General features: G+C 43.5%; 1 protein-coding gene across 1 annotated transcript; it reads right to left on the reverse strand.

Moving 5' to 3' along the window:
- Positions 1–955: 955 nt before the first annotated feature.
- LOC311236157 (uncharacterized protein) lies at positions 956–32,414 on the reverse strand. The gene is made up of 7 exons (XM_084323782.1): positions 32,142–32,414; positions 31,651–31,814; positions 31,410–31,510; positions 27,377–27,525; positions 21,579–21,807; positions 20,529–20,749; positions 956–4,432 (listed from the first exon to the last, which is right to left on the reverse strand). The coding sequence occupies exons 2-7, from the start codon at positions 31,767–31,769 to the stop codon at positions 4,265–4,267; spliced, it is 987 nt and encodes a 328-aa protein (XP_084179908.1). The 5' UTR covers positions 31,770–31,814; positions 32,142–32,414; the 3' UTR covers positions 956–4,264.
- Positions 32,415–72,089: the final 39,675 nt, after the last annotated feature.

The raw sequence follows: 72,089 nt of genomic DNA on the forward strand, positions 1-72,089 counted from the left end.
ATATATATATATATATATATATATATATATATATATATATATATATATACTATGAAGAGTGGGATGGTTGGTTAAGACTCACAGGGAATCGACCATGTGAAATTAAGGTCACTGGAATGGTGTTCATCTTTATTTCCACAATAAAATAAATTTTATTCTTCCATCAAATCATTTTATTTTGAACACCAAAAAGTACAAATAGATAAATACTATATAAAAACGTAATACATAGACGAATAACATAAACATGCTTAAACCGATCAAGCTTACGATCATTCCATTCAAATTGCCTCGATACTGAAAGTGCTTGAAGTATTTTAACACAATTACAGATTAATTATGTCAAAGGGTATTATATGGCCAGAGTTAAATCTGCATGTGCCCATCGTTTATTAAAATCATTGCCTGAAAGTTCATAAGATGAATGAACCCCAGAACATAGACATCTTTTCAAGTGTCAAGTGATGTTCAGCTTACAGGCTCTAGAATACCAGCCTGATCTTGCATAAAATATGAAAATAAAGTACCAATCGACCACAGGAAAAAGATACATATTGTACATTACGTTATAGCCATAAGTAATATAATATATATATTTTTGTATTGATCTTTTTCCCCCTCCATTTTCCTCCGATTTTCTCCCATCCCAATGTTAGTCGTATGCCAATTCCCAATCCCCTTCCTGGTCGCTGCGCACTTACCCCCCACAGTCAGATCATCTGGGAGAGTGGAGGCTATCACGTGCTTCCTCCGACACACGTCCAGCCAATCAACCGCTTCTTTTCACCTGGCAGTGCGGATCCTCCCTGAGAGGGCGTAGCGTGTGGAAGGATCACACTATCCCACTCAGGTCCTATCCGCGCTTAGCAGGCGCCCTGACCGAACTGTAGGAGTCGCTGTTTACAACGACCCGGACCCACCCCGCCAGCTTCTCCCACCCTCTAATACAGCCAATTGTATTAGTGTGAACAGCCAGCAAAGCTGGTGACAACCCCACAGCTCCGGGGTTGGTGACGAACGCAATCTCCGCTACGCCACCTAACCGCCCTGCCATAAGTAATATATTAACGTATTCACGAAAATGTACAATGTGTAGGTATTACAAATAAGTACATATATTACATATTCAAATTAAAATGTTTAACGTCTTCAGAAAACCTTTGAGCTCCCCTGTTTGGGAACGAACCCAGGGTGCTCACATGGGAGGCAAGTGCCTTTACCTCAAGACTACAGAGACGCACTTTTCCAATAGCCTCACCCAAACCCTAACCTTAACCACAGTGTTACCTTAAACTATAACCATCGAAGCCCTAACCCTCTATCTTAACCATAACCGCTAAATGTTAAAACTAACCATCATCGGGCGGCTGATTGGCACAGTGGGCAAGGTGCTCGCCTCTAACGCAGGAGATGCTGGGTTCGAGCCTTGCTACCGGCTGGCCGGTCGTTCATACTAACACAATTGGCAAGTGTTAGAGGGTGGGAAAGCTGGTGGGTGGGGATTGGACGTTGTGGACAGCGACTCCTACAGGTCGGTTTGGTGACGCCGGTGCGGCGGAAGCAGGAAGTAGCAGGGGCAGCGTGAGCCTCCCACGCGTTACTCCTCGCCACTGAGAGTTCGAGCTGCTGCAGTGATAAGATGCGACAGGCTGCCTCCTCGTGTACCGGAGGGGACACGTGATGCAAGGCTTCTGTCCTCACTACAACCGACCAGAGGGAGGCATAGTCTAGCAACGTTCAAGACAGGGGAGGGAAGAATTGGATATACGAAATTGGGATGGGAGAAAAATAGAAAATGGGGAGAAAAAGTGGATAAAAAGAAAAAACTAACCATCATCATAATGTAGCATTGCTGTGTTTGCATCAGGGTGGGCGGTTAGTCTAGTAGCGAGAGCACTCACCAGTGATCCCAATCATTGTTGGCTCGACTCCCAGTCACAGTGTTTGTTTTGGACTTTTGCCGATACGAAACATAAATATATCACTTATACATGACGTAAATATATGACTTATGGCTATAACATAACATACATTATGTACCCTTTTTCCTGTGGTCGATTAGTACTTTATTTACGTTTTGTGATAAGGTCGTGTTGAGAATACATGTGTTGAGCGTACAGACTCTCTCATGTCCAGAGAACACTTTAAAGTTGGCAGGAGAAATTAATTCATCAATCAAATGATACACTAAGTCATACATATGAGCTAAATACACACCCATTCACCCAACCAGGCTTAGCGTTCAGTAGAAAGCTATCCGGCTGCAAGCTAGCCTAGCTTAGCACAAATGAATGGAAGCAGAAATGGACCACTAGCCTAGTGGTTCCGTTCCATTCCACAGAGAGGAAGTATCTATCTTCTCATCCGACTCTGGAGAAGACGGTAAGCGCATTTTTCACAATGTTGGCGTGTTCCTTTAAACAAAATAATAAAATTACATTTAAAGAGCTACAGTCTCCTCAGAGCTACCAGCCATCCTGGAAATAGAGCATTACACCTACAAACATAAAAATGGGGGGTACTGCTGTTTCTACAACTGTCAAAGATTTGCACCTCAGGCAAATTTGTAAACAGACATTTGAAAACGTGAGGAGCTTGAGTATGGTGTAATGATGTTTCAGGTAGAGAGATGCCATGCAGTGAGATACCATCAAAACAGAGAGAGGTTTTACAATCGGATTAGCTAAAAAGGCACTGATATCTTGATGGAAATAACTTCATTTCAGCCACTACCAGGCACAGTAAATAGAATTGCTAGCTGTTAGCGCAGCTACATGCTCCGGATAACTGATGGTAAGAAAACTCACACAGACACAGAAATGAATGGCGCTGGTGACTAGAGCCTGTGCGCTCTTGAATATGCCATCATCCACCCCACCCCCCTCTCCAGCGAAGCGTATTAATAAAGCACCTTACAGTTACACCGTCTAAACAGCCGCTAAATCACCGTCCATTAAACCAATAGAGGCAGCAACTTGCCTAGCTCTCGTCGTGCTAGAGGCCACCCGTTTTGTTTTTACCGCCACAATTAACTCGTCGCACACTTCAAACCTGAACCTCGTTTGACACAATCAACCCACGTAGATGGCTAATGGCTGCTATAAAGTGTAGGCCAGCCCTGGTAATTAAAAACAAGAGAAAGTTAATCAGGCTAATTGTTTGAGCCATCTTCATTAACATAATATTGTCATCGAGTAAGATAAGCCGGTGCAGAGCGAGGTGAATGGGGGATTCTTTTTTACACAGCAAATGCTTGTGTGTGAAGACCCTCGAAGACTTGGACTAAATTAACAATGGGTGTTGCCAGGTCCATTTATAAATCAGTGAAATAGAGTATAGTGATGAAGACAAACAAAATACAAACAGAAAAGGCACTTTTCTCGATGGCCGAAGAGCAAAATCTCCAATCTGAAAAATGCACTTTTTTGAGAAAACGAAAACAAAACGTGATGTTTTCTAGCAGAATGCAATTTTTTAAGGATACCCAATACAATACACTGTTTTTGGACTATATTACTATATTATGTGTTAACAATACCAACCAGGTATTAGTGCCTCGCAGAGTGCAGATAGGAGGTTTTCTCACACTTTTTTTTCTTTTTTCTTCTTCTTCTTTTTCCGTTTTTCTCCCCTCCCAATGTTAGTCGTTATGCCAATTCTCAATCCCCTTCCTGGTCGTTGCGCACTCTACCCCCTACCGTCGGTCTGGGAGGGCGGAGACTATCGCATGCTTCCTCCGACACATGTGTACCCAGCCCACCACTTCTTTTCACCTGGCAGCGCGGACTCTCACTGGGAGAGTGTAACGTGTGGAAGGTCACACTACCTCCCTCCAGATCCTTTCCTCGCTGTGCAGGCGCCCCGACCGAACTGTAGGTGTCGCCGTTTACAACGACCCGAACCCACCCACCGGCTTCCCTCCCGCTGACTCTGCCAATCGAGCCAGTATGACGGCCGGCCAAGCCGGAGGCAACGCTGACAGCCGGATTCGATACCAGTGTCTCTTGCGTTGGTGACGAGCGCTTAGTCCGCTGCGCCACCCAGCCGCTTCCCACACTTTTTTATGCAGATAGGTTTTGCTCTTCGGCCATCGTTATAAATAAAAATATGATCCTATAGTATTTTACATAATGTACTCATCTGATAAGAGCTGGATAAGTAGGCTGGTTTGCTAGATTATTTTGACACTACATACTACGCCTGTGAGCTCTGTAATCAAGAATAGTTCCGTAACCCTACGGCGCTGATGCTGTGCAGACCCATCTCATATGCTGAGGGTGATGCTGTGAATGGTGCTGGCTTGAATCTTGGCGTCTACGTCCTCCCCACCGATCCGGAAGATCACATGGGCGTTGGACGGGACGGTGGTGGTGGCACTCAGGGGCTTGCCCAGCCAGCCGGGATCTCCGCGCTTATACATCTTCACGGTCACCTAGCGGAGGGGAGACAGTGGGACATCAGGATTATATACATTACACCAGTGTAGCTCGATGGCTAGACTCCCACTGAGGCCGCCCATGCTGAAAACAGGACACACACAGTCAGGGTTGCGTTGGTGATTTCAAAGCTGGTTGCAGTGTTTTAATGACGCCACGCGCATAAATGTTCCCTCGCGTACGCACAGACTAAAGACAATGCCTAATTGCCTCTACGAATGGAATGTAACACATTTCATTCACAAGTTTTGTGTGAATATATCTGAGAACGTATTTGAACACACCTGACGACCTGCGCTATTGTTATGCAAAGTAGCCAGGTAGGTACTTAGCGAGTTGGCGCATCAGTCGAGTGCAGTGCATTCCTGTGTGCATGCGCGTGCACATCCGTGCATGTGCGTGCTTCTGCTCACAGAGCCGGTTGCACGGCGTGCAACCCCGTCCCATGAGCAACGCACCCCTGCAGAGTGGCTAACTGTGAGTGAGTGCATTAGTGGCATTACCAGTCTATGAGGTACTTTGCATCTGATTACAAAGACAAATGCAATGCCTTTGTGCTGCCACTAGGGCCAGAGTGGCTAACCGTGAGTGAGTGAGTGAGTGAGTGAGTGAGTGAGTGAGTGAGTGAGTGAGTGAGTGAGTGAGTGAGTGAGTGAGTGAGTGAGTGAGTGAGTGAGTGAGTGAGTGAGTGAGTGACATAGCCGGTCATAGAAGTGCTTTACATCTAAAAATGTATGCAGTCATTCCATTGTAAAGCACTTTGTATCCCTGTATTAGAAAATCGCTATAGACAACAATAAAAACTGAGCTCATGGTTGTGGCATTCAAGGCCCTGCTCCGGAAGGTTGGGGATCTCACCCTCAACATAGACGGCTGCGCCATCTGCCCATCCCCAAAGGTCCGCAACCTGGGCGTTATCCTGGACTCCACCCTTTCCTACCAAGCCCATGTCAGTTCCGTCACCAAATCTGCCTTCTTCCATCTCAGAAATATCTCCAGACTCCGACCATCACTTTCCGACTCCACAGCTGAGACCCTCATCCATGCCTTTGTAACCTCCCGCCTGGACTACTGCAACGGGGTCCTGTCCGGGGTCCCAAGCAAAACCCTGGACAGGCTCCAGTATGTTCAAAATTCAGCTGCCAGGGTTCTAACCCGCACCAAACCCTGGCAGCACATCACCCCCACCCTCATCCACCTCCACTGGCTCCCCATCAAATCCTGCTCACCTACAAATCCCTTCACGCTCTGGCACCTCAGTACCTCACTGACCTCCTCCACCCCTACACTCAGGCACGTGCACACATAGAGGCCAAGGGGTGCTTGAGCGTGCCTTTTTGAGCCTCATCAAAAAAGTTCCCTTTTTATTTTATTTTTTATTTTTTACCGTTACGCATATAGACTGCCCTTCCAACTGAAAAATGTCAGGATAGAATCAAAATATTAGGTAAAGATAGAGAGATGCCCCATATTCCATTGCAGTTTGCACGGCCTCCTCACTGTGCCTCTCCGCGGACCCATATATTTTATGCATAGCGTGGGTGATGATGATGATGATAGAAACCGCTGTGGCGCATACAGTTGAATGCTGGTATTACACTCATTGAGGGACACGAAGAAGTCAAGTCCGATGGGATTTGGGAATCTCAAATACAAATCGGGATTGGAATAAAAAATGCATTTATATTAAACAATACAGAATATACAGCACTTCTTGGGGTCTGTAGGGTAAGCACTTATTTCCTCCCCCCTGAACATTTATGGAGATGTATGGGCCTTTTAAGTCAGTGATAAGTGTCTTTCAAGGATAAGTGAGCTCCTGCATTGATTATTATTGTTCAATATTCAATATTTGATCACCAAAACCCCCCAAAAAGCATAAAAAGGGGGCCCCCCGCCCCGGTTAATATATACACACAAGTGTAGTGCCCTTTTCAGCCTTTGAGCACCTGCCCCTCTAAAGTCCTGTGCACGTCCCTGCCTACACTCAGTCACGGTCCCTGCGATCCACAGACACTGGTCAGCTCTCCATCCCCCGAACCAGACTGCGGACCTTCTGGGACAGAGCTTTCAGTGTGGCAGCTCCCACCCTATGGAACTCCCTCCCGCAGAACTCCGCACCGCCCCAACTCTGGACTCATTCAAAAAACTGCTCAAAACCCACCTCTTCAACTTGGCCTTTAACCATTAACCAATTTCTCACTTTATATGTATATGTTGCGTCTGTCCACTATGTTTGTTACTTTGTTATTCCCCCCCCCCCCCCCCCTATGTAAAGCGACCTTGGGTCTTTTGAAAGGTGCTATATAAAATGAAGTTATTATTATTATTATAGAAATGTAATTAATTTGTTCTTTCATTCATTCTTATGTACATAATTTAAATATGAATAAAGTCAGTAATCTCCTGGCTTTGAATGGTTCTCAGCCCGTCTTCTCTGGTAAAAGGTTCTGTGTTTGGCCACTTGTTTTCTTTTTGCTGGGGTCATGACCCTGACTGAGACCTTGTGACCTTCGTCTAGACCCTGGCAGACACTCATGGCCTTCACCTCTGACCTCCACGTTTACAAGCTGTCGCTTCCTCTCTGGCCCTCTAGCTCGGAGGATCGGAGCACGCTTACAGATTATGGCCCGTTGGGAACAATCACAGGGGTGTATCGATGGCTGAGCTATATTTCTTATCAAGCTTGAGGTTTTTACAAATACAAACTTTGGACATAAACTTTTACAAATTACATACAAGGGAAGGGATCTCTCTTTTCTTGTGTGATGTTCATGTTATTTTAAGCAACAAGTAATGGATGCAGTGAAACAGGTTATTTTTTTTTATAAAAAAATATACTATTTTCCACATACACAATAGAACGTTATACAAATCTCATGGAACACTGATGCAAGCGGTACCCTGCAACTAGATCACATGAAATCAACCTAGATCTAGCCATAACATCTTTCCCCCCCCTACATTTCTCTCAAATCTTTAACACAAATATGTTTTTCTTTTTATTATTATTTACAGGTTGGAAGGGCACGGCTTCCAGCCCATCGGAACTGCCTATTCACGTAGAGGCCGACAACGAGGAGCCTTAACTAGATTTAGACGCGGACGTAATTGAGCCAGAATGCTTTACTGCTCTACTTATTTGGCCACACGTACAGGAGGACAACAAGAGAACATTACGCTGCCTTCTCACAGTACCATTTTCTTTCACTTTAGGGTTACAATTTTTTCAATTATTAACCCCCCCATCACAGTTCTTTCATCTCTGGCTCTCTTATGACGCCTGGACCTTTTAGTTAATGGCAGCGGCGGTGGCGGTCGGAGCCAGACGTATCGTACTCTTGTCCATTTTGCGGGTCATCGCGGACGCCCAATAGGCCTTTTATTACTCCGACATCAAAAGCCAGATAAGCATCAGAGGTGCGTGTGCGCGGGGGGGCGGGGGGGATACCCTGCGGTAGATGTAGTCCCCTCTTCCCTTTTGTCTGCTCCTGAACGTGATCATTTTAATAGTGAAGAGGCTTGTGGGCTTTCGTGGGGGTTGATGGGAAGTGCTACAGGCGAGCAGATAACACGACTCGAGCACATCCTCAACACCTGCCTGCTCTCTCGCCGCTAACCTAATTATCTGCAACAAAAGGCTACTGCAATTTCAGACCCCCCCAGTCATTTACTTTAGATATTACTGAGCTTTAAAACGTGGAGGGAAGAGAGAGAGAGAGAGAGAGGAGGAGGAGGAGGAGGGGGAAAAAACAATTGTGGCTTCCGTAATAGCCTTGTGTCGCTGAACGCTACGTGGCTTACGTTACGGCATCGGACACTTCAGAATGAATCAATTTGGGGTTTTGCTTTTGGAAAAAAAGTTAGAAATCAGAGGCTTGACACAACAGCTGTCAATACTTAACTAATTAAATGCCATTGAAAACAATAAAGGCTACATTCGTTTATGGCCGGAGGTGGGAAGTTGGAAATGGGAAAGTCAGAAAAACACGGATGCTCGCGCTAAACTTTTTTGGCAATTCTTTCGTACAATTTATTTTGCATGAACTACAGTACAATGATAGTTTACAACATATAGCTAATTTAGTTACAAATCACTCTTTAAAACAGCTAATAACAACATTAACGTTTACATGATGTGGGTGGCCGTGTTGAAACGAGGCTTGAACTGGATGTTGAGAAATCATAGCCGAGTTTGCGACTAGGAACTAGAGTTGACATGCCGTTTTATTCGATCTTTACTAGTAGGAAGTCGGAATTTCCGACAATGCAGCATAAGTCCTGCGTCAACTTCATCTTTGTCATCAGGGTGCTAAACAGAACAGTGTACCCTTTTGGGAGCATTGGTGGAAAGTAAGTATTTGTACTCGAGTACAATTCTGAGGTACTTGTACTTTACTTGAGTATTTACATTTTAGGGAACGTTGTACTTTTACTACATTTCAAAGGAAATATTGTACTTTTTACTCCACTACATTTATCTGAACCCATCAGTTACTAGTTACTTTGAAGAAAAAGAGTTTGCATAGAAAACGTGCCAAATATTTATGAAGATTATATATTTTCACATTTGAAGCATGCAGCATAAGTGGACCACACACCACTTTAACACAACCTTTAGAGGTCAATGGTTCAAGGGTTGAACGCCCCCAAGCACTGGAATACACAAACATCATGCAGAATGCATACTTTTACTTGATATAGATATTTGGGTACATTCAATATCAAATACTTCTCAACTTTTACTTAAGTAGAATCTTGAAGGAGGACTCTTACTTTGACCAGAGTACTATTTTACTATAAGTAAAGGAACTGTGTACTTCTTCCACCACTGATTGGGAGTGTACTGTAGCCCAGTCAACCCCTGCATGAGCAACAGTAATGTAAGATAATACAATATTTGTGGTTTGATTGGCAAGAGCAGTGTTCACTCCTAAATGCCTTTGCCATACCCAATTCCCGAATGAAACACAATTGAACCGTTGCACTGAAAAAACGTATATAAACTCTGTTTATGGAGAATATATGACAGCCCATATATTCACAGTTGTAAAGTCAATCCGAATCGCTTGGGAGTGTGAATCGGATATATACTCAACCTCTACTGTCTTTAACTATGAATTAACGCAACACTAACAACTTTAAATAATAACGTTTTCAAACTTTGTTCTTCTCATATAACTTCTTAAAACAGAGTTATATGGTTCTTCGTCTGAGTAAATCACGTATCTGTGAGTTAGGGTTGCGCCCAATTTGTCAATTAGTCTGTCATGTGTGTCTTAGTTGACCAAGACTCTTTTTTGGGGTTTATTTGTGGATGTATTTTTCAAACATGAATTGATATGCCCCATCTCTGGCGTATTCAAATATATGCTTCGCCTCCGAATACCTTGATGTAAAGAGACACCCTTCTACATGGACTACTGACCATATTCACAGTCACACAGCAGCCATTTTGCTCTTATGTCATGCTCAGGTTGGGACCTGCTGGTCTCTGACAAGAACAAGTTACAGGTTGAAAAAGCCCTCAGCTCAGAACTAGGCAAAATCTGCATATGGCTCGCCGACAACAAACTATCATTACACATGGGCAAAACAGAGTCCATTCTCTTCGGTTCAAATAACAAACTCAGCAAGACCGACGGCTTCTCGGTTACAGTGGGTGACAATATTGTCACAAGGAAAGATGAAATTACCTACCTGGGTTCCATCCTAGAGGCTAATCTTTCCTGTGACAAAATGGCATCCAATGTAATAAAAAAAAGTCAACCAACGAACTCGATTCTTGTACCGGATCTCCTCTCTGGTAAACAAGAATACCCTGAAGACTCTGGCAGGAGCACTCATTCAAGGGTACTACGACTATGCGTGCACCTCATGGTACCAAAGCACCTCAAAGGCGCTAAAAACAAAATTACAAACATCTCAAAACAAACTGGTCAGACTACTGCTTGACCTTACTCCTAGAACCCACCTCACCCCTGCCCACTTTGACAACCTAGGATGGCTTAGAGTAGACAACAGAGTACAGCAACTTGCAATGGGCCTGGTCTACAAGATACACTACGCGACCAAGGTACCCATGTACATGTCAAAATACATCCCAAAGGTCAGTAAATACCCCATCACAACACCAGAGGGAGCTCCACAAATCATGTTAAACCCAGATTCGGCTCAAACAAGGGACTAAACACGTTTCGCAATTATGCCACATCAATGTGGAACGCCCTACCTAAAGCTGTAAAGGAATGTGAATCACTACCCACTTTCAAAAACACTCTCAAAGAACACCTACGGGAGACTGCAATTCGAAACTGGCCCCTACAAATGTCCTAACCAGTACAGTAAATGACCAAGTATGGCTTTGTCAGTATTCCAATGTACAGTGTACAGTGTCCCCCCCCCCCTACCCAACCCCCCCCCCCACCTCCAATGTACAGCCCCCACCCACCCACCCAATCCCACCCCACCCACCCAACCTCCCCCAATGTACAGTTTCTACGTCAAATGACACTCTTTTTCTGGACACTTTTTGTATCAAAAACAGTACTGTATTTTCAAATCTGATATGTCATAAATGTATAGATGTAGCAGTACTGTCCATCTGTATGTCATGTATGTCATATATGTTATGATGAATTGAAAATGGGGGACCCTGATGTAAACAAGAGGAAAGTCTTTCTCTGGTCTGCATCCCCATAACAATTGTATGTATTGAGCTGTACTGTACTATACCCATTCTGCAATCTGTTAATAAACTTTTCAATCAATCAATCAATCGCTTTCCACCCTGTTCCCGCCCAACCTGCCTGCCGGCCAGCTAGGCTATTCCTCAGAATCCGAGCTTTGGAGACAAGGGAGTTGTTGCTGCATGTTACTGTTTGAGTCAAATGTCTGAAGGTGAGGATGACTGTATCTACAGTGCAGTAGAGCAGCTGTCATGAACACAGCCTGTCTGTCTGTGACCGTCTGGGGCATGTTTGTGTGCATGTGCATGTGTGTGTGTACGTGCGTGGAGGAGTGGGGGGTGGGAGGGAAATAATTAGAACTGGGAAATAATTTAATTGAATGAAACTGGAATATCGTGGTACACGATTCTGTCTAAATGAAAAGGTAACCGCTAAATATGAACTCAAAAATAAAAAAAAATAAACATATATATTTGAAATATTTGAGGTAATATCATTTGAAAATTGCCCTTTCGAGTTTTGGTTTGGTGCTATACATTTTATATTACTGTGTGCAATTCAATGTGAAAAACAAATCCATTGATCCAAATAATAAACAAATCCATTGATAAACAGTCAATGGATTGTTTGTGATTTTGAATGAGCAGATATTGTGACATATGTTGAAATCGGGGGAAAAGAATAATTTTCCAATCCAATAGATTTTCTTCCATATCACTCAGCCCCAACTCTCTCTCTACTATAGCAACTGTCTCCTTGTGGAGTATGTGTTGTCCACAGATTTTAGCGACCTACTACAGACCTGAAACGCATATCGCTGCTGTCAAATCCAAATATTCCACATAAGCTTCCGAGTGGGTTCCGGGACTCGTATGGTCTTGAAACCCAATGAGCACATAATGGATTATATCAACGATAAATTCAGATTCCAAAAAAGTATTAAAGGGTAACTATCTTATAAATGGCCTTTTTCAGTGTTTAGCATTGTTTCCTAGCTATGTGGACTTATATTAATATGATCTATGTCTCTAATTCTCATATTGGCGCATTCTTCCAATTCTCCCACAATATTCACCCTCACTGAACTGAGTCATCTGAAAATGTGATGATTTGTGATGTCAGAGAGACACCGCTGCATGATAATGTCCCAGATGCCGCGCAGGCCACACAGTGGTTGGAGCTCAGCCTCAAAACAGTTTAAGATCTTCAGGTAGAAAAATGCTGTTTTTGAGGACTTGATTAGAAATACAAAACAATGAATTAAAAAAATATATATAATTACAGAGGTGTTCCATAAACTCACAGGAATTGTGTAAAAGTGCCCAAATATTGAAAGAAATAGTAAAATAGTTCCCCTTTAAAGAAACACTTAATAATTTGTAATTCAGCGGCTTTGGCAAGACAACAGTGATGTGTGTGAGTGTGAGTGTGTGTGTACTGTATGTGTGCGTAAGATTCTGCAGAGAGTACAGGTCCCCCGGGGCGCAGGGTGGGTGTCAGACAAAAGGCTGAGGGAGCTCACCTAACCGTGTCTACCCCTGGTCACCCTCTCACTTTCTGTGTCAGGGGAGTTGTCCCAGTGACATCACTCCTCACATTTCAACCAGAGCCGCTCTCTCCCCCTTATTTACCGTCTGCTGAATAGTCATAAATCCATGCCGCTCGCTCAGCGTTGACCTTTTACCCTGCTCTCCAAGCCAAGAAGACAGCTCGCTCTCCCTCCCCTAAAAGAGAAGCACTTTTTTTTTAACAAATGGCTGATAGCAATCTTCCAAGTCGAATTGGTGCCTGGTTTCCTTGTCATCTACCTGTAGGGTCTGCTATGGCAGATGAGACACCCCCCCACCCGTTTGATACGGATGCGTTCATTTCCGAAAGAATCCTACGGATTCGCAAGAAAAGGGATCCACTCTCGCCTTTGAGAAAAGAGCCGACGACAACACAAGAACCAATTACCGGTAGTGTCTAAATCCCTTTGCATCTAGACCTCGTAGTGTTTTCAAACGTTTACCTCCAAACTCATTTCTCAGTCTTTTATTACGTACAGGGCCAGGCTAATTAAAAAGGTTTGACAGGTCTGACATGCGTGACTAATACCTGTGCCTGTGTAATTGGGCAGGACGTGTCGCCACCTGCATGTTTTTGCTATTCAATAAGTTCAGATTCTTTGCCTTGATAAAGTCAAAGGATCCCAGTGGGGTATCAGTCAAGGGAGGGGAGGAGGGGGGGTGGGGGGGCTGTTACCTGGAGCCATGGGTGCCGTGTTTCAGGTGAACTGGGAGGCTAGCGTAACGGCACACCGCGCTCCGACGGCTGGTCCTTTGTTCCTCTCGGTGTCTCACCAGACACAGATGGGAGGAACGCTGAATAACACACCTCCGGCTCGCCAACGACTTTGTCGACAAGCCAAACACGATGGAATTGGGACCAAAATGCTTCAGTATTAATTTTTTTTTTTTTTTAAACTTACGGAGTGTCATGTTATAGGGAGATATAACAAGGCAATTAGGTTAGACACTGTGGTTTGGCACGGTAGGCGAACAGAACACGAGTCTAAACTGTTGGGGAGCGTAACGGTATGCTCGGAAGTATGGAATAAACCCGAAGAGTTGTTTACTTAAAGAATCACTGCTATGAATCATGAATGGAGACAGCCGTGAGGAAATAACGAAGACCGCAATGAGTTCTACCTTGTTGACCATTCAGTGAGAAGAACGCTGATCTTTTTTGCCTGGTGACGTTAACAAAATCAGCCCCTGTAACTATATTTACTCAAAGCTATGACCTAAAAAAAAGCTGGTTAGTATCTGAATAGCTCTGCCCCCCCCTGCCTCTAACCTGCCTCGGCTAACAGGAAGCCATTAAACCCCGGCAATAACCATTTACATCCATTCACCCAGGCCTGACTTTATTTCCATCCGCATAAGTGCATTTTCTGTGAGAGGTTAAAATATGAATTTTCTCCTCAATGGTTCTGGTCGTCTGGCCGACTTGAGAGGGCACAATCTATGGTTGATTTAATTTGCCCTTCACAAACATCTCTAATAACATTACCCCCAGAGCATGTACTGACTGCCCCCATCTGACTCCATTAACTCCCAAATCGGGTTTAAAGACCATATTGATGCCGGCCGTTATTAAGGGTGATTATCAAAACAACAGACAATGGGGCAAAGTGTCTGCTAACTAGTTTATCTGTAATTTCACCTAACTGTAACAGATGGCAGGGCCGTCAATTAACGGGATATACACTGGACCTATACAGAGCGCACTGTACACAATGAGCACCCGCTGTTACTTGGGATACGCCATCAACTTTTGTATTAAAAACAGAAGGACACACAGATCATGTGGATATCCTTCGGAGGCTGCTCACGCAGGTGCCCGGGGGAAATGTATAACATGGATAAAACACACACACACACAAATAAAATATAAACCATGACACGTGTAGTTATATTACTTTAGGAGGTAAGACCTGATGACTTACAAATTGCCAGTTAATGTTTTTCTGGTCAGTGTGTGTTTATCATGGATTGGCAAAGAAAGTAGTCACCGAAGGAGATTACAACCATGCCGCTCATTCCACTTCACCGCCTTTATTCTCCTCAATTAAAGAGAATGCCTTGTGAAACAGTAATTAAGTGTCTCCGCTGCACTCTGCCTCTTCATTATTCATGAATCACTATAGATTATATCTCACGGCTTGGGAAAAAGGCTTCACTGCGATATCCAGAAGGTTTGGTTTAGGTATTATCTTTTATAAAGTAGGCTTTCATTTACCTTGAATAACTATAACATATTGACCACTCTTAACCAAAAGGTTTAGGCTTGGTGAGGTGACACAGAGATCCCATACTTCATGCTGCTCCATACTGCCCACAAGCAGCTGATGTTAGAATGACACTGAGGCAAAAAGCAGATACTGGCACGTCTAATGAGGATCAACATGCTCTGACCCTGTCAAAATGGATAAATACAGATCAATTGTTTCATATTTAAGATGTACATGCAAGATAGTATATATTCTACAAAGTATACAGCCTCATGTTTAGAAAGGAGGGACGTATGGGCTTAACAAAGAGTGGAGCAGGTGGTGGCCACTTTTTCATTAAAGGACCATACCAGTCTGATTTGGCCTTTCTCCATTAGCAGAGATTGTCCCTGTCTTTAACAACTTTCATGTTCATAGGTGTATAAAGTGTATGTTTTGGTAGATCTCAGCCTACCTTTCACACTGTCTGTCATTGATGTTGAAAAGGGTTGAAAATATGCTCCATATAACGTCGCCAGGCGCAGGTCATTCACCCTTGTGAAAATCACTGTATTGTTTATTTTGGCTAACATTTGATTGAAAATTTTATTAACAGATTGCAGAATGGGTACAATACAGTACGGCTCAATACACACAATTGATAAGGGGATGCGTTACTGTATTACAAGCTATTAAAATGTGCGCTGCCCCTGGGAGTTAATAACATGCACCCAACTGAATGTGGATGAGTTACATTATGCCACTTTCAACATCAGTAGCAGTCTGAATGGCATGTAGTAAGGTAAGCTGATATTGGATAAAACACACACCGTGTGTGCCTACGAACACAACATTTGTTTCAGGGGAGAAGGGGGCAAAATTGGTCTTTTAAGGGAGTCTATTGGCCGTTTAGATGTTGATGTTGATGTATGATGTATGGTCTGTGTGATACTAAATATGATTTAGTATCACAGATGCAATAGCATCAACAGGAGTTTGAAAACAAGCTATTTTGATTACTCAGGCTCCTAGTGCTCTTGGGACGACCACAGCTCTTTTCACATTCAAAGAAAATGTTTCATAATGAATATTAATGTAGTGGAGCATTCTTAAACATGTATTCAAATTTATTGAAACTCAATCTCGATTACAAATGCCAATGCGCTCATTCCTGCCCCCTTGTGCTAAATATGAATGTATAAAAAAAGAAGAAAAAACTGCAAACTCTGCATGTTGATGTTTTAACTAAATTAACAAAAGGGTGCTTGAAAAACCCCTTCTACGGCAATGCGTACGCCGTCGCTGGTGGGTGAAATTTCGAGAAAACACATAGAGTCATCTTCAAATCGACAGAGGGCGGTATCTCTTCATGCGACTCTTCAGTGTGGTTTAGAGCCTGAGCGGAGAAAAAAAATTAGATTTACCAAGTTTAATCACACCCCATTACGAGGCAGCTTCCATCATCGCCTTGCGCTGTATGAGTGCTTATGCGCTGGTGTCTTAACTAGTTCATTACAGACACTTGTAATTCCGCAGCACTCTTCTCGCAGGTAATTGCAGGGTTAGCTTTCTCTGCGGCTTCCTACACACACTCTCTGTGAAAATTATTTCCAATCCCAGTTTATTTTCAAGAGCCTATATTGCAATTACAGAAATCTGAAAATGATGGCAATTTCCCACAATTTCCACCTGCTGAGAAAAAAAAAAAAAAAAGCTGTGCGTTTTGTAAAAAGAAATCAATAGTTCTTTTGTTCCTGGGAATTCTTCAGAAAACTTTTTTTTAATAGGAGTACAGAAATACTATCCTCTTATAAGAGAACTGGAGTGAAGTCTATGTGTCGGAAAATCTGTTCCTTTGCACTGCAACACAAGCTGTTATTTATGATCACAAATACAGTATATACCATTGTGTCACTGTGGTGAGACACAGTCTTCCCTCATTTTCAAGGGCTCTGTGAAACTGAATGTTGTTTTGTTTGTTTTTTAGAATGGATTACTACAAGTGATGTATAACTCCATAATATCATATTGTTTTTTTAGTAATAATTATTTGAAGTAATGGGTATTACTGCATGTAATTCTCAAAATGGATAAACCCTTTTTAAATGGCGTAAAAAAAAAGAATTTTTAAAAGAGAGGAAAACCTGAAAAGCCAAGCCGGCTGCCAATATTATGTATTTAGGCAGCAGGCTTCAGACGCCGGGTGAATGGCCAGCTCCTTGCCTTTTGTGTGCTTCCATTCATTAGCAGCACAAAGCGCTTCATGTCGCTCCTCCGTGGCCTTTCAGCGGCAAACACCAAGCGCCACCACCCCGTCCATTACGGGCCGGGGCCACGTGCGGCGCCTGGGAGACGGCCAAACTCAAGAGGAACGACGCTGGAGAGTTAAATTAACAAGCTAAATCTGCCCCCCCCCCCCCATCGGACAGATGAGACGTATCTCTAGCAACGCAAGCCCGATTATTTGTGTGCCCCCCCCCTGTTCGCCGTTATCCATTCCTCTTCAAAAGACAACCTGTAGGTGAATTAGCGGCTTTGCGCCTTGTGGCTTTGCTTCTTATTAAATCAGGTGTCAGAGAGGTGTAGTCAGGTTACAGTTGGAGGAGCTCAACTTGCTGCCTCAGTCTCTCTGATATGCAATTAGGAGCCGCTGGGATTGACTGTGATCCGGGGGCCCGTTTCATCACTGTGTGTGTGTGTCTGCCCCTCCCAGGGGGCTGAGGTCTTAGGGACTGATCAGTGGCACAGAGGCAACATGGCTCTATGAAATGGTCAAGTACCAGGAATGGAAGCGTGCGGGAAGATAAACTTTAAGTAACTATGACTATAGTTTCTATTCAGACAGATAGTTCTCTCTCTCCCTCTCTTTCACACACACACACACACACACACACACACACACACACACACACACACACACACACACACACACACACACACACACACACACACACACACACACACACACACACACACACACACACACACACACACACACACACACACACACACACACACACACACACACACACACACACACACACACACACACACACACACACACACACACACACACACACACACTAATTACCCCTTCAATCCATACTAATTGAATGAAGCCAGAGCCGCGGTCTAAGAATATAGCCCATAATTAATAAATTACAGCCACTCTACTCAATCATTCTCCACTTTAGGGACATGTAGACCTCCCATTCTCTCCACAGAATAATTGACTGTGCCCACAGAAAACACACACACACACACACACACACACACACACACACACACACACACACACACACACACACACACACACACACACACACACACACACACACACACACACACACACACACACACACACACACACACACACACACACACACACACACACACACACACACACAGTACTGACTGTGTGGTGGCTTTGTGCATACATCTGGTGCTATTCCTTTACAAACAGATGCCCGAGTGAAACTGTAGGTCCTATAGCGCAGCTCCTCTTGCCTCTGTGTTTACAAGTGACAAATCAAAGGCATGCATTATTTCTGTGCTCTGAAAATGCGCCTGGGGAGGCATCGGGTTTCTCTGCCACCTCAAGCTTCCCCTGGCAGCTGCTTCAAGCCAGCTAAAAGCTACTTTATATCGAGTTGAAATAGTCACCATAGTCAAAAGATACAGTATATATCCAATACAGTAATCAAATGTTTACTTCCATTTTTCATGACGATTATCAAGCTTGATTTACTTAAATTACTTAATACTAATAATAATAATAATAATTAATAATAATATATAAAAGATGGTATAACCTTTTAACTAAGAGATGCATATTAACAGTGGCTCTGCAAAAGGTTTCCATGTTTCCATCAATAGAAACATGTGTTTGAGCCTGAACACACAGGGGGGAAAAAACATTGTTTAGCAAGCCAAACACATTTCTCTCCTAATCTCAAGCCACTGTGCACTATGGCGCAAGGAGAGTATGGTTTGCCATGAGTTGTATTATATGAATGGAGAGGAGGTGACCATAGAGCACAAAGGCCCTGTTTCACACAAACATCAAACATGATTGTGTATCTTGTGGTATGTGCTCTATCAGTAACATTTCTCAGGGAAATGTCAGAGGGTTGGGGGGGGGGTTGCATTATTATGACATCACCTTGTGACATTCACTCTATAAGTCACATTTATCGGGAGGGGAGGGGGTTTATGACAAGGGTCATTCGGGCCACCATTTACAAATATTTCTTGGGGAAATAACGTATTGTGTTGTAGCACAGCATGTCCCCCTGGGCCAGACTAGGGCCCGCTGGGGACCACCTAATGACTGGGGTCATGTATCCAATATACAGCAGCTGGAGGTACAGTTGGGGGTGGGGACACCGGCCCCGTGTGTGGAGTCTGGATGGAGACCGGTGGGTGGGTGAGTGTTTTAGGGAATGGGGGCTCGGAGGGTGGGTGTAAATCTGTAACGGATGCTGCTGTACAGCCCTACTGGATCTTAAAGCCGCAAACAGTTTTGCACACATTAATTTAGTTTGACAGTTATTGAGAGTACATTTTTGTTTGAATATGGCCACCTGTGATGTCATTGGAGGACATGGAATCCTTGTGTTCCATTCACTAATGCTACTTGAATAAAACATCCCCAACAGTTTCATGATAAATCTCCTGCTTTGGTTTTCAAGGTATACATTAATAAAAACAGGCTCTCCACCACAGTGGCAGATAAGATCTGGTCTGATGCCAGATGGAGAGAAAGCATGGGCACTTTACCTTATTAGCCAAACCAATTAATTGCCTTGTACTAAAAACAAACAACAGTAATTCTGATCACGAACATCAACTAATTAAAAGAAAATCTAACTGGCTTTCTCCCTCTCTCACTCTGCTCCTCGTCCTCGAAAGAGCTTACATGTAATTACCTCTTTATCCAGTCAAATTAATTAAGTCAATGAGCATCTTGCAAGCGGGCAGAATTACCTTCCCCGGTAAAGACATTGGCAGCCTTGAACAGCGGGGGGAGTGATTAGCGCTCAGTGTGCCGCCAAATAACGGGAGGTAACGATCCGAGACGCGGCCAGAAGGTGAGTGAGCAGTGAGAGACTACTGTCACATACATCTGACATAATCATGACAGAATATGTGCTAGGGGGGGGGGGGGGGGGGGGGGGCTCTAAAGGGGACAAATAAGACTCGAGATGTTTTATGATCCTGTGAATATCTTCAGATGTTTCTTTTTTCTTTTTCTTATCACCAAGGCTCCTTACTAGGTCCTAGAGAGCCTGAATGGAATGATCTTGTACCAATTGGTTCTTGGAACCTGGCATTATTCGATCTGGCCATTTGGAATCAAAAACAAAACACAAGTGCTGCAGCGTCTTTACACTAAATCACAGCAGAAACGAGGAGGTGAGAAGAAAGTAACAGAGACACTGATCCCCAAAATGTTGCTCAAAGTTATACTGCCATCTGCTGGTGTCAGAGGGTTATAGTTTGGCTTCCTTTTTATCAATAATGGAATTGTAATTATGAGCCAAATGACAACAGTATACAACCCTCATTCCTGCATGCTACCTTGATAAAAATGGCCGCCTCAGTACGCTCAGTGAGTGCCAACGCGCGATACGCCGCTGCCGCACTAACCTGAGGGGCGTGTCCCAGCAGGGCCCAGAGCGAATCAGCCGACAGGGTCTTGACCGCAGAGAACTCGAGCGTGTCCGTCTCCTGGCGGTTGAGGGCGATGTACTGGCAGCCCCGGTAGTCTCCTTTCAGCTGCTCCCCACCGTGCAGCCTCACCACGTCCCACGTCCCCACCCTCCGAAGCACCTCGCGCACTGCTCCCATCTGCCTGTACGACAGATGACCTGCAGGCAGAACCACAAGATATACACAGGAATGAGCCGTGAATAGAAGATTATAGAGTACCAGTACCACGTTTATTTTTACTTACTACAGTACACATGTTTTTTTATCATTATTTTCACTCTACATGAGTCTCTTATTGAGCTTTCTTTTTTATTTAATTTTAATTTTAAAGAGCTGCCTTCTCCTAGTCGAATAGTCAGTTAATGACTATGTTTGTAGGAGCTATTTGATTGTTTTTGTGTTAAGTTTGTAGTTTGTTAAGTTCATCACTGGGTGGCAGCACGGAGCGCATGGGTTTGAATAAAGGTACAGGTGTAGGCTATTGCAATCAAGGTATCAAGGTATGGGTGATGGAGAGGTCTCACGTTTTTTACCGCACGCACGTACCCTCACTCATTTTCACTATTATTAACAGCACTTCAATTAAATGGGAACTTCAGCCAACGGCAGGTGACACCGACTCGACATTGTTTTTTTCTAATTGCGCGTCAAAGACAAGGATTTCCCGCACCCGTCTACCAGGACATCAGGATAGTCGCTACAATGTTATTTGTTCCTTTTTTTTATTTTTTTGCTTTTTTCCAATACTGAATATGTTACTTCCTGACCAATTATAATCACATCCCTGATAAGCACTATGGATTACCATAGATGTTCTGCATATTTTCACACATTTGTCAGTTAATCAACTTAATCAATTAGCCAACAATTTCCTATGAGTTTCTTTGGTTCCAAACAGCCCTGTTTTTTTTTCTGTCATCCATAACACGTACAGATACTTGGGATAAATAATAATAATCCCTGGAGTCACTTTGGACGTTGACTCACCGGACAGCCATGACGGAGTCAGTGCATCCGATATCCAGGCCACGTAACCTTCCCTGAATGCGTGCAGGAAAGCGTGGATCTGGCTGTGAGGGACCAGTTCCCTCCTCTCCCTCAGCGCTGCATCCAGCTCACAGTCCGGGGAGAGGAGCACCACCCTGGGGACCAAGAGCTTCTGTCGCAGAGGCACTCCGCTCCTCTTCAGATGGTGACACAAGTTAGCCGTCTTGGTCTGGTGGGAATAGAGAGTGCAGCGGTGTGCGTGTGTGTGTGTGTGTGTGTGTGTGTGTGTGTGTGTAGGTGTTGAGATTGAGATGTATTCTTCTTCAACATCAAGTACTACAAGATGACGACGACTCCTTACAAATCACATTTTCCTGTCATGTAATGACTAGAGAAACGTGTGAAAAAGAAGCGATTCCCTTTTTGAATTGTCAACTCTGAAGCTTTTTATTTATTTATTCATTTTAACACTTTGAGTGCCGGCCTCCGTGTCCTATTTACCCTGTTGAATGCCGCCACCCACTTCAATGATAGAGCTCTCATATTTGCGAATGCATAAACTATATCTTAAATTATGGCTATGTGTCTAATATGGCCGTCGCTTATCAATGACTTGTTTGCAGTCAACATTGTCGAAACGGATTTTCTTTTTTTTTTAATTTATTTTTAATCTGTTCATTTCCGTTTTATACTATTTTGAAAAACGCTTGTTTCTTGAAACTTCGAGAAGATTCTGTGATAATCGCCCTTTAGTGGAATACACTGGAATACACAAAACACGTTGTCATTTTTCAGCCTATTTATGAATCATTTTCAAATAAACGCTAGATTATTGATAGTATATGTGTACTTATGCACGCTATAGAAGCGGGCTGAAAAATGTATTCTCTTATTTCCTGATCAGCTACACACTCACAGCCACACACACACATATGGGACACGTTGATATATAGGTGAAAACAGCTCCGATTATCCCAATACTGGTTAAATAGATTCCTTACCTCAGATTAGATGTTCTCCAAAAAGATTATTCAAATTGCTGATCGCCATTATAAATATCGATCGCGTTTATTGATCCAACGCTGGGTACTGGAAATATATATTCCACGCTGTTCTGATGGTCCACAATGAGTCCGATCGGCTCGGGTTACTTGCCTGAGAAGTAAAATGTGGATTCCGGACTCTTTTTTTTGCCATCCATTTCATTCATTCTAATCCAATGGGGTGCAGTACCATCCGGAGAGTCAATAGGGGGCGGTATTTTCCCAATTCAAGCTCAGAGAGAATGCCAGTGGTAACATGAGGCTAGATTGATGAAATATGAATGGAAATCGCTAATAAAAAAAATTACGATTAAAAAATGGCATATCTCGTTCCTGGTACTCAACGGTTGGCATGAACTAATGAATTATGCCGTGGCTGGCACTCAAAGTGTTAAGAGAGTGAACAGTCCATTTTCCGGACCCAGAGGGCCAGCCTACAATAGCGAATGTCCCTAACTGACTGACCAACCGACCCCAGTGTTGAAACATGCATTTGTGTTGTGGTCGGGTTTGGCTCAACTGGAAACAGTAGGAAGGTAGAGAGCGAAATATAGTAGAGGAGGAGACACACAGGAGAGAAGGTTCCGGTTGGATCTGATCCCAGGCCAGCAGGGGGGAGGATATGTGGTTCCAGATCGAGGCAGGGGGGGGGGGGGGGTCTTAAACCACAACACCATAGATTGTCTTTTAATATACTTGTGCTGTTCAAGTTGGTCATGAGCAGTAAAACTCCTGTTTCTATACATAATCAGATTGTTTTTAGTAATACTGTGCACGAGCATTACACTAGAGGTTCCAGTAGTGGGCAGCTTGAATTGCCAGGTCCTAGAACCAGCGCTTTGGGGAGATCTTTTATTTTTAGAGCATTAACTCTTTGGAATGGCCTGCCTCGGAACCTCTGCTGCATTTACAGTAGATTCACCTTTTAAAAGAATTTTTAATTGTTTTTAAATTGTTTTTAACACTGTAAAGTAATTTTTTGTTTTTGTTTTACACTAATGTAATTTTAGCTATCTTAATTGTTACAGTAGTTTCATTATGCATTGTGTGTACTGACTTTTAATAATTTAGTTTTTGCAATAGTGATTGTTTTTGTATGTTTTTTTGTGTGTGGACCCCAGGAAAACTAGCTGGTTGCTATCGCACCAGCTAATGGGGATCCCTAATAAAATCAAATCAAATCAAATCAAAATCTCAGGAGCACAACTATGGAGCATCTAAAGAAGTGACATTTGAGTCAAAGCATTTCAACAATGCCTTGGCTATAAATCCACCATCTATAGAAGTATAGGTGCAGAGGTGGAACACGGTCTCATCAGAAAACGTAAATAAAGTACTAAACAACCACAGGAAAAAAGGTACATAATGTACGTTATGTTATAGCCATAAGTAATATATTTACGTCTTGTATAAGTAATATATTTACGTTTCGGCAAAAGTCCAAAACAAGTATAAGTATAAGCCTTTGTTTTGTCATCAGATTAACACACACACACACACACACACACACACACGCGATGGGCGACCCACAGGAACACACACACACACACATGCACTGAGTCGCTGACGAAATGCACCTCCCATCCCGTCGTCCTTCCCCCCAAGGGCAGACAAGGGCTGCGACAAGCGCCGCACCCGGGGACCAATCCAAGTGCTCCTGTCCGTCTTCGTCAGGGATGCGACAGCGTTAGCGATCTGTTGTGCATGTTTTTCCATTGGGTTTATCTTATCGGGAGGGGAAACCCTTACGAGCACGGGGAGAACATGCAAACTCCACACAGAAAGGCCCGGGAGATACCCCACCTGGGTACCTGGCAACACGGCAACCTGGTCCCCAAGCGGGAAGCGAGTGCTCTCACCACTAGACTAAACCACCCACCTACTCTGATACAAATCTAGCAATATTATGATTATGGTTAAAAGAACACGCCAACATTTTGGGAAATTAGCTTACAGTCTTCTCCATGTTCTGAAGGTCCAGATTAATGATTAGAATTAGTTCAACAAAAAGGTAGATTAGGCTATCACCTAAAGTCCATGTTTATTATTTTCTATACCTTATATATTGTTTATTTGTATAAGATATATTTACTCTGGCGGCTACGTGGCGCTCGCCACGAATGACGGAGACGCTGGGCTTGCCTGTTCGAGCCCAGCGCTCCACATTGCTTTCAGTTTAGCTGGTTGTTCATACTAATACACATTGGCCGTATTAGGGGGTGGGAAACTGATGGGTGGGGATCGGGCGTTGTGGACAGCGACTCCTACAGGTCGGTTGGTGCGCCTGCGCAGTAGAATCAGGAAGTGTCGGGGGCAGCGTGAGCCTCCCACGCGTTACTCCTCGACACTGAGAGATCGAGCTGCGCAGGTGAAAAGATGCGACTGCTGTTACCTCAAGTACCGGAGGGGACTTGTGCTATGTATGACTTAGTCCACATTGCAGCCGGCTTGTGGGAGGCATGAAACAGCGTTCGTGACAGGGGAGGGTTGAATTGGATGATACGAAATTGTGGATGGGAGAAAAATATAGAAAATGGGAGAAAAAGTGGATAAAAAAATATATATATATTTACTCTGTTTATTATATTTTCGTATGCTCCTTGTATCGCACGCTGTATACAGCGCGAGCCCACGCACCCATGTATTGGGACGGAGAAAAGTTACCGTTAGTTGGGGAAGAAAAGTGTATGATCATTGGTGGGTTATTAGTTGGAAACGGTGTCGTTGTGTCACCAAGGGAGAGGAGTACCATACCCCAGCATCGATCTGCCGACGGGCAGAGGATAACGGAGACAGCGGCGACGTTAGACTGAGTTCGGTTGCGGCTGAACTCAAGATGGCCACCAACTAGTATGCTAGTTAGCCCCAGTATAAAGGGCTAACGAGCTATCGTACCAGAAGCTCAGGCGTTTTTGGACAATAGCAGCGACTACCCGACGGTCTTCCTACATCATCATCATCGTCTCCATCATCGCCATTCTCCTCCGGACAATTCACCATCCACCCCCCTCCTTCAGAGCTCCAACGGCCTGGTACCATTAACCCATTCTCTGCCACCACTTTGATCATCCTAAACCATTCTCTGCCAGCGCTATTTGTCTATGGAGATGTTCACCTTCTTTGCAGGGCTATAACTTTTTTAATTGTATTGCTAAATTGACATTACTATGGCCCATTCAACATCAATTATCTATCGTTCAGGATGTAGGAACGTTTTACTTTTTCATTCACACATTCATACGAAAATACCGTCTAGAGTATAAATATGTTTTTATCGTTTTCTGCAGTATTTCATAGAACGTGAGATATAGGCATAAATGCATATATTAGATTATCAAATGCAGTTTGATACCGATCCATGCTATATTAAAAATGTAAACTGTACATGGTCCTAAACGTCATGACTGATCATCTGTGGGTAAACGGAGGGGGGGGGGGGGGGGGGGGGGGGGGGCGTTTATAATTCCGTGACCGATGTTAAATGATTTATGTAGTATGGGTGATATATTGATCAGAGCAGTTTGTATCGAAAATGATAAAGAAAAACGCTGAAACTCACGTCCGTCTCCTCGTACCGTTGGGCGATGAGAGTGGAACAAACAGATCCCAGTTATGTGGTGGGGATCGAGGCGATCCATTTCCGGTTTGTATAATACTAATATACGCCCAAGTCATGTTGTTTATTGAGTTATGGCAATGATCCATGTCCACGGTGTGTGGATTGAGTCCCGGGACAATAAACAAGTGGCCGGACGGAATTAGGGGACGGACCGAGCTGAAACGGGCATTTCCGGTTTGGCAACTCGCCGATCGGCCACCAGGTGGCGGTATTGAAGCGTTGCAGAGTTGTGATGGCTCCCGCAGCATATGACAAGGCTCCGTGGGTGAAATATGAATTCCATGACGAAAATATGAAATATGACCTTGAAACACGCTGTACAGCGATATTGGCAGACAACGCATGGCGGGCAATAACGCTGAACAGCGATATTGGCGGGAGATGGGTTAACTTAGGTATCATAATAATTCGGAAATTGTGATATATATCAATTGTATAATAATTAGGATACTGGTTATATGAAAATTGTAGCCCCATGATATTTGTTGTTTTTGATATTTAGTTACATTTGTGTTTATGTTACACATTATTTGTGATTATTCAACTTGGTACCCCTTGGCGTACGACGTGTTTGATGTCCATGCTAATTCTGCCAAACCACGCTGTACGACGTTATTGAGATCATATTTCATATTTTCGCCATGGCATTCATAATTCCGCCACCCAGCCTCTGCTGATACAGTGGGAGCCTGCACAACAGTGCAACGCTTCAATACCGCCACCTGGTGGTAAACTTTTTATATATGTACAAATAGTTATAGTACATAACATATAGTACTACTTTTTTCCTGTGGTCGATAGTACTTTATTTACATATTTTAAGCTAGATTTGGCGGTTGTAGCAGACCGCAGTGCAGAGGTGGTGGTTGTATTTCGACACCCGCCTGCTTTGGCGCTTATGTGAACATAATGATAGGCGTTGAAATGAAGAGCCTCCACTTGGAAAGTTTAGCAAAGCCATCCTCCAGTGTTTTCTCATTTCCATATAAATTGCTGCTCTCAATCATACTCTAAGCTATCTGACATCTCTGGATGAAAACAATGTACTGGACTGTAGATCTGACCTCTAAAACGAAATGCCATGCGTTGACCTATAGGCTAGTCGTCGTGCTTTTCATATATATATATTTTTTTACCGTGATAGCTTTGAGGGGATCCTCCACTTGCTCAATGCAGGTGTTGGTGAAGTTTTGGTCCTCTTCTTTAAGATGCACATGCCAGTTCTGGTTCTGTGTGGACACTGTGCCTCTCCAGGGCTTAAGGTCTACGCAGAACAGCCCTTGACCTTAATACAAGAGAGAAGGAGTTTTATGGAGCCAATACTTTTACGACTGACCACTAGTATGACTGTGTGACTGACCACTAGTATGACTGTGTGACTGACCACTAGTATGACTGTGTGACTGACCTTGACCACTAGTATGAGTGTGTGACTGACCACTAGTATGACAGTGTGACTGACCACTAGTATGAGTGTGACTGACCACTAGTATGGCTGTGTGACTGACCACTAGTATGACTGTGACTGACCACTAGTATGACAGTGTGACTGACCACTAGTATGACAGTGTGACTGCCCACTAGTATGAGTGTGACTGACCACTAGTATGAGTGTGACTGACGACTAGTATGACAGTGTGACTGACCACTAGTATGAGTGTGTGACTGACCACTAGTATGAGTGTGTGACTGACCACTAGTATGACTGTGACTGACCACTAGTATGAGTGTGTGACTGACCACTAGTATGAGTGTGTGACTGACCACTAGTATGACTATGACTGACCACTAGTATGAGTGTGTGACTGACCACTAGTATGACTGACCACTAGTATGACAGTGTGACTGACCACTAGTATGACAGTGTGACTGACCACTAGTATGACTGTGTGACTGACCACTAGTATGACTGTGTGACTGACCACTAGTATGACTGACCACTAGTATGACAGTGTGACTGACCACTAGTATGACTGTGTGACTGACCACTAGTATGACAGTGTGACTGACCACTAGTATGACTGTGACTGACCACTAGTATGACTGACCACTAGTATGACAGTGTGACTGACCACTAGTATGACAGTGTGACTGACCACTAGTATGACAGTGTGACTGACCACTAGTATGACTGACCACTAGTATGACATTGTGACTGACCACTAGTATGACAGTGTGACTGACCACTAGTATGACTGTGTGACTGACCACTAGTATGACTGTGTGACTGACCACTAGTATGACTGTGTGACTGACCACTAGTATTACTGACCACTAGTATGACAGTGTGACTGACCACTAGTATGACTGTGTGACTGACCACTAGTATGACTGTGTGACTGACCACTAGTATTACTGACCACTAGTATGACAGTGTGACTGACCACTAGTATGACAGTGTGACTGACCACTAGTATGACTGTGTGACTGACCACTAGTATGACTGACCACTAGTATGACAGTGTGACTGACCACTAGTATGACAGTGTGACTGACCACTAGTATGACAGTGTGACTGACCACTAGTATGAGTGTGTGACTGACCACTAGTATGAGTGTGTGACTGACCACTAGTATGAGTGTGTGACTGACCACTAGTATGACTGACCACTAGTATGACTGTGTGACTGACCACTAGTATGACTGTGTGACTGACCACTAGTATGAGTGTGTGACTGACCACTAGTATGAGTGTGACTGACCACTAGTATGACAGTGTGACTGACCACTAGTATGACTGACAGTGTGACTGACCACTAGTATGACAGTGTGACTGACCACTAGTATGACTGTGTGGCTGACCACTAGTATGACAGTGTGACTGACCACTAGTATGACTATGACTGACCACTAGTATGACAGTGTGACTGACCACTAGTATGACTGTGACTGACCACTAGTATGAGTGTGACTGACCACTAGTATGAGTGTGTGACTGACCACTAGTATGACTGTATGACTGACCACTAGTATTACTGACCACTAGTATGACAGTGTGACTGACCACTAGTATGACTGTGTGACTGACCACTAGTATGACTGTGTGACTGACCACTAGTATTACTGACCACTAGTATGACAGTGTGACTGACCACTAGTATGACAGTGTGACTGACCACTAGTATGACTGTGTGACTGACCACTAGTATGACTGACCACTAGTATGACAGTGTGACTGACCACTAGTATGACAGTGTGACTGACCACTAGTATGACAGTGTGACTGACCACTAGTATGAGTGTGTGACTGACCACTAGTATGAGTGTGTGACTGACCACTAGTATGAGTGTGTGACTGACCACTAGTATGACTGACCACTAGTATGACTGTGACTGACCACTAGTATGACTGTGTGACTGACCACTAGTATGAGTGTGTGACTGACCACTAGTATGAGTGTGACTGACCACTAGTATGACAGTGTGACTGACCACTAGTATGACTGACAGTGTGACTGACCACTAGTATGACAGTGTGACTGACCACTAGTATGACTGTGTGGCTGACCACTAGTATGACAGTGTGACTGACCACTAGTATGACTATGACTGACCACTAGTATGACAGTGTGACTGACCACTAGTATGACTGTGACTGACCACTAGTATGAGTGTGACTGACCACTAGTATGAGTGTGTGACTGACCACTAGTATGACTGTATGACTGACCACTAGTATGACTGTGTGACTGACCACTAGTATGACAGTGTGACTGACCACTAGTATGACTGACCACTAGTATGACTGTGTGACTGACCACTAGTATGACTGTGTGACTGACCACTAGTATGACAGTGTGACTGACCACTAGTATGACAGTGTGACTGACCACTAGTATGACTGTGTGACTGACCACTAGTATGACAGTGTGACTGACCACTAGTATGACTGTGTGACTGACCACCACTAGTATGACTGTGTGACTGACCACTAGTATGACAGTGTGACTGACCACTAGTATGACTGTGTGACTGACCACTAGTATGAGTGTGACTGACCACTAGTATGACTGTGTGACTGACCACTAGTATGAGTGTGACTGACCACTAGTATGACTGTGTGACTGACCACTAGTATGAGTGTGACTGACCACTAGTAGTATATCACATTGATTGATTGATTGAAAACTTTATTAACAGATTGCAGAATGGGTACAATACAGTACGGCTCAATACAAAAAACTGCTAAGAGGATGCAGACCAGAAAAAGACTTTCGTCTTGTTTACATCAGGGTCCCCCGTGTTATTTCTAAACCTAGCCGCATTTCTGGCAAGACGCTCTCTGATTGGCCGACGCCTGTTTCTACACTGGTTAAGCTTAGGCACTATTTCGAAGTTGGTTAAGGTTAGAGTTTGTCTTAGAGCATGGCGATAGAACGCCAGGTAGTTTGCAGGCTGTTTGACGTGGAAATGGGCAAAGACACAGCTCGTCACGCAATTGGGCAAACGCGTCAGTGGCCAATCAGAGAGCGTCAGTCAGTGCCAATCAGAGAGCGTCTGCCAGAAATGCGGCTAGGTTTAGAAATCACGGGGGTCCCCCACATGATATGCCTGCTAGTTTTCAGGAAGGTCATCATGGACATAAACAGTGGTGCAGTGGTGGTACAGTAGGACGGGGTAAGACGCCGTCCTAGTAGTTCGCTGAGCAGAAGTGCGCGATCGCGCACGGATGTGCACGCGCGCACACAAAAATGCGTTCACAATTGTCACTGGACTCGTCACGCCGTGCGCCAAGTACCCGGCCGGCACTTATCACCTAGACTTTGCATAATAATAGGATACCGATAGCATAACGAGAAGAGCCAAACCAAAATACAAGCCCTGTACCAATTGGTGGGGGTTTGCTTGATCTGTGGTCCCGACTGGAAGGATGAGACATTAAGTCGTGCTTCAGTCTGAAGGAAACTGTCCTTCTGTAAACTAAGTTACATTGTTAATTTAGTTTGTATTTACTTTTCTAGTTTAAGTTAATTCAATTAAAGAAATTGTAACTACAATTTGCATAATAATCATCTATTCTGTGTGCAAGCGAGGGAACATGTATGCATGTGGCGTCTGGGCAGTTCCCATATTATGACTGCACCACTGGACATGAATCATTACATTCAATTTCACAAGAAGGATTATTGCTATGAAATGCATTGATGGCCATTGGCCATGCAGTAATACCTGTGAGGATAACAATGTTGATGTCATCTTTGGCTGTTTGTAGTTGGTTGGGGACACGCAGATTGCAGAAAACATCTTCCTTTTTTAGCCCAGCTATTTGTCTAACATAGGCAACAGTGACATAAAGAGACACAAACCATTAAGAGAAATTACATTTTGATGAGATGTGTACAGGAGCAGGCTGTATATGTTCAACAAATGCCATTTACACAGTGTGTTCCCTCTCTTCCAAGTAACATACCTGACATGCTGTAGAAAGTCGTGCAGTGTTTGTTTAGGCAGTAGGCTCTGCCCTTTGGCACTTTCTGAAGCAGCTGAGCCTAAATTAAACTGGGCTAGCCGGCTCCCAAGTTGAAGCATTCTGGGAGTTATCTGGAAGAACAGGCCAAGTGCTCTTGACTGGAACTACAATAATAACAAACACAGATTTGAGGGAGAAAAAAAACATGCTTTGCAACCTAAGGCTAATATACCCTTTCGGGTTTTCTAAGAACAACTAGAACCTCATAACTTTCAATGGCCTGTAGTTGTTGTGACATCAGCACTGGAATCTTCAATTATCAAAATTATGATCACATGTGTGTAGCCTATTAGTCAACGCATTTGAAGCGTCATTATCAGAATGTCAACATGTTGGCTTTTGTTATTGTTGTATGACAAATAGCTCTTCATTACTTGCTTTTCTAAATATATATATTTTTAGACATGCTAAATTGAAGATTATTTACGTACTTTTGATTTGCTGTTGTTGACGACACACACATAAAGCAGAAACCCCCTCTGTGAAACAAACTCACAGTAGAAGCTGAGTTTACGCGAAAGAAAACTCAAAACCTACGCAAGAGAAAACGCGAATAAAGCAACGCTACCTCACAACTAAAGTCACAGACAGAACAAAGGAATACATACAAAGTGGAGTGTCGCGTAGCTGTGTAAAGCCAGAGGAAGGATAGAACGGAATCAGAGGTTCTCTTATGTTGTTTCTTTAAACGTTGGCTACGTGGTTTTGCATTATGTTGACCAATGTAACAGTATCCAGGGAGCGCTGTTTCACAATTTTATAACTATTTCAGGGCCCCCTCCCCCTTGACAGCGCGCTCGAAGAAGTAAACAACAGACCACGCGGAGCATCGGGTTTCTCCCGCAGGACAATGACGTCAGTGTATACGTCACTCGAGCCTAGGGTACGCCAGCATAGATATATATATCTATGTACACCAGAGGCGTTATTTTCTTCCGTAGCCGCATTTCTGGCAGACGCTCTCTGATTGGCCACTGACATGTTTGCCCAATCGCGTGACGAGCTGTGTCTTTGCCCATTTCCGCGTCGAACAGCCTGCAAACTACCTGGCGTTCTATCGCCATGCTCTAAGACAAACTCTCCAACTTCGAAAGAGTGCCTAAGCTTAACCGTCGAAAGAACTTGCCTTCACGCTCTAAGACAAACTCTAACCTTAACCAACTTCGAAAGAGTGCCTAAGCTTAACCAGTGTAGAAACAGGCGTCGGCCAATCAGAGAGCGTCTTGCCAGAAATGCGGCTACGGAAAAAAATAACGCAGATCAGAGTCATCTATGACTCTGGGGTAGGTATGCAAAATAGGTGACTGTTTTATTGGTTGATTTCGCTTTCTTTTTTATTGATGGTGATAAAAATCCCTTTTACTATTGATTGCCAACATTATGTGTAAATTACGTTGTTTCTGTAAATGTGTCCCTGTCTTTAAGTGTCAAGTCAAGTAACTAAAGTGTTTATGACAAATTAAAGTACAAATAAGAGCAATAAAGCATATAGGAATACAAGCGCTGGTATGATGATAGAATATGATGATCATGGCCCAAGGTCACTATCCTCTCGGCAAGTGCATGGGTCTCTTGAGTGAGCTTGGAAACCACTCTTTCCACGTGGCTCGTTTGCTGTCTCCAGCATGGCGCTGACAACAACCCTCGTTTTGCTACGCAGGGGGCGTTAGCAGCACGTCCAAGCAAACGTGATCTTGGTTCAATTACAGGAACAACATGCTCTGACCCCCTCAGCGTAAATCGGGAGCATGCCTATGTTCCCACAGCCCAATGGTCCCACCACAGCCCTATGTCCCCACATTTCTAAGATTTTTTTCCCACAAAAAATTAGGCCCTATGTTCCCACATTTCCTTTTTTTCATACATTTGTATCTGATTTGATCCCCCTTTCTCTTAATTTGGTAGCCAATTACACCCAAACATAGGACTGTGGGACCATTGGGCTGTGGGACCATTGGGCTGTGAGAACATAGGGCTGACCCCCGTAAATCATTAGACCACCTCCTCTATAATGAACCAGGACACGCTATTAATTGAGAACGTTACACGAACATCATTTACATTTTTGTTGCAGAGAGGATCTGAAACAGGATGTTATCGAAAGTTCTAAATCTAGGTCTAATCAAGTCGTTTCCTGTTATTAAAATCGGTGGTGGGAGCACATCATTATTTGCTGAAACAGCAGCACTGATTGCAATCAGTGTGATCACAGTAGGATTATAATATGATTATTCCATATACTTATAATATATCCTGATTTATCAAACTATGGGTTGGTACCGAAAATGCGTTCTTCCACTGACCTATAGGCTATAAGCCTTTTTCTGGTGGGTCCCTGCACGACAACGGTAATATTGAAAGGTTAAGAAACCATACTATGTACTAACTTAACTAACACACGCTTTAGTATGATAAGTATGAAACGTATTAAAATTAACATCCACATTTTAATTTGAACTTTAGGTTCAGAATAGTCTCCCCTTTGTCAATAATATAATGTTCAGTTTGTGTGTCAAGTTGCCTCACTGAGAAATATGTTGCTCCATCTAATTTCTGCTTATAACTGGTGAGGGGAGATAGATCTATAGTGTAGTAATAATAGGAATCATGGTATCCTGTTTTTATGCCTTTTTCTTTAAAGCATAATCCTGAAAGAGACGGGCCTTAATCCAAGGGACTGATAGATACTCTTGAAACACTTGAGCTATGTTGGGAAATGGAATATAGGATAGAGGTAATGCAAAATGAATAATCAACTTTACCCCATAGAACAACCCAATAATTTAAACTGCCTTTCAAAGTATATGTCTATTTTTTTTTTCAAATCACAATGGTATAGAGAGGAAAGACCTTTAAAGGGGGACAGAAAGAATCCCTTATTGCGTTTCATCGCATTTTGCTTGAGAAAGCTGCAGGCTCAGATTAAATTTATACAATTGTGCATTTGTGTCCTCTGTTTGCAGACAGCCTTCACACAGACTTGCTTGTGGCATCTGAACAGGACGCATGCGTCCCGCACGCGGCTAAAGGGAGGATATTACAAAAGTGATGAGGAATATTTAATTTGAGAGCAAATACACAGGGAATATCTCAACGCAGTGATAAACAATATCCGGAAAGTACAAAATGCTATGAAAGAACTTAATATCAAAGGCAGATAGCCAAATCAACTCATATGGACTCAATAGAAAGCAATAAACAAGGGACACTCTGGTTCTCCTGACCTTCACTTCTGGTTTAGATGAGGTTGATAAAGCAGGCACAACCTCAATAAAATAACCTGACAATGGGAGTTAAATAAATAGATATCAAATTAAGCCAGAGGTGATATTGGATGAAATGCTACAGGAATTCACAAACAAAAGCTTCTTTGTGCCATTTAATATAGTCTACAATCACCTCACAGTAGCCTACATTTCCAATCGTTTACATCTCTCGTCTTGACATATCAGTGCAAGAAATCACCTTTTATTAGAACTTGCAAATGACTTGTGTTTGAACAGCCACGGTCATATTAAATTGTGCTCTATGCTCTTAGTTTGGCCTTTTCATTTGGATTCAATATAAAATTGTGTAATATTTTCTTTGTCTATGGCTGCCCACTGTGTATGTCTTTAATGGTAGAGGCTGGGTTAGTGGGGGTTGGTGGTGGTGTTAGTGGGTGGTTATGGTGTGGTTAGAGGATGGTGAGTTAGTGGATGTTGGTGGTTAGAGGGTGATGGTGGTGTTGTTGGTTTGTGGTTAGTGCATGTTGGTGGTGTGGTTAGAGGGTGATGGTGGTGTTGTTGGTGGTGGTGTGGTTAGAGGGTGGTGTTGGTGTTAGTGGGTGGTGGTGTGGTTAGAGGGTGGTGTTGGTGTTAGTGGGTGGTGGTGTGGTTAGAGGGTGGTGTTGGTGTTAGTGGGTGGGGTGGTGTGGTTAGAGGGTGGTGGTGTTAGTGGGTGGGGTGGTGTGGTTAGAGGGTGGTGGTGGTGTTAGTGGGTGGTTATGGTGTGATTAGGGTGTTGGTGTTAGTGGGTGGGGTGGTGTGGTTAGAGGGTGGTGGTGGTGGTGTTAGTGGGTGGGGTGGTGTGGTTAGAGGGTGGTGGTGGTGTTAGTGGGTGGGGTGGTGTGGTTAGAGGGTGGTGGTGTTAGTGGGTGGGGTGGTGTGGTTAGAGGGTGGTGGTGGTGTTAGTGGGTGGTTATGGTGTGATTAGGGTGTTGGTGTTAGTGGGTGGGGTGGTGTGGTTAGAGGGTGGTGGTGGTGGTGTTAGTGGGTGGGGTGGTGTGGTTAGAGGGTGGTGGTGGTGTTAGTGGGTGGTTATGGTGTGATTAAAGGGTGGTGGTGTTAGTGGTTGGTTATGGTGTGATTAGGGTGTTAGTGTTAGTGGGTGGGGTGGTGTGGTTAGAGGGTGGTGGTGATGTTAGTGGGTGGTTATGGTGTGATTAGAGGGTGGTGGTGGTGTTAGTGGGTGGTTATGGTGTGATTAGGGTGTTAGTGTTAGTGGGTGGGGTGGTGTGGTTAGAGGGTGGTGGTGGTGTTAGTGTTAGTGGGTGGGGTGGTGTGGTTAGAGGGTGGTGGTGTTAGTGTTAGTGGGTGGTGCATGGTGGTGTGGTTAGAGGCTCCCACATATGTTTGTGATTTCAATGAGCCTGGGTCCCATGATGTGAGAGAAACTAAATCAAATTTGAGTCCTTGACTTTGACAGTGTTTATGAAACCACACTGTAATGTATTGACGAGACCTGCAACTTTATCGTGCCCATGTCAACAGGTACATCCAAAACATTCAGGCCTTACAAACATGCCTGAACCTTGCCAATCTCCATGGTAACCTGCAAACACCATTATTAGCAATAACTCAAATCATGTCGTAATTCAATACGTTGGCTAATGTTGGCTAATACTGCTAATTACTGACAGAAAATCTCAAGAGAATCCACCGCTTAGGTACCAACACAAAACCGCTACTTATGTTGTATGAAATGTGCTCTGTCTCCTTTTAGCCCCGTGTTGGAGACTAATGAAACAGGAACCCTCTTATGTTCCTCTCTGCATGTTTCTAGTGGTACCTGAGGCCCTCTGTCTCCAGGGCAATGTCATTTTCACCTAATGCACCCTGGAGAGACCCTGTGTGTGTGTGTGTGTGTGTGTGTGTGTGTGTGTGTGTGTGTGTGTGTGTGTGTGTGTGTGTGTGTGTGTGTGTGTGTGTGTGTGTGTGTGTGTGTGTGTGTGTGTGTGTGTGTGTGTGTGTGTGTGTGTGTGTGTGTGTGTGTGTGTGTGTGTGTGTGTGTGTGTGTGTGTGTGTGTGTGTGTGTGTGTGTGTGTGTGTGTGTGTGTGTGTGTGTGTGTGTGTGTGTGTGTGTGTGTGTGTGTGTGTGTGTGTGTGTGTGTGTGTGTGTGTGTGTGTGTGTGTGTGTGTGTGTGTGTGTGTGTGTGTGTGTGTGTGTGTGTGTGTGTGTGTGTGTGTGTGTGTGTGTGTGTGTGTGTGTGTGTGTGTGTGTGTGTGTGTGTGTGTGTGTGTGTGTGTGTGTGTGTGTGTGTGTGTGTGTGTGTGTGTGTGTGTGTGTGTGTGTGTGTGTGTGTGTGTGTGTGTGTGTGTGTGAGAGTGAGTGTGTGTGTGTGTGAGTGAGTGAGTGAGTGAGTGAGTGAGTGAGTGAGTGAGTGAGTGAGTGAGTGAGTGAGTGAGTGAGTGAGTGAGTGAGTGAGTGAGTGAGTGAGTAGTGAGTGAGTGAGTGAGTGAGTGAGTGAGTGATGGGGGGGGGGGGGGGGGGGGAGTCAGGGGCTCTCCGTGGTGTAATATGAAGTTCATACCGAAGAGGGGCCTGGAAGACAAGTCTGGATGAAAATACATTACCATGATCAAGTCAATGATAGTGATTAAAGCCATTGCCTCTGTGTATGAAAAAACCTTCATCTGATTACTGTTTGATTGATTTATTGATTGAAAACTTTATTAACAGATTGCAGAATGGGTACAGTACAGTACAGCTCAATACATACAATTGTTAAGGGGATGCAGACCAGAGAAAGACTTTTGTCTTGTTTACATCAGGGTCCCCCATTTTCAATTCATCGTAACATATATGACATACATGACATACAGATAGACAGTACTGCTACATCTATACATTTATGACATACCAGATTTGCAAATACAGTACTGTTTGTGATACAAAAAGAGTCCAGAGAAAAAAAAAAAAGTATATACATTTGACATAGAAACTGTACATTGGAGGAGGTTGGGTGGGGGGGTCGGGGGGGGGGACTGTACATTGGAGGTGGTTGGGTGGGGGGGGGGGGGGGACTGTACATTGGAGGTGGTTGGGTGGGGGGGGGGGGGGTTTGTGTTGTCAAATCTTTGTCACATACAAGCAAATGACACATTATCCGATAGATTGCTGAATTGAAACAACGTGTCATCTTTTATATGGATGATATTTCTATTTTCAATTACTCAAATGTTGAAGAAAGCAGGAAGCCGGACCAACACTCTCAGATTCAATATTTTTTAATGGCAGCCTGAAACATACATGTTTCGGAACTGGAGTTCCTTCGTCAGTGTTTGGCTAGCTAGCTACGGGATTTCAGCACCCAGTGTCAGACTTGAGCGCGGTCTAACTTGACTTTTCAATTACTCAAATGTTAAATGTCTCATTTGCACTTAATGGGGATGTAACATCACAGATCCTCATCACAGATCCTCTGCTCACAAATTTCTGTGAGTTTCCTTTGAATTATTAACACATTGAGTGCCAGGGACGAGATTTATCGTTAGTTCATGCCGACCGTTGAGTGCCAGCGATGATAAATCTCGCATTTAAAAAAAAATTTATTAGCGATTTGAATTCATATTTCATCAATCTAGTCTCACGTTAGTGCTGCAAACTCTCTCTGAGCTCCATTGGGAAAATACTGCCCCCTATCGTCTCTCCCTGTTGTACTAACTGCACCCCATTGGATTAGACTGAATGAAACACATGGGGGGGGGGGGGGGATCCAGCTTCCTCATTTTACTTCTCGGGCAAGCCACCCAAGGGGATCCAAGTCATTGCCGAGCCGCAAAACAGCGTGGAATACATATTTCCAGTACCCAGCGCTGGATCAATAAACGCGATCGATATTTGGAATGGCGATCAGGAATTCGAATCATCTTTTTGGAGAACATCTGATCTGAGGTAAGGAATCTATTTGACCAGTCTTGGGATAATCAGAGCTATTTTCACAGAGATATCAGCGTGTGCCATATGTGTGTGTGTGTGTGTGCGATCAGGAAATAAGAGATTCGATTTTTCAGCCCGTTTATATAGCGTGCATAAGTACACATAATATCGATAATCTAGCGTTTATTTGAAAGCGATTCATAAATAGCCCGAAAAATGACAACGTTTTTTGTGTATTCCAGAATATTCCAGTAAAGGGCATTGATCACAGAATCTTTATATTTTCCTGAAACTTTCAAAAAACAAGTTTTTCAAAATGGTATAAAACGGAAATGAACCGATTAAAAAACAATCCGTTTCGACAATGTTGACTGCAAACAAGTCATTGATAAGCGACGGCCAGATTAGACACATAGCCATAATTTAAGACATAGTTTATGCGTTTGCAAATATGAGAGCTCTATCATTGAAGTGGACGCTGGCATACGGAGCCCTTTAGCGCCCCCGCATGGCTGGCACTGAATGTGTTAATATGCAATATTCTCTGTATGCGCTCCAAGAACCCTCGTCCATTTGTTTTAGAAAGAATTACCATTTCTACTAGGGATGCACTGATATGGACATTTTGACTGATACTGATAACCAATAATTTTCTGTTATGGACGATAACCATTACCAATATTGATATGATGTGGTCTGTATTAAAATAAAGTTCCAACGGTAATCCAATTTAGTATAATAATAATAATAATAATAAACTTCATTTGTATAGCACCTTTCATACAGGGAATTGCAGTTCAAAGTGCTTTACATCAGTAAGAAATAAGACATGGGGGAGCTCCAGTAGCTCACCACGTACCGCGAGTGCTATTTCAGCGCCGTGGACAACCGTGCTCGTCACGGATATGGGGCTGAGCGAGTTCGAATCCCGGACTGCAGCCGTGCCTTTCCCAGAGTGTCTTCCCCCCCATCTGAACCCTTTCAGCCTGCTTCTGTCGGTCGAACTTGACCAAGTATAAATGCGATAAATGTATAAAAGAGCCAGGGAAATGGCCAAAGTTTAAAAAAAATAAAATAAAAATAAGACATACAATCTGTGTAAAACAAGCAGCAAGAGCATGTTGCTCATGTACATGTCAAAATACTTCCCAAAGGTCAGTGAATACCACGACCACAACACCAGAGGGAACTCCACAAATCATGTCAAACCCAGACTCGGCTCAAACAAGGGACTAAACACGTTTAGCAATTATGCCACATCAATGTGGAACGCCCTACCCAAAGCTGTAAAGGAATGTGAATCACTACCCACTTTCAAAACCACTCTCAAAGAGCACCTACGGGAGACTGAAATTCGAAACTGGCCCCTGTAAATGTCCTAACCCATGTCTAACTCCAATGTAAATGTCCTAACCCAATAATACACGAGACCCTCTTCTTGGGACCAAGTAAGGTTTCGTCGATATTCCAATGTACAGTTTCCCCAGGGTTAGAAAAAAAAAATCAGGGCTTTTTTTGCCCCCCTTAATTGATTTTCGGGGGCTTTTTTTTTGTATTTCGGGGGCACAGAATTTTTATGATGGAAATTAACATAAAGATTATAAAACATTGTCGACACTTTTTTTTTTACAGTCTTCGTCCCTATGTTTGATAACGTAATGTTAATGTCTCCATATATAGGGCTACGCTAACCTTTTCCCCATGTGCTCCTAAATAAAATGTTAATAAATAAAATCTAAATAAAGATTTAGGAGCACACAAAGAAATTTTGGAGCACAGTGAAAGTTGTTCAAGTAACAGAGTTTATTAACAAACTATTAATCACATGCATATTATACTGTGCGTATGCACACTATGAATTGAAAATGGGGGACCCTGATGTAAACAAGACGAAAGTCTTTCTCTGGTCTGCATCCCCTTAACAATTGTGTGTATTGGGCCGTACTGTATTGTACCCATTCTGCAATCTGTTAAATAAAGTTTTCATTAATTCATTCATTCAAGGGCTAAACATCTGTGCAAATATAGCACATATATACCACCAAAATCACAAATTGGCCCATGCCTACTAGACGCAAAGGATATCGGTTGTCAAGCTGCTTTTGTATGTTGTAGTGTTGTTATGATACCAACATTTTGACTTTGATACAGATAGAAAAGGCAATGGAATATATTATTAGATGACAGAACATTGAAAATTCTTTATACAATTACTTAATTCATTATAATTGAAACGCTATTGAATAATAGTTAACTTAATACAATTATTCTGTTACAGCTACAACTGAGCTATAATTTATACTATAGCTACTGTCCATCAATGTCTTCCTTTTGAATGAAATAGGTTCAGGAGAGAGATGTAGAGAGGGAGAGAGAGCGAGACACACACACAGGTAGCCATATGAAATCCATTTTTATTATTTTCCAAATTCCATTTTATTTTTTCCCAAATTCAGTTTTTTCCATTTTAATATTTCAGAATTCTGTATTTTGCCTTTATGCCCATTTTACCATCAGAAATAGTGTCTAATAAGTGGGAATGAATACATGTCCACAATTTAATAAGATATAACAGTCCATTTAATGTTTTTAAGTGCTGCAACTCAGAAATACAGTTCAATTTTACACAAATATTTTTCAAATAATATTGTGACAAAATAAAAATGTCAAGTGATCACAATGTCAGTAGCCTAGCTATATATATTCTATTGTGATGGAATATAGTAATGCATAATTTATGCACCTTTAGTTTATTTCATTTATAAAGGACAGTGTAGAGGCCTACTGACAATAATTTGCAAATACTGTAGATGGGTGCACCAGATTTAGCAAGAAGCTATCATTTCCATCTATAGTCCTATGTACTGTAACGTTACATATATTTAAATCACAATAGTGTCAGTGATTAGCCTCGCCCTCTAGCTGTATCTATTGTGATCACCAGAGATCATCGTTAGAGAGTTGGTGTGTTTTGGGAAGCACAGTCCTTGTTCCTGACATGGCTTTTGAAGTGATATTCGCACGTGTTTTTGCGGGTCCAGTCCACGGGGTATGTTGACAGAATTTGCAAAACACCTTATTGACTGAAGCATAAAAGTCATTAGGATACTGCTCTGCTCTGAATTTAGGGCTTAGTGGGGAATTTCTTCCGACGTTAACGTTAACGACGCACCGAAGCAGCCAGACGCTTGGATATTTCTCCGTGTTGTGTAACACGCAGCGGTCCTCGCCTCCCTCCCTCCTTGCAACAAACGTTCCACCCAAAAACGGAATTTCAGTCCAGATTAGGGCAAATTCTGCAATATTCCACGTTTTACAGCCGATTCCATTTTCCAATTTCCATTTTTGAGGGCATTTGGTAAATTTTCGAGGGCATTTTGCCCCAAGCCCCCGTTAATTTCGAACCCTGGACTTTCCCCCACTCCGCCTACCCAGCCCCCACCTCCAATGTAGTTTCCTCCCCCCTACCCAACCTCCTCCAATGTAGTTTCTACGTCAAATGTATACTATTTTTTTAGACTCTTCTTGTATCACAAACAGTACTGTATTTGTAAATCTGGTATGTCATAAATGTATAGATGTAGCAGTACTGTCTATCTGTATGTCATGTATGTCATATATGTTATGATGAATTGAAAATGGGGGACCCTGATGTAAACAAGACGAAAGTCTTTCTCTGGTCTGCATCCCCTTAACACTTTGGCTGCCATGGGTTAAATTCATTATCAACCGTAGGTTGCCGGCTCTATTTGTCTATAGAGAAAGTCCCCTTCTTTGCAGGGCTATAACTTTTTAAATTCTATTGCTACATTGCCATTATTAGGGCCCATTCAAAGTCCTATATGTATTGTTCATTGTGTAGCAACGTTAAACTTTTTCATTCACATATTCATAGTAAAGTATGGTCTAATGTATAAGTATGTTTTCATCTCTTTCTGCAGCTTTCTCCAGAACGTGATCTATAGCCCCAAATACATTATATTGATGATGCAATACAGTTTTATGGCAATCAGCACGATATAAAAAATTCCAACTAGACGTACTTCTAGAAGTTACTACACGTCATCTGATGTTGACCGGATGGGCTAGGGGGCGTTTATAATTCCGTGGGCAGCGTTATACCAATCATCTAATGTGGGTCAAATGTTGATAATAGCAGTTAGTATCGAAGACGGTAACTTTACACGCTAAAACTCACCCCAGTCTCCGCGCGCCGTTGGGCGATCATCGTAGAGTAGAAATTTTACCATTATGGGATGTCGATTTACCCGGTCCATCTCCAGCTTGTATAATGGTATATACGTCCAAATCATGTTGTTTATCGAGTTATTGGCAATCGATCGCTATGTAGTGTGTCGAGATCGAGTCCCGGAACCTATAGCTAGTGCCCGGAAGTAATACGGCCGACCAGCACAATCTCCATAGCACTTCCTGTTAAGCGATTGCGCCGATGGGCCACCAGATGGCGCTCCTGAACCGCCAGAGAGCTCAATGGGTCCTCCTGGTGGATCTCAGGCCAGCGGAGGGGAAATATGAATCCGATCCCAGATTTTTGAAATATTGATATTAAAGACGCTGTAAAGCGTCTTCGGCAACTTGAGCATGGCCGGGAATGACGTGTTTAGGCGTTTTCCGGCAGCCAAAGTGTTGTGTATTGAGCTGTACTGTATTGTACCCATTCTGTAATCTGTTAATACAATTTTCAATCAATCAATCAATCAAGCAAAGCATAAAGTGGGATAAAATAATGCAGGTATATTAACACTTTCAGTGCCCACCACGTGATAACACGTTTTATCAGCCCAATGCCTGAATGCCCACCACGACAATTAGCGTGTTATTTTTTTATTAGTGATCTGAATTCATATTTCATCAACAGAGTCTCCCGCTGGTATGCAGCCCCTGTAGGAGCTCAGATGTGAAAAAACTGCCCCCTATCGTCTCCCAGATGGTAATGCACCCTTTTGGAATGGACTAAATGAAAATGGATGAGAAAAGAAAAATCCGGAATCCACATTTGACTTCTCAGGCATGTAACCCGAGCCGATCGGATTCATTGTGGAGCCTCAGAACAGCGTGGAATACATGTGTACAGTATGTAGCGTTGGATCAATAAAAGCGATCGATTTTTGGAATGGTGATCAGGAATTGGAATGATCTTTTTGGAGAACATCTGATCTGAGGTAAGGAATCTATTTTTACAAGTCTTGGGATAATCAGAGTTGTATTCGCTGAGATCTCAGCGTTTGCCCTATGTGTGATCTGTCTGTGTGTGCGCGATCTCTTTGAGGAAATCAGAGAATCGATTTTTCAGATCGCCTATATAGCGTGCATACGTACACATATACTATCGATAATCTAGCGTTTATTTGAAAACGATTCATAAATAGGCCGAAAAATCACAACGTTTTTGTGTATTCTAGAATATTCCAGAAAAGGGCAATTATCATGGAATATTTATATTTTCCTTGAAAACGAGGGCTTTTCAAAATGCTATAAAACGGAAATGAACAGATAAAAAAACAATCCGCTTCGACAATGTTGACTGGAAAACAAGTCATTGATAAGCGACGGGCAAATTAGACACATAGCCATAATTTAAAACATAGATTAGGCGTTATTAACGCTAACATTGAAGTGGATGGTGGGCATTCAAGCACTAAATCGTGCGCCCCCCGCTGGCACTGAAAGTGTTAATCAACATCATATCAGAACCTGACGTTCCAATAGGCTTCCTGAATTGCTGTAATCTGTTACAAAACATGATAAAGGTCATAGTATGCACCCAGCGGATAGTGGGGCGTAGAAATAGAAATAAAAAATAAGTAAAATAATAGCAAGGGTAAGACAGGGGAATAATGATAATATTGAGAAATGTAATTACGTCTCTCACCCGGTCACTTCAGCAACTTCGAAAGTGCTTTACCAACCCTCTTGGACTAAAGTTTCTCAAAGAGGGGAACAAAATGTATTTTCCTCCTATTTAAACTTGAACCACATTCGCTGGTCCAGAACGGTAGATGTTTAACACTCTCTTGGCCATATGTTTTAATCATATACTGCACTCGGACACTCAATCCCTCACACACGTTGTGACTTGCATTAGAACCCATTGTGCACTGTCAGTGATAAGTTGTGAAAATACTGTAAAATGTTAAATAAATCTTTCTTTATACTATCATTAGCTGATATAGCCTACGTTCACTGATATATATATATATTGTTGCCAATATATCGTGCATCTGTCATTTCTACATTGAAGAACATAAAGAGCTAAACTGCCCCAATCAAACAGGGTGGTTTAAATCATGCCTAATCAAGCAGTTTAATAAGGGTCGCAGCTGGCTGACCTGAAACAAATGGTATGAAAATGTCCCTCAGTCTCAATCACCTGGATGATTACCATCATCTCACCTGAAAAAACCTTTGTTGCTACAAAGTGGCTTTAGGAATAAAGCTTTGCACCTTTGACAAAAACACCATAACATATTCAAATTCTGAACATACAATTGCTCAACAAAACAGACAAACCAAATAGCCAACTGATATCTTGTAATAAACGCTGTAAAAACCGGGTGTCAAAAATGAACTTTGAGACTGTGAAAAGCGGCTTCGGTCTATAGGCCCTCGAGGGCCTTCATTGTGGCCAGCCTGCCTTGGTAATTAGTTATGCCGTATGAAGAGGTCATTTATATGCTAAAGTTTAATTGTTCAATTATCACTGGGTGTGAGGGGAGGCCTTGGTGCCATTTCACCACGTTTGAAAATAATGTCAAACCCCTCCTGTCACATATTGTAATAGTTGGCAATTACAGAGAGGGCCCTTGCACTAAGCTGTTTGATGCACGCTGGCCTCACTGAAAAGCCTTTACTACCGGCCTGAAGCAGTTGTTCGTAGTGAAGTATAGGCCCACTCAGCCCGCCGAGGTGCCTGTCTGGCTCTCACCAAGGGAAAGGACCGGCATTATCTGTTGACGCCCCACCATACAACACCCAAATATGCATTAATGTCAGGGACGAGGTGTTAAAGCAACATTAGTGTATTGTAATCAATTGTACAAATTGAATGTAAAATTGAAGGACAGAACATAGTTTTAAGAATTTATTTGTGAAGGAGAGACTACTTCATGGGGCTCCTTCATACATTTGCCCAGTCTCTTTCTCGTCTGAGGCAGAGAGAGACCCGTACCCTACTCCATGGCGCGACCCTCACCAAATACTGGCAGGAGTCAGACGCCATCATCCCGAGGGGCCTGTGAATCGCCAAGGAGCCCACTCTTGGACGTGAATCGCCCGAGTTCTGTGCGAAGTGGTGTTCCATTTTAGATAAGTGTTCCTTGGATTTGTTACTTTTGATTAGACAATGAAGGCTCCAAATTGGCTTCGGTTCGGGCTGAACTTTCCTCTTTGGAGGATGAAATGAAGAGCTCCTTAGCTCCCGACCAGCTGACCGAACTGCTCGCATCTGTTGACCTAAAACTGGACAAATACAGGCACGACATCAAGCTGCATAAGGCTTACGTAATTCGGTGAGTTGGAACTATCTATGGGTTGAGGGACCGCACGGACAATTTAGCGTCACGGACCTTCTCGACTCTTAACGTTACCGGAGTTCAATTGAGTTCATAACATGCAGTGGAAAAGCGGCAATAGTCCTGGTTGGAGTTAGTAAACACAGTTGTATGTTAGCCTTCTTGGATGTTGAATAAACACCTATCATTGTCTTTCAACACCCCACCTCTCAGACTCCCATTTTCTCCTCTGCTAGCTAGTAGCTACGGTAGATCTTCATGCCTTCCTAGAGTTCCTTAACACTCGCAGAGAAACGATAAAGTTTTACTCTTAATTTCGATTTGAACACTATCATTTCTTGATGTTCTAATTAATAAAGCCCTAGATGGTATTTCACTACACACTGAGGTTTGATTTGATTTGATTTGATTAGACATTTTTAAAGATACAAGATTCCAGAAAAACGTCAAGGATGCTACACAAAAAAGTCAAGACTTATTTTCCATTGTGGTCCTTGGTCTCAGACAAACAAGCAATACAAAACAGGACCTTAAATAACAATTTGACAAACTACATAGACATGAACATTTTAAAAGCAGTACAAACGTAGCCACAGGCAACAATGTATCAGACACCATTTTCATGCATTTTAAAATCTAGTTTTGGACATTGTCGAGGAGCCAAGATTTTACTGATGCATTTTAGCTGTGAAGGTAGCAAATTCCAATTTGTGGCTCCCCAGAATTTAAAAGAACATTTGCCCATATTAGTATTGAACCTTGGAATGTGCAGGTCAGCAATGCTGGTTCTGGTGTTATGGGTATGCATGTCCCTGTTCCACTGAAAATAATTTTCAGGTCTTCAAAAAGTAGACAGATCGCAACTCTTTCCTTAATTTCTCTAGCTATCACGCTCCTGCATTAAAGCAGTCTCCCCTTCAGCCAAATCCTGCGTTACAGGAGAATTTGCGACACGGATGACATTTATTGCTCAAGCAGAAGTCCTCCGTGACAGTTTCCATGATAGAGGTTATTGGTAGTTAGGGATGCACCGATATGAAAATTTGCCACCGATACCGATACCGATTGTTCAACTAACACAATCGACCGATACCGATATTTGTGGCAAAAAAAAATATATATATATATATATATATAATTTTTTATTTTATTTAATGAAACTACTGTTTGTATGTCTCTAATAAATGTTTTGATGAATTGAAAATGGAGGACCCTTATGTAAAAAAGCCAAAAGTCTTTTTCTGGTCTTCATCCTCCAGTCCACTGAGCTGTACTGTACCCACTCTGCAATCTGTCAATAAAGCTTTCAATCAATCAATCAGACAAATGCATAGAAAAGCCCTTATTTTTATAACCAAATAACAAAAAATTATATTATTGTTTATGAAAATGTTTTAGCCCTATGCTTGACTATTATTTTAGCCATGGCAACAAATAAAATAATAATAATAATAAAATTAATAAATAAAATATTAAATAAATAGGCTACACGTCTCTCTTTTTGTGTTACAAATTGTGCTCACCGATATGAACATAGGCCTTTTTACTTACTTAAAAAAAGGAAACATCAAGAAATATGTTTATGGTATTAATTCCACCATGCCATGTAGCACTATCTCTCTCCCAGTATGGTCTGCCGGGCTGCAGCTGGATACTATTGTCTCAACCAGCAATGCAACAGATTTTTTTTTGTTGAACAAATGTTTTTTATTTTCCCTTTTTTAACATGAAACTAGACAAACAATACAGTAACAGTAATAATCAATGATAAATCACAGGACAATGACAGAAGTAATAATAACAATAATGACAGTCCAGTAATTAAATCAAAATAAATGTAGATTAAAAGACATAAAAATAATAAATAAAAATTCTGATAATTGAGTGGTTACTTTTTCCCAGAAAATCTTAACAGGAGGGCATTCCCAATACATATCCATAAATGTACCAAGAGCACCGTTTAAACACAAGGAGCATCGAGGGTCTTGTCTGAGACCCATTAGGTGCAAACGTCTAGGAGTCAGGTAAGTCCTATGAACAAAATTAAGATGAATCTGTTGGTGATCTGGGTTGCGTGATGATAGCTGAACGTTTGCCCAGACTGCATCCCAATCAAAATCTACTTCCAAGTTTGGGATATCCTTCCTCCAAACCGAGTCTAGGGGAAGGACCTCATATGAGGACGTAAGTAAGTGACGATAAAAGTCAGAGACGAAGCCTCTCGATGTCTCCTTGTCATAAAATAATTTGTGAAATCTGTGGTGCTCAAGTGGAATATTTAATGGGACTCCGTGAGCCTTCAAATCAAAGCTGCTCTTAATTGTAGATAGAAAAAATGAGTGGAACTGGTGAGGTTAAATTTGTTAAATATATCTTGATAACTGCAGAAACCATGGTCATCGAAGATATCCCCCAATGTGTGTATGCCTTTCTTTTCCCATCTAGGAAATCTGATGGGTTGTTGTGCAATAAGGAGTAAATTGTTATTAAATAGGGGAGAATGACTGTGCCATTTATGGTGGTTAGTACACACGTGTGTCACGCCATATCCGGATCACATGTGTAATAAGAGTTGGTGTACATTATATCCTGCAGTCTATGTGGTGCCACTATGTTCTCCTCTAATGGTCTCCAGGATACCGCTGCTTGAGAATCAAACCAGGTGATCAGTGGTCTCAAAGAGAACGCTTTAAAGTAATAATTGAAGTCTGGAAAGGCTAAACCCCTGTCGGTTTTATTTCTCTGTGCAGTGGATATTTTTAATCGTGGACGTTTTTTTATTTCGACACCACAATTTAAAACTTATACCACCACCTTGAAAGTGTTAATATGCGTCTTTGTTTACGGTTTGATTATCACTGATACAAAGTAAAATAGTGCAGTGCAATAAAATAGTTAGTAAAATAATGCAATAGTGCATTGCAATAAAATAGTTATCATCGTATTGTTTCGGGAGGCCGGTAAGGAGTGCATTACAGTAGTCGAGTTGGCTTGAGATAAAGGCATGGATCTGGTTTTCAGCGTCCTTCTGATTTATAAATGGCCGTACTTTAGCTATGTTTCTAAGGTGGAAGAATTAAGTTTTTGTCAACTTGTTGATTGTGATTTAAAGCTTAGGTCTGAGTCTACCATAACACCAAGACTTAACTCACTCAAATACAGTTAGCAGCTGGATAGACCACAGATGGAAATTAGCTTCTGCTAAATCTGGTGCAAACATATTTTCATAATGATGAATTGTCAAAAAAGAAAAGAAAAAATATTTATATATATATATATATATATATATATTTTTTTTGAAAATAGATTCGGGGCTTTTCAGAAAACATTCAGGGCTTGAGCCCAAGTAGCCACCCCCTAGCCCCGCCCCTGACCCCTAGTCCTAACCCAATAATACATGAGACCCTCTTCTTGGGACCAAGTAAGGTTTCGTCAATAATCCAATGTAATTACCCCCCCCTCCCCCACCCCACCTCCAATGTACATTTCCCCCCCCCACCCCCTCCAATGTACAGTTTCTTCGTCAAATGTATATACTCTTTTTTACATACATTACATTTACATTTAGTCATTTAGCTGACGCTTTTATCCAAAGCGACTTACAAGTTCTGTACGACAAGTCATCAGGAAGGGTACTGTCGTATATTTATCTAAATAAAACCTGTAAATTAAACAATAGAAATTATGCACATATATGAAATAGCAAAGAACTAGGTTATTTTCTCTTAGAAAAATAGAGACTCACAGCCATGCCAAATCACCTGTTAGGTTAACCATACATTTGAGTCAACAAGAAGGCTGTTAACTGGCCTCAGTCGAAATGGATCAAAATGACCCATATAAGCATTACGGGAAGGATTAAAATCATCTAGCGGTTGATGGAAAAAGCCACAGGAGAACTCAGTCAAAAAGCTAACAGTGCACCCCTTCAGCCTTCACTTAGCAGTTATAGGAAAGGCCCAGAGTGCCATAAAAATAAGAACAGATCAAATGGCAAACATATGACACATCTTCCTCCACAACGAACAGGGATGGTGCGCCAAATAACTAAACTTTTAAGTCAAGAAGTGACGGCCTGAAGGCCAACATCCGAGTTCTGTTTACTTTAGCTAAGCAGACCAAACAGGCCATTCTGTGATACCCACTGTTAAGTTGAGTGGGTACTATATTTCCATCTGTATGAGGGTCGCATTCAAGGACACTTGGGTAAATCATTCTAAAAGGAAACTAGTTCATATCCCCTCTGTAAGGTCACCTTGTAACGCTGTTTCGCAAGACCCAAATCACTGAGAGGGGAGACCTTCTAGCCAATAGGAAAGCAGGCTCTCTGGGGTGACGGCACTGGATGGGGCAAGGGTGGGGGGGGGTTCTCTCTTCTCTATAAAACCTACAGGTTGAATGATGGAGGTCAGACAGAGACACGGAGACACCGAGACGCAGAGAGACACGCAGAGAGAACGGAGAAGCAGAGACGGAGAATCCACCCCACCAGTTCGAGAATAAGAGACGCCACTAAGAAGCCCTCCGGGAAAAGCTGATTAGAGATAGAAAATAATTGATGCTGTGAACCAGATAATTTAAGCTGTTGGATATTCCAATAAAACAACGGTCAGAACCGTTTTCACCCGCAGCGCTGTCTCCGCCTCCACGTGATTTCCAAAGGACCAATCAGATGAATGAACTCTTTATTATAACGTGATACAACAGCAGAGTAAGCAGCTATTCCACTATACATTAGAGAACGATCATATAGCTATAGAATCATTGAGAAGATACATTAATCTGGCGCCGTGACTGCCGGTCTGTACATCCGAACGGAACCCAGGACAAGGACACAACAGAACTTCAAAAACTCTCAGAGCAGAGCAACGACGCCTGACTACACCATCCTCGAGCAACAACAACCAGCAGAGGCCAAACGGTGAGTTGAAGATGTGTCTGTGTTGTCGGGGTTTGTTTGGGCAGATTTCGAACAGGGGTAGGGAATGGTTGCATTGGCGCGATCGAGTTAAACGATTGAGCGCACAGCCGTATCGGCACTAATGGCGCGATCGAGTTAAACGATTGAGCGCACAGCCGTATCGGCACTAATGGCGCGATCGAGTTAAACGATTGAGCGCACAGCCGTATCGGCACTAATGAAATGAAGGGGATTGGCGCGATCGGGTTGGACAATAATATAGTTCAGGTCGCGCACTGCTGAGGGGCGGGAGGATTGCGCCAGGTTAGGCGACAGAGACTCTTGTTTAGAATCGTAGGTTCAAATGCAATGACAATAACTAGAGACGTCTGGTTTGTACGTTGCTAAAGACAAATCGACGTCGTACGAATCCGTTTAATTCTTACGGAACAAGAGATCTGGAGCGCGTAAGGTAGTCCTCTTAAACCTCGGAAAAATTAGCACTTGTGCACTGGGGGGTTATAAAGAACTGCGCTTATGTTCGAACTAAAAAACTGCACTTAGAAGCGATGAGGCATTATATAAGGACTTTGGTATGTAACAATGTATATATGTTGTTTAGATGAAATAGGATGACACGTGCATGGTATCATGGCTATAATCAAACGTACGTCATCATAACGCTAAACGTCGCGGATTACTATATTACAACCAATACGGAATAAAGCCGTTTTATACCCGGGAAACTACTGCTATACAAAGCAGGGCTAATACATTCTAAGCTACGTTGCAAGCTAACGGGGAATGCTTGGGGCTGATAATGTTTAGTACGACTGTTGTGTTGAGATGACGGAACTTATAGCTTCATCCATGGTGGCTGAAAGAGGCTACCAAATGATGCTACATGATGTGCAAGGTTGACCAGGGCTAAGAATGATTATGTTGCTGAATGGAAGTATGAGTGTAACTGTGTGGATGAGAGAGGATGTGTGTGAATGAGTCTGCTAGAGGTTATGGAGTGGATGCCGGTATTTTTTGTATTATTATGAACCAGCTGGTGGCCAAGGCTGCAACGGAGAAACCACACCCCTGTCCTGCCAGCATTAGCTGGCGCGACGGGACTAGCGTGTGGACGCTGTGTTGCGTTTTCGAGTGAATTGAATGAATGACATGTGAGATGGAACCTAGGAGATGTGTAATGTGCGTTGAAATTTTTCAAATCGGGGCTGTAGAAGTTTAAAAGTAATGTAGTAAAGATCAAAGAAAACGGGGATTTTAGAGCTGGTGACGTCATAGGGAGCGTCGGAGCTTGGGGTGCGTTAGGTTTGGAATAACGGGGCTAGATCGGGAGCGTTAGATTTAAAATACGGAGCCGGCCGGGGCCAAGCGGGCGAGCATGCTAGAATGAGGATAGTAATATAGGTTCTGTAAACGGGGGCTTAATAGGATTAAAGTTATGTTACGGGGTGTAGCTGGGGTTGTGTAAACGTCGCGATGTGTTGTGCCGCTCGAGTCAACAGGACTGGGCCGTTTAGGAGAAGTGATGTTGGATGCTAAGCTAAGCTGGTGCTAGCGGCACTGAGCTAACGAAGCTAAGATGCTAAGCTACCTGTGCTAACAAAATAGCATGATTGAACTCTCGGGGAATCTCGCGTGTTGCTACTCTTTGCTAGTGCGGGATCTTAGAGAGGCGATGGACAGGTACTTCCGGTGTAGAGGGTTCTGGGAATTGTAGTTTTGTGGTTGAGGTAGAACGTCGAGTTGACGTCTTGGGGTGGTTTACGTAATGACGCACTTGCGGGGGAGGCGTGGCGCCTCCTACAGGAAGTGGTGAGTGTTGTGGTGCGTTGGTGATGGACAGGACGTTCCAGCGGAGGGCGCTGTTGCCTCTTTTATAGTTTCACCTTTACAGGTGGAACGGGGTGCAGTTGGCAGTGGAGAAGGGTTTGTAATTATTATAAGTTTTGAGTAGCGACCATTTGTGGGGATTTATAAATTCTTTATGTTCGGTTTTTTCTGTTGTTGATGATGGGGGTGTTTACTGGTTTGATTATAGGTCTGTATTTGTTATGGGCCAGGTGTAATGGCGCTGGTGGGATTGGCGTGAACCCCCCCCCCCCCCCTTTTTCCTCTGTCTCTTCCTCCCTCGTTCACGCTCTCTCCCTCCCTCCCTCCCTCCTTCCCTCCCTCCCTCCCTCCCTCCCCCCCCCCCCCCCTTCCCCCCCCCCTCCCCCCCCCGCCCCCCTCCGCTCCATCCCTGTCTCCCGGCTTAACTTTGTGAGGGGACAGGTGCACAAAGGGAGTTTTTGTTTAGTATAGATTGCCTGATTGATTGATTGATTGAAATTTTTTATTAACGGATTGTTTAATGGGTACGATACGGTACAGCTCAATACACACAATTGTTAAGGGGATGCAGACCGGAGAAAGACTTTCGTCTTGTTTACATCGGGGTCCCCCATTTTCAGTTCATCATGGGTTTGGAGTATTGGTTATATTAATATAGTGTTACTTGCTAAAATAGGATTACATAAGGATAGATGGAATATTCATGGTCATTTTTTTGGTCTGATTAAAGTTAAGGTTGATTTAGACGGTTTTGGTAGTAGTTAATGTTGCATTGTGTGACCCCCCCCCCCCCCCCCCTTTCCTCCCCTTAGTCCCTGGATCCCTGTATCCCTCCCTCCTTTTTTCTTTTCCCTTCCCTGTCTCTCCTTGTATTTCGCCATCCCTAGATTGCGGCGTGTTGTGGGCATTTGGTTGTAGGTTTATTTGTACTGCGTTGTTATTGTATATGTGAAGTAGGTACCGGATGGGCGCTGGCCTGTCTAGGTGCAGGTGGTGGTAGGATGATTTGTGATATTCTTGGTGTGGTAGAAGCTTGGGGTGATTCCGTTCAGGTTCGAAACTGAAGGGAGGACGCTTTGGGCTGTGAGTTGACGGTTCTTTGTGTATTCGGAGAACTGGGAGGATATTGCGGTGGCATAGTGCGGGTGTCCATGAAATTATTAACGTGGCCAGCTGTACTATGTGTCGGTCAGGGTTTTAGTGATCTAAGTTGCTAAAAGTTTATTGTTTTCCCTGATTAGGTGGTTGGTAGCAGTAGCAACACTGATTAATTTTTATTAAGTGTTGTGGGGGGTAATGGTTGTGTGTAAGGATGAATGAAATGGATGTAGTATGAGAAGTGAAGCGAAAGCGAATAATACATTTAGTCGATACGCTAATCGGAATAATACATTTAGTCGATACGCTAATCGGGCATTTAAAAGTAAGAAATAAGGTTAGGATGAACAGATTCATCAAGCAAAGAGAGATTAGAATCAGATGAAGGACCAGGTTTACAAAGGATTATTAGACAATGGATAGGAAGGGGATTAATGATTATATTTCCCAGGAAATCAGGAGGAGAGAGCACACAGGGGATTGGAAAACTCCAGTGTTCCTGTTGAAGGAACGGACAAAAAACAAGATAAGCTGTATCGTTATTTTTTCAAGCAAATCACACTGTGTCTCTTTAAATATATTAGTATAGTGTTGCCCGACATTTCCAATGCATAACGAAGAGTGGAAATAATAAGGGAAATGCCACTGTATTAAGTTTGGATATTTCTGCTTTCTTTCTATACAGATGCTCGGCCGGACAGGTGCTCTAACGACTTCCACAACCATCTAGGGAAAACGGCTTTAATGCGCCTTGGTATAAGTATGAATGATAAGCCAGTTATCAATCCTTGTCTGCACAGTAAAAATTTGACAGTGTGAGTGTTTTAACTCAAGTAAGTAGAAGTAGTGGAAGACAGAGAAACTTGTTTTTTCAAACGGTGATTACAAGAGTGTGTTGAAAGTGGAATGAATGACAGTAACATAGGAAGTTCACTTTAGTGGGACATTTGATAGGAACAACTGAAGCGTTAAATGCAGTAACAATAGGATAACAACAACAACGATATGGAGGAGGGCCTTAGTGATCGGGCCATTGGGGGGAGTAGGCCGAGGGCCTCTGCAGACATTTCCCAGATAGACTATACCAGTGATGATCTGATTGATTTGAATATGGACTTCTCTCATGTGACCAGTACGACAGAAGGACTTGGAATGATGACTTTGATTCCAACACAGGGGAGTGAACCAGTGACAACGGTGTTACTCCAACCAGAACCGATTCAAGCTGGAGTGTCCATTGCAGGCGACTGCGGTTTAACCAAGGGGCAGAAAAAGAGACTGAGGTTACAGCCGTCCCACGAAGTCCACTCTGGCCGGAGGGCTGGAACTGAGACCGACAGCAGGTATGGAATACACGAACAGTTTCTACAGCCCACCCGTTTCCCACATCCATCCTGCCCTCAGCACCAAAGCCAAGAAGGGAGGCGGAGCCCAACGGTGGGACGTCAAACCGCCCGTGCTGAGATGGGGGAAGAGGCAGCATACTATAAACAACAGAGAGCGTTTGTGACGGCGTTCGAACAACACGAGGCAGTTCATCGAGATCTGATGAAGACACAGCTGGAGATCGGTCAAGCCGCACACGAGACTCAGAGATTGGAACGGGAACTGGCGAGAAAGACTGTGCTACTAGAAGCGACAGCTGTTGAGATCATGCTTCGGGCGTCTGACCTAGGCCGCTGTGATCAAAGAATGCCCTGTGCTCTGTTGCCCGGACAGGGAACGGGGCCGCAACAGGGTGAACAGAACCGCAGGAGGGGTGAGTTTCCAGGCCCCTCCCAACAAGAGAAGGCCAGAGGAGAGGCAGCAGAAAAGGACAGGTATGCCCCTCTCTCCTCCAGGCAACAGGACATGCGACCAGAGGACAGGAGAGGGGTGGACCTGGAGAGGACGGTGGGAGGCCAGCCGAGAGACTGTGGGAGTCGTGGTAAACTGGGTGAACTGGAACCCCTGGGATGGCCGGCGTCGGCTGTGTGCTGGGGTTGTGGGGAGGTTGGCCATTTCGCTCGGTCATGTGACAAAGGGTGGAGGCCTCAGCAAACGTCCAGAAAGAAGCAAGAGTCCAAACAGGGTTGCTGGGAATGTGGAGAGTTGGGACATTGTCAGAGGGGGTGTCTGCATAGGTCATAGGTTAATTAAGAACGAGGCAGGAATGCACAAGCGGAGCTAATAGTGCTCGGGAAAATAGAGTTATTAATAAGTTAAAATGGGAAGAAGGACGGATTGGAACAAAAAATAGAATAAAAAATATATAGGAGCGTTGATACATTAGATTATGAGTGGAAGCGACTAAGATGGATGTGCAACTAACAGGGAGAGGTGAGATGACTGACAGATGCATGAGCCAATCGTACTAACAGTTAATTAATAGACAAATCATGGGTTTTCCTTTTTGCTACAGTGTGTCTGATCAACTCTTGCTGTGGCAGTGAGGAAAACGTAAGGGAGAATGGTATGGTGGACGATTTTTGGTATCTCCCACCTGTGCAGCCTGGCCCGGCTGCACAGATTGGAGAGAGAGAGAAAAATGGTCACCGCAATGGCTCTTGTGGTCATGTGAACTCTGAACCAGACGGTGTCAGAGAAGGGTTAAACAGTTGGGTTTTAGACAGGAACAATGGAACATATAATATTAGACAGAGTTAGAAACAAAGGACTATTTATAGTAGTGATTACAATACTTGATCAAAGGGTGGTCAAGGTTGAATTAAGTAATTAAAAAAAAAAAAAAAAAAAAAAAAAAAAAAGGTCAACAACAATATTATTATTTCATTACTTATTTTATTTCTTTTTGGATTTCTAATTTTGCTGTCTTAGTTTTGCGGGGGTATTTATGCCTCTGGATGATAGTTTAATTCTGTTGGATGGGTGTGTAGCATGTAGGCACTCACAGTTTTTGTTTGTTTATTTTTAATTTTCTTTGTTTTTGGTTGACTATATTTTTTTTTGGAACTGACTGGCTGGGGGGGTTCTCTCGCCAGTCAGGGATAGCAGGTGGTGGTGACACAGCGAGACTGGTAGGAGGTCTGATATAATGAGCTGGGAACTGAGAATGGACGGGAGCTGGTTCATGGTTTGTTTTCCGCTCATTGAGGCTCCAGATGTAGAATCTGGAGGGTTGTGTCACTTTTTGGGTTATGATAAGTGTTGGGGAAACATATTTCTCTGTCTATAAGGAAGCTCTGTAGGTTGGTGGTCGCAATTTGGCCAGTTAGTGTTCATGTAGGGTGCAGACATGTGAATTTGATGATTGACTTGTGGAAGACTCTGCACCGGCTTGTTGAAAGCTGGCGGAGTGTGTGTGATGTGTGTTTAAAGGGACTGTGGTTTGTTGACCATGCACATAGGTTCTGTTGGTGGTTGGCCTCGTCTAGAGCTGGCTGTCCGGACCGAGGAGGCTGTCTGGAAACAAGGTATTGATAGTGTAATAAATGGTTATTCCACTTTCAAGGGTGGAGTGGTGATTGTGTTGAACTTGAGGTATTTGATCTAGTAAGATAGTACAGCACAAAAATGAATGAGACAAAGGTGATTTGATTGAATATTAACAATTGAAGCTGTGGAATATATAGATAACAAATTTGGAAAAAGAGTGTTGTCAAATACAGAACAGTAAAGATGTATCTGTGCGGAAAAGAGAACTTCCAATCCATTGTGTGTTTGTAAATAACAATCCAAAATGCAAAAAAGGACAGAGGGAAAATCGTTTCCTTCTGTGGAAAATCGGAGCAGTACCAAAAACTGCATACAACAAAGAAGAGGCTGTGGTTAGCACAAAATACAACAAGAAGAAAACAGTCAAAACGAGGTAGCCGTAAAGACCTCAGGAGGTTTAAACAGGGATAACTGACAGGGATGAAAGCGAAGAATAATTGAGGCCTCAGTGGTCTTTTCAAGGAGAAGAGATGATTTATGTTTGCTTGTTTGAATCTCCCTCGATGTTTAGAGTGTTAATCTTTTGGGTAGGATGTATTAATCTTTTCTTGCAGAGTCAATTACACAAAACAGACACATTGAAGCTAAGTAAACATGGATAAAATAGTCTAAACAAAAAAAAAAACTGTTATTGAAAGAGTGTTTCCTTGTAAAAACAGGAACAGCTTTCTTAGTCTAAAGTCATAGTAATAACTGATATTGTGGGTGACTGGGGAAGAAGCCAACGGAAAGAGTGAATGATGATTTTGTAACTGTACAGACGGAAATGGGTTTGGTAGTTCGATTTGTGTAAATTTTGGATTTTTTGAATTTTTTGAAAATATTAGCAAAAATGATAATTATGGTTTAACATATTTAATTTAGAACATATTGGTGCTATATAGTGGGTTATGAAACCCACTAAGGGTGGATTGTCGTATATTTATCTAAATAAAACCTGTAAATTAAACAATAGAAATTATGCACATATATGAAATAGCAAAGAACTAGGTTATTTTCTCTTAGAAAAATAGAGACTCACAGCCATGCCAAATCACCTGTTAGGTTAACCATACATTTGAGTCAACAAGAAGGCTGTTAACTGGCCTCAGTCGAAATGGATCAAAATGACCCATATAAGCATTACGGGAAGGATTAAAATCATCTAGCGGTTGATGGAAAAAGCCACAGGAGAACTCAGTCAAAAAGCTAACAGTGCACCCCTTCAGCCTTCACTTAGCAGTTATAGGAAAGGCCCAGAGTGCCATAAAAATAAGAACAGATCAAATGGCAAACATATGACACATCTTCCTCCACAACGAACAGGGATGGTGCGCCAAATAACTAAACTTTTAAGTCAAGAAGTGACGGCCTGAAGGCCAACATCCGAGTTCTGTTTACTTTAGCTAAGCAGACCAAACAGGCCATTCTGTGATACCCACTGTTAAGTTGAGTGGGTACTATATTTCCATCTGTATGAGGGTCGCATTCAAGGACACTTGGGTAAATCATTCTAAAAGGAAACTAGTTCATATCCCCTCTGTAAGGTCACCTTGTAACGCTGTTTCGCAAGACCCAAATCACTGAGAGGGGAGACCTTCTAGCCAATAGGAAAGCAGGCTCTCTGGGGTGACGGCACTGGATGGGGCAAGGGTGGGGGGGGGTTCTCTCTTCTCTATAAAACCTACAGGTTGAATGATGGAGGTCAGACAGAGACACGGAGACACCGAGACGCAGAGAGACACGCAGAGAGAACGGAGAAGCAGAGACGGAGAATCCACCCCACCAGTTCGAGAATAAGAGACGCCACTAAGAAGCCCTCCGGGAAAAGCTGATTAGAGATAGAAAATAATTGATGCTGTGAACCAGATAATTTAAGCTGTTGGATATTCCAATAAAACAACGGTCAGAACCGTTTTCACCCGCAGCGCTGTCTCCGCCTCCACGTGATTTCCAAAGGACCAATCAGATGAATGAACTCTTTATTATAACGTGATACAACAGCAGAGTAAGCAGCTATTCCACTATACATTAGAGAACGATCATATAGCTATAGAATCATTGAGAAGATACATTAGTACAACTCAGCTGAGTAACAATGTTCATCAAAGTGTTGCATGTTACAGTGTAGGTTAGAGTTTTTTTTTTCTTCTTTTTTTTTCAGATAATGGTTGAAGAAGTGAGTCTTAAGTCGATGGCGGAAGATTGGACGGGTTTCGGCTGTCCTAACTGGGGTGGGTAGTTCATTCCACCATTGTGGGGCAAGGACTGAGAATAGGCGGCATCTCTTTGATGACCCTCCCGCGGCTTGGATAGGAGTAGGTCTGAGACGGCCAGAAGATGCAGAGCGTTGGGAGCCGGTTCCTAATTGTCCAATTCCTGGAATCGCATGCCTCCGTGACTATCGATTCCTCTTATCGATGCCAGGTGTTTCCTACAGTTGCGCATAACGTTAGCATGTAGCCATGGCAGACTATTTGATTCCTTAAGGGCTCGAAAATTGCCTGGGTTTTGGTCATATGTTCCCGAAATGCTCCCGCTGTTTGGCTGCTTCTATGTGCAGTGAAAACTACTCCAATGTTTTAGAACCTAGTCATTGATTTAATTCAGGGTAACCTAAGATTAGCCGTGGAGCTAGCGCTAGCTGACGCTAGCGCATCAAGCTCACAGAGATAGATGACAGCTGCAGGTAGTACAGGTACAAATAAAATAAAAAAGTGGATGGGGGCTGTTGTGTAAACCTTGTACTCTTTAGTTCACATATAATAAGAGACGGAGAGTGTGTGATCACGTTGACTGTTTACAGGAAGTACTGTTCAGGAAGTACCGTGCAACATACAAACATGTCCGTGTAGCAACACGAGCCAATACCTTAGGACAGGGGCAGTGTGTGTGTGTGTGTGTGTGTGTGTGTGTGTGTGTGTGTGTGTGTGTGTGTGTGTGTGTGTGTGTGTGTGTGTGTGTGTGTGTGTGTGTGTGTGTGTGTGTGTGTGTGTGTGTGTGTGTGTGTGTGTGTGTGTGTGTGTGTGTGTGTGTGTGTGTGTGTGTGTGTGTGTGTGTGTGTGTGTGTGTGTGTGTGTGTGTGTGTGTGTGTGTGTGTGTGTGTGTGTGTGTGTGTGTGTGTGTGTGTGTGTGTGTGTGTGTGTGTGTGTGTGTGTGTGTGTGTGTGTGTGTGTGTGTGTGTGTGTGTGTGTGTGTGTGTGTGTGTGTGTGTGTGTGTGTGTGTGTGTGTGTGTGTGTGTGTGTGTGTGTGTGTGTGTGTGTGTGTGTGTGTGTGTGTGTGTGTGTGTGTGTGTGTGTGTGTGTGTGTGTGTGTGTGTGTGTGTGTGTGTGTGTGTGTGTGTGTGTGTGTGTGTGTGTGTGTGTGTGTGTGTGTGTGTGTGTGTGTGTGTGTGTGTGTGTGTGTGTGTGTGTGTGTGTGTGTGTGTGTGTGTGTGTGTGTGTGTGTGTGTGTGTGTGTGTGTGTGTGTGTGTGTGTGTGTGTGTGTGTGTGTGTGTGTGTGTGTGTGTGTGTGTGTGTGTGTGTGTGTGTGTGTGTGTGTGTGTGTGTGTGTGTGTGTGTGTGTGTGTGTGTGTGTGTGTGTGTGTGTGTGTGTGTGTGTGTGTGTGTGTGTGTGTGTGTGTGTGTGTGTGTGTGTGTGTGTGTGTGTGTGTGTGTGTGTGTGTGTGTGTGTGTGTGTGTGTGTGTGTGTGTGTGTGTGTGTGTGTGTGTGTGTGTGTGTGTGTGTGTGTGTGTGTGTGTGTGTGTGTGTGTGTGTGTGTGTGTGTGTGTGTGTGTGTGTGTGTGTGTGTGTGTGTGTGTGTGTGTGTGTGTGTGTGTGTGTGTGTGTGTGTGTGTGTGTGTGTGTGTGTGTGTGTGTGTGTGTGTGTGTGTGTGTGTGTGTGTGTGTGTGTGTGTGTGTGTGTGTGTGTGTGTGTGTGTGTGTGTGTGTGTGTGTGTGTGTGTGTGTGTGTGTGTGTGTGTGTGTGTGTGTGTGTGTGTGTGTGTGTGTGTGTGTGTGTGTGTGTGTGTGTGTGTGTGTGTGTGTGTGTGTGTGTGTGTGTGTGTGTGTGTGTGTGTGAAAGACCAGAGCCAGAGAAGTCAGAGGAATAACGACCTGTGGAATGCAATTACGGTTCAATAGATTGAATTAGTTTAAGATATTGAACTGTAGTTACATTCAACAGGTCATTATTCAATAGATTAAATTAGTTTAAGAATAAAAAATTACAAAAAATAAATACATTTTAAGAGAATCTCAAATACATTATTTTATTTAAGTGTAGGCTATAGGTAATTTTCTTATTTTCTTTTTACAGTTTTTGTATTTTTCTGACATGGGGGCTCAACAATAAATGACAATTAGAAATGTCAAGTTGCATGTTGTTATTTTAACCAGCTTAGTTCTGTTGCATTTCCAATTTATTTATTAAAATTATAAATTTATCAGGAATCGAATCGATAAGCAGAATCGATAATGGAATCGTATCGATAAAATTATATCAATTCCCATCCCTAAAGGCGGGAGCGGTTCCGTTTGCCACACGGTATGCTAGGTCGAGGGCCTTGAAGCGGATACGTGCAGCAATGGGGAGCCAGTGCAGGTCCCTAAGAAGTGGGGTGATATGCGGCTAGGTGGTGCAGTGGGCAAGGCGCTCACCACCAATGCAGGAGACGCTGGGTTTGAGCCCAGCTCTCCGCATTGCTATCAGCTTGGCTGGTCGTTCATACTAATATAATTGGCAGTATTAGGGGGAGGGTAGCTGATGGGTGGGGATTGGACGTTGTGGACAGGTTGGTGCGCCTGCGCAGCAGAATCAGGAAGCGACGGGGGCGGCGTGTCCCTCCCACGCAGACCCCCGACGCTGAGAGATTGCGCTGTGCAGGTGAAAAGATGCGACGGCTGCTTCCTCGAGTACCGGAGGGGACACGTGATGTAAGGCTTCGTCCACATTGCAGCCGGCTTGTGGGAGGCATGGCCTAACAGTGTTCGAGACAGAGGAGGGTAGAATTGGACGATACGAAATTGGGATGTGGGAAAATAGAAAATGGGAGAAAAAGTAGATAAAAAAAAAAGAAGTGGGGTGATATGGGCCGACATCGGTAGGTTTGAGATCAGGCGGGCCGCTGCGTTCTGAATGAGTTGAAGAGGCTTGGTGGCAGTGGCCGGGAGGCCAGCGAGCAGTGCGTTGCAGTAGTCGAGGCGGGAGATGACTGTTGATTGGACGAGGAGTTGGGTGGCTTCTTTTGTCGTTGACATTGCTCAGGAGGAATCTGCAGGTTCTGGTTGTCGCTGCGATGTGAGCAGAGAAGTTAAACTGGTTGTCGAGGACAACACCAAGGTTCTAGGCGGTCGGGGACGCGGTCACAGCTGCATTCTCGACTGTGATGGAAAGGTCGGTCAGGGGGGAGGATTTGGCTGGCAGGTGGAGCAATTCTGTTTCGCTTAGGTTTAGTTTGAGGTGGTTGGTCGTCATCCAGGGGGAGATGTCGGACAGACAGGCCGAGATCCGCTCAGAGACGTGGATATCTGAGGGAGGGAAGGAGAGGGAGGGAAGGAGAGGAAGAGTTGAGTATCATCGGCATAACAATGATAAGAGAAGCTATGAGACGTGATAATGTTACCCAGTGATTTAGTGTAGAGGGAGAAGAGAAGGGGTCCTAGGACCGAGCCCTGGGGTACACCCGTCCACAGGGGGCGGGTGGCCGACAGGGTCCCATGACACTTGGTAGGAGCGGTCATTGAGGTATGATGTCAGCCATGTCAGCGCAGAGCCAACCACTCCCATTCCTGCGAGGGCCACGAGGAGGATCTGGTGGTTGACTGTGTCAAAGGCTGCAGATAGATCTAGGAGAAGACAGGAGAGTTTTTAGACTTTTTGTATCACAAACAGTACTGTATTTGTAAATCTGGTATGTCATAAATGTATAGATGTAGCAGTACTGTCTATCTGTATGTCATGTGACATGCTCTCACAGAATCAGTCGGAAGTCGCAATGGCAAATCTACATAGGAATGCGTTTTTATCTCAAATGACGGATTTTGTCAGTTTTGGGCTTTTAACAGATTCTAATAAAACAACACCTTGGCTTTCATAATACATATGAATTATCTCTCATTTAGACTGGGAAATATCATTTTGAAGCGTAGAAATGAGATGGTTCTGAAATGTATTTGTTTACAGGCGATTATTGACGCTATAAATTCGTGCAACGCCATTTAATTTTTTTTTCTGGATTATCTATCATAAAACTGAACGTAATTGCCATATATTGGAGCGCAGTTATTGTAACTACCTTCTGTGAAAGTTTAGCAACAATCTGAGTTGAAAAACCTATCCAAAATAACTGAGCAATGTCCATAATTAATGTTATTATTTACAGATTTCATTCACGGTTCTTGTGATAGATTGAACTCTACCATTGGAAAGATTAGATTTGTCCCGATCCATAGATATGCAACATGGCTATAATAAGGTCATTTATATAGCCTGATATTTAGGGATGCCCCCCGAAACCCGGTTCTAAATTAGAAAAAAAACTGAGTATTGATAAGCTCCGACGTTATCGGTACTGCTATCGGCAGTCTAGGAGCGGATTAGCTACGGAGCTAACAGAGTGTACCATCCATCTGCGACGCAACGGTGGCAGCAACAGTGGACACAGAGTAATGTTAACGTTATGTCGAGTTCATACTACATATGAACTCTAACGTTACTCCGTTTCCATGAAGTGTTTAATTAGCAGCAATCTGTTGTTGAAAATGTAACGTTAAACCGGAAAAGGAAATGCGAGGACAGGAAGCCATCATGAAATTGTTGTAGTCATATTGTAGTCTTTTAGTCTTATTAACTAAAATATTTTAACAAAATAAAAAGCAGCAGCACTATTGGATAACTGAGTGACTCATGTTTGCTATGTATTTCTTTCTTTAGGGGAGTAGGACATTTGTTTCACAGTTTTAGCATGATGTTTTATAGATGGCTAGGTTAAACACAGGTTTTTGTTGGTAAATTATGGCCAATTCGTTTTATATTGTTTAATACAGTTAAATAAATAAATAGATAAATGAAAAGCAATTCTTTTTTTGTATCCCCCCCCCCCCCCCCCCCCCCACTGTACCGAAAATAATACCGAACCGTGACTTCAAAACCGAGGTACGTACCGAACCGTGGATTTTGTGTACCGTTACACCCCTACTATCTACAGAATACGAATATGTCACTACTGTCTGGTGATTTAAAAGCTAAAAAGGAAAAACATTGATTAATAAATGCTTTAATGTATTTTAGAATGATTTTGTCTGGTATAGGGGTGGGGGGAGGGCCTTATTTTCTTTTTCTTTTCTTTTGGCCCATGTGGGACCGCCTGTAAAAACTAAATCTTAAAATAAAAAAACCTTGTTAAAAAAAAGGTTTCGGGAGTATAGAAATATTTTTTCTAACTTCGACGATATCCTTCAAAGCGGCCCTATGGACTAAAAAGTCACTCTAGGAGGTGCGTGTCTCAAACCCAAGATTAGAGGAGGCGCAGAGGAAGGGAGATGGATAACAAGCAGGTGCAGCCTCAATGGCTTCAATGTTGAATTCAAACGGCTTTGTACAAGTGATAAAGAAACCAAAGTTATACGTAGACTGACACACACACACACACACAGGCAGTATTACATAAATGAACAGAGGAATAAGTCCTCTAGGACTCAATGTCAAAAGTCAGTAGAAGCTAAAAAGACCGGGGGTTGAATAACAAACTACATTCAGTTTGATGAGGTTACAGAGGACCCTTTGAACCACAAGATCCGTCTCACCTTAACAGACACAAATAACTCCCTGACGTCTCGCTGAGACGGGGAGAAAAGCTAACTTTCTGTTCCTCCGGCTCCTCTTTGTAGCAAACAACCAAAGCAGGAAATGTACTCAATTGGACCAGGGTTCATGTGTTTTTGTTTTTTTTGTTGCCCTGGGTTATGCTAGACCCCCATGGAGCTTACACAGTGGCGGAGTAGCTCAGGTGTCTTGTTGTATACGTTCGCTCTCTCTCCCTCTCTCAGATTAAAGAATCCCTCGCTTCGGCCCGGGTTTAGGTAGGAATGGCTTCGTTGCGAGGGAGGGGGGGCCTATGAATGGCCGTCTTGTCAAGCGCCCAACAGCTAAGCACCGGCGAGGTCCCCACACTCTCCCCCTCCCCAGCCCTTTTATTTTAGGGGCCTCAGAGGACCTGCCAGGATTGCATGTCCTCCCAGTAGTGTGTTTGAACTAGGCTGCCCTCAAAAGGCCACTGAGAGTGCAACGTAGCGCAATAGAAAAGCTCTTTAGTGGAATATGTTCAAATAGGTGGACCGTTGCAGAATGATATGAGGAGTATTTATTACTGCAGAATGGTCACCTTTCATGTGCAACCATGGCCTTGGCATGCATGCATGCATGAGAACCAAGTGTTATTTTTAGAGTTTGACATGACATTGGACTTGCTCCTGCAAAAAAAAGATAAGTCTATTCACCTATGGAAATGTTATGGACCTTTAATAGGGATGCACCGAATGGGAAATTATTGGCCGAAACCAATACCGAAAATAGGAAACAGTTGGCCGAAAACCGAAAGGCCGAAAATGATTATATATATATATTTTTTTCGCTACCTGATTATGGCAAAACTTAACTTAAATAATATTAATAATCACTATTATGGGCCTATAAAACATTTATTCAGCACTTTTGAATGCATACATTAATTCCAGACTGACTGCTGAAAGATTGTACAATTTAAACATTTTCTCTTTGCATACAACAAAATGTGCATTAAAGGGGAGATGAAGCATAGCGATATAAACAGTCATAGCATCAAATAGATTGTCTTTTAATATACTTGTGCTGTTCAAGTTGGTCATGAGCAGTAAGACTCCTGTTTTTATACATAATCAGATTGTTTTTAGTAATACTGTGCACGAGCATTACACTAGTTATGCATTGTGTGTACTGACTTTTAATAATTTTGTTTTTTGCAATGGTGATTGTTTTTGTGTGTTTTTTTGTGTGTGGACCCCAGGAAGACTAGCTGGTTGCTATCGCACCAGCTATTGGGGATCCCTAATTAGTATTTAGATAAACCACAGAAAAAATCACGTTATATAAATAAGGCGTTTCTAAGAAAAAACTATTTGTTATGTCCATTTATGTAGCATAAATCAACATGTGCACCGCCATTTTGTTGCTGACATCACAGAGATGGTTTCGCCCGGAGGCGGAGCCTCCCACCTCAGAGAATTGCACGCTGTAGCAATATTATTAGGCTCCTCAAATATCGTTATTCATAAAAACACATTTATGTAATCTTTTAAAGCATTGAGCAACCCCAACAGGGGGATGCTGCGTGTATGCTCTGTCATCTTTGAGATGGCGAGACCTGCAGTTGGCACCTGAGATGGCGAGACCTGCAGTTGGCACCGGAGATGGCGAGACCTGCAGTTGGCACTGTGTGAGGCCACGACATTTGAGCAAATTAATAATACTGCATGTTCTGAAGGTCCAGATTAATAATTAGAATGAGTTCAACAGAAAGGTATAGATTAGGCTATCACCTAAAGTCTGTTGGTTGCTATACGAGTTCAGCCTCAACCGAACTCAGTCTAAAGGTCTATTCTGTCTCCGTTATCCCCTGCACGTCGCCGTTGGCAGATCAATGCGGGACTCTTGCTTGCTCCACCAGTGCACAACAACACACTCTCGTTACCACAACGCTTTACGGTATTTTCACAGCACTGTCGCAACATTACCGTAAAGCGTGAACACCGTTGTGATCCACATACACAACAGTTAGCTCTCAGAATAGCCAGTTAGCCAGCAGCACCAGCAACGGTAAGCGTGTCTCATTTAATTTCCCCCACTGAAGCGGGGTTTCCCCTCCTCCTGTGTGTAGAATACAACCAGCTCTGCGTGTGCTCGCTCCACTAGTGAGGACTGGTCTCGCCCTCTGCTGGCGCGTGTGTGCACTACAACCAACCACTGTCAAAACTCCGTTTCAGTGTAATATAAACTGAAACGCATCTGTGATTTTGACGGTATTGATTTTCAATACCGTCGGGATTTCTAAATACCCTGGTATACCGTAATACTGTCATACCGCCCAAGCCTAATCCCAGTCATTGTGGAGCCTCAGGAATGCGTGGAATATGTGTTTACAGTACGTTGCATTGGATCAATAAAAGGATCGATTTTTGGAATGGCGATCAGGAATTGGAATAATCTTTTTGGATACCATCTGATCTCAGGTAAGGAATCTATTTAACAGTCTTAGGTTAATCAGACCTATTTTCACGGAGATATACGCTTTTCCCCTATGTGTGATATGGCTGTTTGGCTGTGCGAGCGATCAGGAACTAAGAGATTTTCAGCTCGCGGCACCAGCGTGCATACGTACACATATACTATCGATAATCTAGCGTTTATTTGAAAACGATTCATAAATAGGCCGAAAAATTACAACGTTCTAGAATATTCCAGTACAGGGCGTTTATCACGGAATCTTTTTTTCTCCCTTGAAAACGAGGGCTTTTCAAAATGCTATAAAACGGAAATGAACCGATAAAAAAACAATCCGCTTTGACAATGTTGACTGGAAATAGGTCATTGATAATGCAACGGGCAGATTAGACACATAGCCATAATTTAAAACATAGATTAGGCGATATTAACGTTAACATTGGAGTGGATGTGGGCATTCAAGCACGAAATGAGCGCCCCCTGCTGGGCATTCAAAGTGTTAAAGGAGTAACTGGATTGGATGAATTTCAACAAAGGGGTGACCAAACATAAATAGCAAATATAGCTATAGAAAATATACCAGGGGCCAAGCAGCAAGTGCAACAGCCACATTTCCTTCAGAACACATACTACCATAGGACTGATACCTGTAAGAACACATAACTATTACCACCCTCCCCAGGGTATCAAAAAAGTCAATCAACAAACAAGATTCTTGTGCCGGATCTGGTAAACAAGAATACCCTGAAGACTCTAACAGGAGCACTCATTCAAGGGTACTATGACTATGCTTGCACCTCATGGTACCAAAGCACCTCAAAGGCCCTAAAAACAAGATTACAAACATCACAAAACAAACTGGTCAGACTACTGCTTAACCTCACTCCTAAAACCCACTTTACCCCTGCCCACATTCAAAACCGCTCTTAAAGAGCACCTACGGGAGGCTGCAATTAGAAACTGGGCACCGTAAATGTCCAAACCCCCCCCTCCTAATGTACAGTCTCCTCCCCATCATATGTATATATTTTCTGTATATATTTTCTGTTAGGATCTCTGGGTAACAGTACTGTATATTTGCATATCGTATATGTCACAAATGTAACAGTACAGACAGTACTATATACCTGTATGTCATGTATGTCCCTATGCCATGATGTCATGTATGTTGTGTATGTCATAAATGTCACTATGAATTGATGGGGGACCCTGATGTAAACAAGACAAACGTCTTTCTCTGGTCTGCATCCCCTTAACAAGTGTGTATTGAGCCGTACTGTATTGTACCCATTTTGCAATCTGTTAAATAAAGTTTTCCATTCATTCATCCAGTTGTTTTGTTTTTGTGGTTTGGTTGAATGAATGAAAACTTTATTTAACAGATTGCAGAATGGGTACAATACAGTACGGCTCAATACACACAATTGTTAAGGGGATGCAGACCAGAGAAAGACGTTTGTCTTGTTTACATCAGGGTCCCCCATTTTCAATTCATATAGAACGACGCGATATTTTATTTGTTTGTCATGACAAACCAATTACATAATCCAACATATGTGTAAAGGCACAACATATTCCAGTTAACGGTATCTTTTTTTAATGATTTGTTACGGCGCAATCAATACTTCCATGCATTCGGGACCTCCATGTTTGCGTGTATTCATCAGACAAATCGGAAAAAGGGGATTCGGCTCCCATCAGGCAGGCAAGAACGTTAGGTTATGGCTATAACCAAGTTCTGTTAGTTAGGGGCGACGCTTGGCATCACCTTACTGCACTCCCTCGCGTACGTGCACGCGCACTGAATAACATTCCACAAATATACCTTTAATACCAGTATTAGTCTGACCACACCCCTCATCAGCTTACCTTCATAAGCAGGTGTGTGGTCACCTGCTCTCCTCCTTCCCAAGCTTTCACCACAAGGTGAGGACAAGGGCTGCAGCGGCCGTCTGATGCCAAGCGTCGCCCCTAACTAACAGAACTTGGTTATAGCCATAACCTAACGTTCTGTTTCGTTAAGGGGCTCAGCTTGGCATCACCTTACTGCACAAGGGAGGCCAAGCGGAGCCGCTGGCTGACAAATACACCCCGCTGACAGCCCCCCACAACCATCAGAACAGGGAGGGCCGAGCCCCCCCGACCCCCCCTAATGGAGGGCATCCCCCCTATTAGGGGCCTCACGGGAGGGCGACGGACCCGACCGTGCGAAGAGGCACTCAAGCAACCCAACGCACAGGGTGAGCAGACCGTGGCTTGACCCCACGACTACACCCACGCACAACCCGCATGCCACCCGGGAACGAACGTAGGAACAACCTCGTCACTGCCCCCAGAATCACGGGGTCAAGGGCAAACCCAACCCTGTGGCAAGGCCGTAGCAGCGGAGCGCGAAGGAAGACCCAGACCCACCAAAGGGACTGGACTCCCTGGAATGGGGGCCCGGAGAAGTCCATGATGCCAGCATCAAGACCCCACCAGGGGGGCACCTAGTGACCCCGCCCCCCACATCGCCAGCGTATCCGGACAAAAAGGCCCCTCAGCCGAGCGGGCCCTGTCCTCCCCAACAGCACACCGCCTGGAACACAAGCCCTGCAACAGGCAGACAGCATGGTCATAACACACAAGAGGTAACCAACGGAAGCAGGCAGTGCACCGGGGAAAAGACCAGGCAACAGGCTGTCAACCCAAGCCTGGAAAAACTGCTGACGAGGCAGGCGCCAGAAAGGACAGCTGAAACAGCCGCCCCGGCGGAAGGGGCGTATGCTGGCGTTGTCGCATAACCAAGCTTTCAAACAGCACGTCAGAAGTGGGATCCGTAGACCACTCGGCCCCTGACAGCTGCCCACAGAAAAAGCCCATACGATCGGCAGACGTCATGAACGTGCAGGGGCACCCTCAACTGGAGAACCGGGAGTTGACACTGCAGCAACACACCAGAGAACCAACCACCCAGGCATCACCCCATGCAATGGTTGGTCCCATAACCCCTCAGGAAAGAAACCCCGAAACACACCTGCGGCACCGCCGCAGCCCGCGTTCCGGTTCCCAACAGGGCTATCCCGGGCCTACGGGTCAACGAGCATCACCCCGGACCGGGCCCGGTGATACGGGGAGCACAGGGTCCCCGAAGAGGTTAAAACCACCCAACAGGCTCCTCAGCGCCAAAACGCAAGAGAAGAGCGTAAAAATGGAAGACCAGCCCCAGCACCCCGCACTCGGTATTCCCAGGAGGTCACCCAACCAAGTACCAACCAAGACCAACCCGTACAGCGGCCGAGATCCGACGAGATCGGACGCGTACAGGTCGGCACGGCCGTAAGCCATTACGACAGTGCAGAATACAACGCACCCAACAAGGGTCCCATAACGCTCAACCCTGTGACACCCGGATCGACCTAGCATTTTTCCCCCTGAAAAAACCCCAAGTCCCTCAGGGTACCAGAACAGCAGATCTGCATCCCCAGCGGACAACGGGTGCAACTGATCTGGACCAGCGCGACCAGAACCAGTCCCGTGCCCTAATCACGCCGACCTGCCAACCCCAGGAGAAGGGGCAGATATGCGCGTTTGATCCCAACACAAAAAAGAAGGCGCCACCCAGACGTGTCGGCATGAACCGCGTCCGGTGGCCCACCCCTAGGGCGTGAGACCCTTCCCCATATGTCCAGACCCATTCCGTCATCATCCCCTGACATGAACGGGAACCCATCGACAACACACAGGATGTCAGAAGAGGAAAAACCCCCATCCCAATTGCTCCATAAAAACGCTGTTTCACCCAAGCAAACAAGGCGCGCCAGTCAGCAAATGGCCCAAAAGCACATCCTGAGCCAGCACTATGTGTGCGTTTGGACATACCCACATCAACAATAGGCCGTTTAGACCACCATATTGAATCCCCAAGACGCCCAGGGAAACGACAAGAGGGGCGAGATGCAATCAACTCCATGAATGAATGAATGAAAAAATTTACCCAACAGACTGCAGTACAGGAATACACACAAAAAGATAAGGGGAGGCAGACCTGAGAAAGACGTTAGTCTTGTTTCCATCAGGGACCCTCATTTCCAATCCATCAAGACACATTCAACTCTTTATAAAAATAAAGAAAAGGCATCACCCGTATGACCCAACTGCACAGCTGGGAGTAAAAACCCTGTTTTTCACATGATTTTAATCCAGTCACTCCTTTTAATCAGAGTGTA

This window comes from Notolepis coatsorum (assembly GCF_963971535.1).
Source record: "Notolepis coatsorum genome assembly, chromosome: 10".
Taxonomy (NCBI): domain Eukaryota; kingdom Metazoa; phylum Chordata; class Actinopteri; order Aulopiformes; family Paralepididae; genus Notolepis; species Notolepis coatsorum.

Bases quoted from the DNA above. Each gene is read 5' to 3' on its own strand.
- LOC311236157 (XM_084323782.1), bottom strand. From the start codon at position 31,769: ATGCTTCAACTTGGGAGCCGGCTAGCCCAGTTTAATTTAGGCTCAGCT. The intron at 31,511-31,650 runs GTATGTTACTTG...TGCCTATGTTAG, and splicing joins GACTTTCTACAGCATGTCAG to ACAAATAGCTGGGCTAAAAA. The intron at 21,808-27,376 runs GTAAAAAAATAT...TATTCCCACCAG, and splicing joins ATCCCCTCAAAGCTATCACG to ACCAAGACGGCTAACTTGTG.